The sequence below is a fragment of the Salmo trutta genome, chromosome 27 (genome assembly GCF_901001165.1).
Source record: "Salmo trutta chromosome 27, fSalTru1.1, whole genome shotgun sequence".
In the NCBI taxonomy this organism is placed as follows: Eukaryota; Metazoa; Chordata; class Actinopteri; order Salmoniformes; family Salmonidae; genus Salmo; species Salmo trutta.
Window position 1 is genome coordinate 8348971 of NC_042983.1, and position 72089 is coordinate 8421059.

The window sequence follows — 72089 nt, forward strand, 5'->3', positions numbered from 1 at the left end:
TAACATTTGCTGGGTAGTCCCTAGTTAGCTAGCTTTTGAGTCAACATGTAAATTACTCAAATCTGGCTTATCATGGGCGAACAAAACACATCGTTTTTTTGTTATCTGGTGTGAAAGATTCCCTATAACAGCTATTCAGGTCCTGTCTGAGTCAGTCAGCTGTACCCCTGCTGCTAATGCTGTCAAAGAATCTGGACATCCTTCCTAACAAAGGTTCTAGGGTGCGTGCCAAATGCACCCTATTCCCTATATTCCCTACACTGACCAGGGCCGCTTTATAGTGGACTACTTTTGACCAAGGCCCCTAAGATGCCATTTCGGACGCAGACAATGACAAAAGTTCTGGATTCTTATGCTTGAGAATCTCTACTTCGTATTGTTTGGGGTGAAAAGATTGTAAATGGATTGCACTGCAGTTGTCACAGTCTGCGTTTCTGTCATAGACGCTGTCCGTGGTGCTGAAAGAGCTGTTGTTGTGGCAAGAGGAGTAGGAGTTGTCAATGGCGCTGAAATAGCTGTTGGCGCTTGGGGTGTTGTCCACAGCACTAAACCACATCTGTCAACAGAATTTCGTCAGAAGGAGGGTATGCTTCGTCAATGATGTCACCTCTGTACATACTGTGTTGATGACGATGACAAGGTAACCAAGATGGGTGATTCAGGCCTTGCTTTGAGACAAGGGCTGACTTACTTCATCTTTAGAAATAATAATTTTGCTAGTAGCCTACCCACAGTTTACTGGTTCATTGTAAAGGGGCTATCGTGAATTTGACAGTAGCTTACAGGCAGCTCAGTGGCAAGTAAAAATCTGTATTTCACATTACAGTACACCTACTGTAATGTAAATATGGTATCAAAGCAAGTACTGTGTAGTGACACACAGTACAATACCAGAAAATGTACTGTATTATACTATAAAAAAGTAAATACTACCGTAACCGGAATGAATGAATGAAATTCATTGCAGGGTTTGTATTTCAGAGTATTATACTGTAATTACAGTGGATTGGTGCAAGCAGGTTGGCTTCTAGGTAAATGTTTACACATTACAGCATATTAATGAAAATGTGTTGTTTTATATCACTTGCATTTCTAATGGCCTAACAAAGGCATCCAAACTAGCAGCGACTACAGGGTAACACAGACCAAAAGGACATGGAAAAATGCTCAACCATTTAAGGTTCAAGACTTGCTGCCACTCCAATCTGTTCCCTTATACATGTTACATTGATGGGGCACTATAACACCATAGGAGTTCAATTGGTATGGCATTCTCCCTCACGGGTGCAACAAATATTGCTTCTTACAAGGCAGTCCTCAAAATACTGCATGTCAAGAAACTAACTGATTCAACTGAAGCGTGGTCGTCACTAGTTACCACAACCACAAAGTCATAAACCCCGCCTATTTCTACAATTTCTCTTCTTAAAATCAGATTTTAAACCTAACCTTAACCCTAACTTTAACCACACTGCTAACATTATCCCTAACACAAATCTTAAATTAAGGGGGAAAAGCGAAACATTTTGGGGGGAATTTGTACGATATAGCCAGTTTTGACTTGTTCGTTGTATTAACTAGTGGAAACCTTTTCACCACTAGTGGGGGTATGATAAAGGAGTACAGCACGAGGCGCACGCAAGCAGCCGCGCGCTACGAGCCGGGCACGTTTTCTGCTCTCTGAGTCACCAGCGCTGTTGTTGCGCTCGCAGTCACACACCACAAGCTTTCCATAGTTACCAAGAGATTTTTTTTTAGATTGAACGTAATTAAGTAGGCTATGAAATTACAAAACTGGTTCTTTTTTTTTTTACAACTCAGGGTAAAGGGGGAGTTTTCCCATTTGCCGTGGTTCCGCTTTACCTCGGTGTTTTCAACGAGCTTTTATTTCCTTCATATCTGATCGCCCATCAGTGTAATGGTCTGGCTTTTTTCTCGTGTCGTTTCCACTTCAGCATGGGAACTGCAGTGTCCAAAAGGAAGACTTTAAGGAACGATGCAATATCTTCTGTGACCGCAAAAGTTAGGTGAGTGCCTGGCCGGGGGCTCCTCCGAAGCTGGCTGGGTCGAACCAGGTGCATGTTGCGGCGCTGATAACTGTTGGGGTAGCCGTGTTGGTGAATAGCGACTCTGCTTTATTGTTCAAACAGTAATTCCAAACGAACTAAACACCTTTTATAAACCTATATTACAATGATATATCAACGATAGCCTATCCAATGTGTTTCACTGTTTGCTGTTGTGGGGTTGTGTGATCAAATATCTGCTTTGCAAAAGTATTTGCAATTATTTATTTCATTCCATGGAGAAATCTGCTATCATATCAAGCCTATCATTTATATTCCTCGAATGTATTTTATTTTTATTGGGCTTGCTACAATGATACTGGCTTTTATCAAGTCATTGGACAGCCATGGGAATTTGTAACAGATATGCTTTGAGCAAAAAGAGTTAGTAAAACAACCGATACATTTATTTGTAGGCTATACTCCTTATTCGGGCGATTTTGCAACTGGGTTAAGAAAAAAGTGTTTTCTTTTACACATATAAGTTGACACTAAAATAAGCTTAAACGTCTTGTTCATTTTTCAAATATGTCATTTTCAAAAGTCTTTTATTCCTGTGTTCCACTGTTTCGCATTGAGAAGGCAATTGTCCCACACCCTGACCTTTGATCTTCTGCTATGTATTTCAACATGAAAATGATGATCATTTGTAAATATTTCATTCACCTGGTTAGAAAAGGAGTCAAATAAATGAAAGCTATAGAGATTTGTTATGTGTCATAAGTCCTAAATATATATATGTTTTCTACAACATACAGTTGTCCCACAATTGTATGTCATTACCATTACTCTGAGCAAAATGATACATTATAGTGCTTTTATCTTAAGTCACACATGAACTGGGAACTGACCTTGGAGAACAAGGATATGCCATGGAGAGTGTATTATATTATGTCTCCATCTTCAAGAAAAGTCACTTTGAATATGTCAAGATCCGAGAATATTCTGAGTCATTACAGCAAAGGCTCTAACTCATCTAGATGATCCTCTATTTGAAAGAAAACGTTTCATTAGGTTGTGGTTGGAATTTATCAAATGATAGCTGATCATATATAACCAAGTAAACCTCATAACCTGGCAGGTAAATCCATAAATGTTGCAAATTGTCATTACCAACACTGTCATTACCACCACAAAATGTGTCGGTAATGACGATTTCCAGATTATTACCATTACAAAGTAGCGACTATTTGTATACCTTTAGTATAAAATGTGTATACCCCTGCTCAATAGTGCTTAGTAAATGATATTTTACTGTCTTTGTAGCAGTCAATGATATTTTAGATATCGATTTTCCACTCACTTATTTTAAACAACTAATGCAATGTATTACTGCCACACGGTCATTACCACCTTAATGTACACATATTTCTTAAGAAAAAATACATGTAAACATTAAATATCACACATCTGTCTACATCAAGTAGTTGTTCCCAATATAACTAATGTAAAAATGATATAATAATTTGAACAATAAATTACATTGTTGATGGTAGCCTCCGTGCAGGTATACAAGCACAGCCAGCAAAGGCCCATATTTATGGATTAAGGTATTAAAATAATTATTTATAAATGTGGTGGTACCAAATCCCATAGCTAGATAAACCAAATAATCCAAAAACCCATGATGTTTTTCAATCAGTTTTAAACTAAAATTGAATGTTTTACAATGCAGTGGTAATGACATGTGCAGAGGGAAACAGAGGAAAATGGAGTAAAGTCCATGTATTGTCAAATAAAATGGTCACAGGCATTACCAGTTTATGGTTCCTGACAAAATGAAAAAATGATTTCTGTTAATGCGTTTAAAAAAAAAAAAATATGTTACATATGCCCATAATTGCAAAATCACCCATTTATCTACTGTAGGCTATTGTGTTGTAACTCAAGCAGTACCCTTTGTACTATCAAGCTTCTTAATGCCCATTAGCTAAGATGGGGTAATGGTATTTAACATATTTTGATTATTTACACTCCTAGAAAAAAGGGTTACAAAGGGTTATTTGCACAGGGATAGGCTTCTACCAATAACCGTTTTGATCTGAAGAACCCATTTTGGAAGACAATGGTTCTTTGTAAGGCAAAGGGTTCTACCAAGAACATTTTACATCCTAAGAACCGTTTTTGGAAGAAAGGGTTATTTGATGATTATTTTGGCAGGCAAGAAGGATTGTTTGGAAGGCAAGAAGGGTTCTACATAGAAGCATTTATCATATTTCCCAGCATGCTCTATTGCACAGTGATTTTCATAATAGTTTTTAATATCTGTGTTTTTGCATGTACATTGATTGATTCATTTTATGCTACACAAAGATAAATAGCATATCTTTTTTCAAAACTAATCCAATTTGTTCATAGTATAGATGATTGAGGTAGTCTCAGTATTCAGTCTTCTCTACCCTGGCAATCATTCTCTATGCAGGTTGCAGGTGTTTAAAAATTCCACTTGTTGGATATCCTAACTCTGTCTGGATTCCAATAGGAATTTCACATCCCTTTGCAAGCCAGCATAATGTGATTTGCAGGCCTGATGTGGCCTCTAAACCAAGAGTTTCCTAACACCACTGTGTTATGGGTATAACTTGGCCCTCAAAGAAAGGCATTATGATATATGTAATGTATTGTCAGAAATAATTTTAAATTAAAGGCTAATAAGGCTGGTGGAACCATTCATAGAGGGTTATAGGAAGAACCCGCCAAAGATAAAAGGGTTCTCTGTAGAACCCTTCATAGAGGGTTCTAGGAAGAACCTTTATATGATAAAATTGTTATTGGTAGAACCCTTCATATCATATAGGGTTCTAGGCAGAACCCGTCATAAAGGGTTCTAGGTAGAACCATATACAGGGGGTTCTATGTAGAACCCTACATAAAGGGTTCTAGGGTGCTAGGTAGAAGCAAAGGCTTCTAGCTAGCACCAAAAAGGGTTCACCTATGGGAACAAGCTGAAGAACCCTATATGTGTGAGTGTGTGATCTGATATGAAAAGGCATATGAAATGCTACCAATCAACTGCACACAGAATTGAATCCTAAACGCTTGATTTCTAAATGGCATATAGCATGTAGGCAACAACACATTTCTAAAAAGTTTCCATAATTTTTAAGCTTTCCAACCAACAGGCTCTGGCATCTATGGTGTGCCAGAAAATGTATTTTATTTTACTCTCTCTCTCTCTCTCTCTCTCTCTCTCTCTCTCTCTCTCTCTCTCTCTCTCTCTCTCTCTCTCTCTCTCTCTCTCTCTCTCTCTCTCTCTCACATCACAGAGTGAAACATACTGACCTTTACATCCACTTACACAGCCTCAACCACTTACACACACACACACTTTTTTATTCTCTTTCTGTTACGCTCTGTCATACACACACTCACTCTATCTAGGCTACCCTCCCTCTTGGGGCAGCAGGGTAGCCTAGTGGTTAGAGCATTGGACTAGTAACCAAAAGGTTGCAAGTTCAAATCCCCGAGCTGACAAGGTCGTCGTTCTGCCCCTGAACAGGCAGTTAACCCACTAGGCCGTCATTGAAAATAAGAATTTGTTCTTAACTAGTTAAATAAAGGTCAAATAAAAATCTATCTCCCTCTCTCTCACATACCTGCACACACAATCTCTTTCTGTCTCACACACTCTCTCCTTCTCTGTTTCTCATCTTAGTCTTTCTGTCTCTCTAACACACACTGTCAATCAAACTGATCACATTATCAAAGACACATATTATTGGACTGAAGCCCATGAGCTGTGTTTTCCACTTTTTCTATGACAGATTTCGAGACGTGTTCCAGACTCTTCAGAAAGCAATCACCCTTAACTTTAGTGTTCACTTTAAACACTATGATGGTATAATTTCCATGAGTTATGGATTTTTTTTTACCAACCTGTAGATAGACTATAAAATCCATCAATGTGGTTTTACATCACTTCTGCCTCAGAATCACAATCACTGGCTGATTGGTCTCCAGCGCCAGCGACTAAACATTGAAGGTCACTATTTCCATGTAGCAAACATGGACCAACTTGTTCTGACAATTACCCCGTGTTACCCAGGACATATCTTACGACATATCTTATTTACTGCTAGAATAAAGGTAAAATGGGTAACAAGGTAAGGACACAGACAGGATACAGTCTACTTCTTTATTCTGGTATGTTCTATTATTCATCTTGCATGGCTGGACTGGATGGTCGCTGGACACAGGACTGAGGGTGGTTTCAGCCAAGAGGTATATTTATGCCCTCAAGGTAAATGGACTGATATGTGTACCTAAAAATACACTGGAACAAAATATTGATGTATCTGGCCTGGTAACATTAGAATAAGTGTATACTTGGCTACACTGGGTATTTTAGTAGAATTAGGAGGACAATTATTGCAGGCGGATTGAAGTTAGCTTTCTCTGGCTATGCAAGTCAATAGAACTCCAGAAGTGTTGACGAAATTGTTTCATCTGTTGTACAATGTCATTTCATGGCTCTACTCATCATACCAGGCAGAATGTATTGCGTGGCCACTTGCAGAGCAGCGCTGGCCAGTGACTGTATTGCTGAACACAGCAGAGAGAGCACAGTGGAGGTTCGCTCCTTTACAGTCACGATTAGCCCTTTCTGGTTATTACAGCTCATCTTGGCTTCTCTCCTAATTATTCGACATCCACATTACAGGCCTGAAACGCATCTGGTGCCATGGCATTGATATGAGGAATAGCTGGTTCAGCAGCCTCTTGCTGTATTCCATTAGGATATTGTACATTGGCGTTGGGGTGAGTGTGTCCAAACTGGCACCTTATTCCCTATATAGTCAACGACTTTTGACTAGAGCCCTTTAGTCAAAAGTAGCACACTACGTAGGGACTAGGTTGCCAGTTCGGACGCAATCTTTGTATTACACAGTCACACGCTGCCCTAGTGCTGAACCGACAGCCACTTCTGACAGAGAGGTAATTGTCTGCCTGACACCTAGAATTTATTGTCTGAATCTCAGGCCATCTCCGTACTAATGTATCTTAATTAATCCACCAGCCTTTTCACCCAACCTGTGTTCAATTTTCTCTCTGTGCTCTTAGGCAGTCAGAGGGACACAGAGCGATATCCAGAGAGGACAAATACTTTAGATTAGGTCTCCCAGATGATAATAGAGTGGGTGCTCTCTCTCTCTCTCTCTCTCTCTCTCACTCCCTATCACCCCCCTCTCTGTATGGCAGGGATTACAGTGCAGAGGGGATGTGTCTGTGGTATCTGGCTGCTGTAATTACTCTGAGTACAGCCTGTAGAGGGAGCCTGGACTGGAATGGCACAGGGAGACAGTGATACTGTACAGTGGAGGCTGCCTGGGCCTCAGTGATCTGAGTAATTACGCCCATGTTACTGTTGCGCCAACGGCAGACGGAACAGCCGAATGGAACGCAGGACACAGCAGGTCAGAAACTAACACTGCACACTCAGCGGCTGGCCCGGGCTACGGCGCTCGCGCTCAGCATAACTCATCATGTTATGCAAAGTAGGGCTGAGGTTACGTTCCAAATGGCACCCTGTTCCCAATAGAGGCCCTGGTCAAACCTAGTGCACTATGTAGGGAACATGGTGCCGTAGGCTGAGACTGTCTGCATGTGGTCAAAATACTGATTATGCTTACTTGGCGTTAACTACCCAGTGATTTCCTACATTTGTTGTTGTTGTTTAATCCAATTACGAAGCAATCATTTTTACGGACTCTGATAAACATCAATTTAATCGCCTAAGAACCGCAGTGTAGAGAGTGAAACGGAGAAAGCGGCCAGCAGGTACTTAGATGGCCTGCCAAATTAGAGATTTCCATTTGAGAGAGAGAGAGAGAGAGAGAGAGAGAGAGAGAGCAATTAATTGGGGACAAGAAACTAAGTGGCCAACTTGATATTTGTTGTGTCATCTTGTCATTTCACTGAATTGGATGTATTTGTATTGGAGAGAGAACAGAGTCGAGAAGAGAAGGCGAGAGAGAGAGGGACTGAGGGAGATAGAGGGAAAGGCGAGAGAGAGAGAGAGGGGGGATGGAGAGAGAGAGAGAGAGAGAGGGGGGATGGAGAGAGAGAGAGAGAGAGAGAGAGAGGGGGGGGGGAGAGAGGGGGGGATGGAGAGAGAGAGAGGGGGGGGGATGGAGAGAGAGAGGGAAGGTAAGAAAGATGGGGAGAGGGAGATACATAGGGTGTCTCATAAAGAGGTCATCCTCTCAGTTAGGAGATCTGTGATGAGACTCAGTGGCTGAGCAGGAACACTCTGTGCCCCTCTTTCCCAAATGACTCTAACACATTATAAAAGAGCCCGGTTTGGTGTCGATGAGACACCCAGTAACTGGGCTACACTCATGATTTCACTAAGACACCCAGGGCCAGAACACCAAAGGCTGGCTTTTTGACACAGATAGGGGAAAGAGGCTTCAGACAGTGACTTCAGGCACTACCTCATTGAGCTGAACTTTACTTTCTTCGTGTCTAAGGGCCAGGATTCCTTCCTGATTACCTGATGAGGAACAACTCTGGGCTTATAACTAGGGCCTGTAGTTTTTCCTGGTCAGGTTACCCTACTCATGTCCTCTAGGCCCCAATGCATTTTGTCGTCACAGCCCTCTGCATACACATCAGTATAATGTATTTACATTGCACCACACCACTGTATACTTGAGTGTGTTTACTTCCCTATACATTACAGCACCACAGACTAAAACAAAGGCATTTACTCTGCTTTCACAGAACATGCAATTTGGGTTTACATCACTTTTCTTAAATAATCTTCTCCACTTTCTTACTTCAATATGCATGATTGCAATCCAAGGTGAGCTAGGAACAGGGCGATATCAGTTGGTGTTGTATTGGACCTTTGTAGTGCCACAAAGAGATTGGCTCCATGCCACTAGCTAGTTTGTCCTCTGGAAGTGGTTGTTGTGAATGTGTTTTGTCATCCCCATTACCTTTTACACACATCCCTTTAGAATGTGTATAGGAAGGAGTGGAGCCAGAGAGATAAGGGATGATAGCATTCTCTCCTCTCCCTCTCTCTATCAGTTACTGGGACTTTTCAGGGCAGGTTGTTGTTTATTGGGATGAAGCGATTTCCACTAGATGTGCCAGCTGCAGAGTCAAAATTAGCTAGCCTATATATCGAAAACATTTATGAAAACACAAATTAGCTTTTTGGTCTTCATTTAAGGTTAGGTTAGGCATAAGGTTAGCAGTAAGGTTAAGGTTAGGGTTAGGCATAAAATTAGCAGTGTGGTAAGGGTTAGGCATAACATTAGCAGTGTGGTTAGGGTTAGGCATAAGGTTAGCAGTGTGGTGAGGGTTAGGCATAAGGTTAGCAGTGTGGTTAAGGTTAGGGTTAGGCATAAGGTTAGCAGTGAGGTTAGGGTTAGGCATAAGGTTAGCAGTGTGGTTAAGGTTAGTGTTAAGCATAAGGTTAGCAGTGTGGTTAGGGTTAGGCATAAAATTAGCAGTGTGGTAAGGGTTAGGCATAACATTAGCAGTGTGGTTAGGGTTAGTCATAAGGTTAGCAGTGCGGTTAAGGTTAGGCATAAGGTTAGCAGTGTGGTTAAGGTTAAGTGAGGTTTAAAATCTGATTTTATGACTTTGTGCCTGTGCCAGCTAGTGATTACAGAGCTGCCTCCAGTACATGAGTCATCCCAATAAATGCCAACCTGCGTTTTCAGGGAGAGAGCTGCTACACGTGCTGCCTCATATTTAATTAGTTTGAGTGTGTGTGTTGTAGCAGGGAGAGGGCCGTGGCTACAACAACAAAGCAATCCCATTTCATAGCAGCATCCCCCGGAGATGTGTACAGACTGCACAACGCCAGCCAGCACCACTGACTGGGGGGAGGATTATAGCCCTGTGTATCTATGTAGGTGTGTGTGTGTGTGTGTGTGTGTGTGTGTGTGTGTGTGTGTGTGTGTGCTCGCACGCATGCGTGTCATATGTGTGTAAATATGTGCGCACATGCTCTACTTGTGTTAGCCTATATCCTCTGTGTCTCTTATGTGCAGTCTGCATAGCTATGTGGGCGTGCTTAGAAATGTGTTTGTAGAAATGTGTTTGCGTTCGAGAGTTTATCTAATTACCAGTATTAAACCACTTCGTACTGCTGGCCATGTTTTTTTTCTGTTGCCAATTTAAGAGAGCAAGAACAATAGCTCTAGCCACTAAATAAAACATTTCCACATTCACTCCACATTTTAAGGGAAAGGGAATTGGGAAAAGGATTTAAAAAAAATTTATGTTGAAGAATTAAAATGAAATGTATGGTAATATTTCATAACCCACCCTATTAGGTTTTAAGTATTCATAAATATGTTCCGAATGAAACCCTTTGTCAGAGGGTTGGTCATGGAGCCGCAGATTGTGCAGGCTTTTGTTCCTGCCCAGCACTTAAAACCTAACTCAACAATGGTCTTGATTTTTAGTTCAATCTGGTAGTTTAGCACTGAGCTGGAATAAAAAGTCCTCACAGTTTACAGCCTTCAGAAGACCATCTCTGAAGCACTGTTCACATTCCAAGTTGGCCAGTTGGAAGGGAAACGTACGCCTCTGTTTGTGTCCCAAATGGCACCCTATTCCCTATATAGGTCCACTACCTCTGACCAAAGCCCCGTGGCCCCTGGTGAAAAGTAGTGCGCTGTTTGGAAATACTGTAGGGTGCCATATGGAAGACACATTTGTCACAGAAGTCTAAAACCGAATGAAATGACCATGCTACTGTGCGTGGTACAGTACATGGCAGATCGCATTAGGTAGTATTAAACCTGGAGAAGAGAATTGCACGCGGCTTTTGTTTCATATTGCAAATCTATCCCCAGACCCACGCTAGGAAACCGTAGGGGAGATTGAATTTGTGACATGTGTAAAGGAGTGCTTTTAAGTTTTACGAAGGTAACGATTGAATTCATGTACATGCTCAGCCTCCCACGTCCCTCTTCTAACTCTCCTTGCCCAGTGCTCCCCACGCGACTACGTGTGTTTGTGTGTGTGCATTTATGTGTGTGTCTGTGCTTGTCTGTGTGTGTGTGTATTTGTGTATATGTGTGTGCAGGTGTGAGGAATCATATCAAACCTGTCTGGGACACTGCAAATTGGATTTCACCTTCTGTAGGAGAGAATAATGGCCACTGTGTCGGACACGTGCCATGAACATTTTTGCGATGTATAGATAGACTAGCAGCGTGAAGTGACCTTCTCGAGTAGTTTCGGCTTAAGAAGACAGTTCCATAGGGAAATCAGAGTAAAGCCAAGTCAATGAGACAAATGTTCAGGTTAATCAATGATTGCGCAAGACGATCATGGAACATTGCTTGCGTCGCAAATGGAACCCTATTTCCTATTAAAGCGCACTACTTTTAACCAGAACCCTATGGGCCCTGGTCAAAAGTAGTACACGATAGGGAATCTGAAGCTATTTGGGACGTAGCTCGCTACTGAGTAGGAGACGCCTTGGAATAGTGAATCACTCTCAGTTGGAGTTAGCAGGAAGGCTCACGGTGAGAGGCAGGCAGGCAGGCTGCCAGTGATCCAGTGCTAATCAGTGTTGTGTTGTGCTTCTTTTTGCAGAGCAGCCAGAGCTTTTGGAGATTACCTGTCTCACGCACACCCTGAGAACCGGGCCGGCTCAGGTAGGCAACCTCTTCACCTGTGCCCAGCCTCATTTGGTATCCTACATCTCAACCTCATCTAGTACATTCCAGAGCTTTCCTCGTTACATGGCTTGACATTTCCTATGACTTTCCTCATCACATGGCTTCATCTTTCGTGTAACTTTCCACATCACCCGGCCTTCCGCTCATCTCACTGTATAGCAGTTAGAAGCAGAGAATGCTCTGGAAATTTGACCACATTATATCTGGCATATTTTACTGTGAGAGGGTGTATCTTCCCAAGGCCCAGGACTGGGCAAGTCTGCCAAACCCCTTCTATCCTTCAACTTATCCTCTCAGAATCCCTCCCAATTCCCCTTCTCCGTCATCCATCTCTTCACATCTCATTCCCCCTCTCATCTCCCAAAAGCTTTCTTGGCTCCCTGATGTTTGCTCAAATGTTGCCAAGGCCTTGAGAGCACAAGACGAACAGCTCATCACCCCCCCCCCCCTCTCTCTCCAGATCACCTGCTGTCTGATACCTTTATCGGCCAAGACACAGACTCCCCTGACCTCAGTCGTCTCCACAACAACCTGCACCCTCAGAATCAGCCCCAGGCCCACAGTCTCCAGTCACAGCCCAGCACCCTGGATCCCCAGCCCAGCAGTCTCCAGCCCCAGCCCAGCACCCTGCAGCCAGACAGTTTGCAGCCCACAGGACCCTCCAAGTGCAGGCTCTCAGCAGGGCTCTCAGCGGAGCGCAGCTTCTCCTTTGAGGAGCAGCAGCCGCCTCCCAGGTCCACTGAGGGAAGTCTGACGGGCCTGAAGCCAGCTGCCCAGCGGGTCTACACCATCACCAGGGAGGGAGGCATGCTAGGGGGCCGAGGCAGCGAGGAGAGCCTGGAGCTGGAGGTGCTGAAGCAGCCCCTGTCCCCTCCTCCCTCCTCCAACCAGCCCTCGTACTCCAATCCACAACCACCAGGCAGCAAATACCAACGCGGCGGCGGTGGTGGCAACCATCACCGTGGCAACCATAACCATGGCCCACAGAACCACAGGTCCCAGTCCCAGCCCCTACAGAGCTCGGGGAGCGCCCATAACATCCGGGACTGGGGGGTGCGGAGGGGGGGCTCGCGGGAGGACTGCACCCCAGAGTGTGTGACCTGCATCAGGGCCCCATGTCAGAGCCAGCGCTCCCTGGATCTGGAGACGTCCCCGCACGACGGAGGCAAACAAAGGAAGAAGCTGGAGAGGATGTACAGCGAGGACCGAGACAGAGACAGACAAGGCTCTGCTGAGGAGAGAGGTGAGGAGGAGGGGTAGGATGGAAGAACGGAGGGGAGTGGGGCCTTAGGTGTCTTTATATCTCTTTATCTCCCTCCCTTGTCCACTATGATAAGATTAATTTGCAACAGAATGTTTTTCTCAAACGCAAAGCACTTGAGGTTGGAATCCGTATCGGTGAAACTGCCATGTACGTTTGTAATATTACAACATCAATTATGTTACTTCAAATAGTGGGGCCCGCGGAGGTACTGCAGGGGGCCTGCAGCTAAATCTCAATCACACCTACTCATTCAAGGGTTTTTCTTTATTTTTACTATAGAATAATAGTGAAGGCATCAAAACTATGAAATAACACATAGGGAATCATGTAGTAACCCAGAAAATGTTAAACAAGTGCAGTCGCAAAAACCATCAAGCACATGATGAAACTGGCTCTCATGAAGACCCAGAGTTACCTGCTGTTACCTGCTGCAGAGGATAAGTTCATTAGAGTTAACTGCACCTCAGATTGCAGGCCAAATAAATGCTTCACAGAGTTCAAGTAACAGACACATCTCAACATCAACAGTTCAGAGGAGACTGTGTGAATCAGGCCTTCATGGTCAAATTGCTGCAATGAAACCACTACTAAAGGACACCAATAAAAAGAAGAGTATGGCCTCCACAATCACCCGACATCAACCCAATGGAGATGGTTTGGGATGAGTTGGACCACAGAGTGAGCTAAAAGCAGCTAACAAGTCCTCAGCATATGTGGGAATTCCTTCAAGGAAAAGCATTCCTCATGAAGCTGGTTGAGATAATTGCAAGAGTGTGCAAAGCTGTCATCAAGGCAAAGGGGGGCTACTTTGAAGAATCTCAAATAGAAAATAGATTTTTATTTGTTTAACATTTGTTTGGTTACTACATGATTCCATATATCTTATTTCATAGTTTTGATGTCTTGACTATTATTCTACAACGTAGAAACTAGTCAAAATAAAGAAAAACCCTTGAATGAGTAGGTGTGACCAAACTTTTGACTGGTACTATATAACATATATGTGTGTATATACTGTAAAAATATAAACTCATATTTTTTTAATGAATATTACTAACAACAGATTAAACACATTTTGGCCAAGGGATCTATGGAATAAGTGTAGAGTGAGTGATACAATACAATGTAATATTATTAATCTATAATTTATGTTCTTCACCCTGGGTTAACATGGGCCTGGGAGGCTCACAGGGATTTTGATATCCACAGTACACCAATTATAGATTTTTCTTCTTGTATTCCCCAACAATCTTTATTTTTCATAAATCCACTGTATTTTAAGCTTTAAAACACTGAAGTTTTCTATCTGCCTCATGGAAAAATGTGTAGAATTGCAGGATATTAACGGTAAGCTGCAACAACCCAAAATCTCTGCCCCATGACAAAATGTGTAAAATTGCAGGAAATTGGCTTGAAAACTGCATCATTTTCTCTCCGATGCCAAGAGGCGAGCCTTTATAATGTTCTTTCCCAGGGCCGAAGACTTGGTTAGAGGGGGTACCTGACTAATTTGCTATCAAAAAAGGGGTCCCAGGCCCCGAAAAAGTTTGAGAACCCCTGGTTTGATAAACAAAAACAATAACAAATCTACCGTGGTGTCCAGTGGCACTGTTTCCCCTAATACGGATCTCAGCTCTAACATTGTATGAAGCATGGTAACTTCTGAGAGAGAACAACAGTTGAAGTCTTATGTTGTGGGCTAAACTGCTGCTTTGTTTCCTTGGTATGTAGAGGACAACCCTAATAGCTGGTTCCCCAAAGAGAATATGTTCAGCTTCCAGACGGCAACCACAACAATGCAGGCGTGAGTATAGGATACGCCCAGTCCAGATATAGCACACTGCTAACGAACATGACATGTCTTCCTCAAGAGTTCTGTGTTCTCAACACAGATCTAAAGATAGATGAGAGTTCAGAGCGCCTCCCAAATATGCACCGGATTCCCAACAGTATATAGTGCTCTATGAAGGGAAAAGGGTGCCATTTGGGACGTTTCGACTCCTTCACATGGCTCTACCCTGGACACAGTTGGGGGCCAGTAGTTTGAGAGAGGCTCTGTCATGCAGTACAGAAGGGCTAATGACTGTGCAAGGCCTTCAGACCTTGGGCACTGTGTGTTGCATGAGCAGGTTCATTATTCTACACACATACACACACGAGACACACACACACACACACACACACACACACACACACACACACACACACACACACACACTGCTGACTGCTTAATTATCACCTGTCTGGTTGAACTAGTAATTACGGCCCACACACACCCTGCGCTCCCAGGACGCCACTGTCATTCTCCCTGCTCCCTCTCTCACTCCACTACTCTGCTATCTAGCGTCCCCCTGGATCCCACGCTCTCTCTCTCTCCATCGCTCCCTCTCTGTGCACATCTGTCAACGTCTTTGTTTATTCTTCTTCTCCATCTGTCGCTGTCCCCCCTCCCTCTGCGTCATTTTTCCCCCCCTCATACTCCCCATGGAGGCCCTGCACTATATCCCCTATATAGTGCAGTACTTTTGTCCAGGGCCCATAGGGCTCTGGTGAAAAGTAGTGCACTATATAGGGAATAGGGTGCCATGTGTGATGCACACAGTGTCCTTGACTGGAATATCATATGATTGACAGCTAGCTCTCCCAACTGTAAATCTCTCTGTCAAGTTCTTTATTTATTACTAAAGTGTCTTAACTTGTTTCTCCTCTCTTTCCTCCCCTTCCTCCACACGGCCTGCACCAACTCCTGCGCCTACAGTATATCGTGAGTAACTCTCTCTTTCTCTCACTCCTTCTCTGTGCCCCTCAGACAACTCACTGTTAAACTCTTGGCTATGTCTCCCTGTGTGCTATTAACCACTGTATCCTTTATCCTTATTAACCCCTCTTAACCCCCCCTGCTGGACTGAGTGTTCAATGTTACGGAAAAACATCAACAGTATCCAAAGCTCCAATGAATGAACAATACATATTCTGCACAATAGGTCTAAATTGGTAATAAGTACAGATTGAATTCTCACTATAACAGTATAGCTAGTATTAAATTGTATTAATCTACGGATCAACAAGGCAGAACATAAAAGACACAGTACTGTAGCACAATGAGTCACACTAGAGATGGTAGTGTAGTGTTCTGTTCCTCTGTAGCCAGGGTCATGACTCACACACACACACGCACACACACACACACACACACACACACGCACACACCCCTCTCCACACTGACGTTGTTTTAAGTTTGGCTTCGTCAGTTCATTCGGTGCAACAAAAGGACAACTGTCTCTTCAAAAGGATGCATTCGGAAGGAACATAGAATTGCCTAGAGCAATATAGGCTGACTGTAGTTACGCAATATTGTATAATACACAAGTGCATAAGTGTAATGAAAAGTACACATTGTAGGTGGTCCAAAGAAAAGGACATTATGCCACTCATTGTTTTAGTGGTCCCCGTCTAGATAGAAGTGGATCCCAACTGACACCCTATTCCCTATATAGGGCACTACCTTGGTCAAAAGTAGAGTACTATAAAGGAAATAGGTTCCCATTTGGGACGTATTGAGAGTGAATAGATTACATTTCATAATTAAGCAATAAGGCACAAGAGACAATGCTATTTGCAGGTAAATGCTGTTGTTCAGCCCGATGCGAAGCGACGGGCCAGTCAACCCATTTAACTCTGACTGTATTCTGCACATAGCACGGTCTCGAGTGCCTTACTGCTTCTAAAAAACAGTTACCAACATATATCATGTAAATAAATGACACATTTTCATTAACGTTATCTTGATAATTCAATTCATACTATTTAATTATTCCTTACGAGGAAAGAGTCCGGACAGAAACCGGTTGTCAATTTGTTGGGCAATGTTGTTAGGGAAAAACGCTGGTTGTTATTTCTATACTTATAACGAACAATTGTCGCTATGCTAGCTAAACTAGCTAGCTAGCTTATAGCTTATTTAGTTATGTCTGCTACCTTTTAAGATGTTTTGTTCACATTAATCTGTACATTGCCATTTATTGTGCATCCACTATAAAAGTGTCCCATGTCGCCTGGTACATTCTCTCCAGGGACAGTATCCATTCTCTTCCTCTTTTCTGCCGGAGTGGTGCACCAGGCGACACAGAACACTTTTTTAGTGGATGGACCATACATGGCAATGTACAGAGCGTTAGCAGACATAACTAGGCTAGCTGTAGGCTAGCTAGTTATCCAGTTTAGCTAGCATAGTCCCAGTTGTTATTAGATATAACGTTGCACCCGCACCCGCACCCGCCTGTGGGGAAAACAACCGGTGGTTACCTAGGTTACCCCATTGGCTCACAGCAAAAACGTCACCTTTTTCGAATGCAATTTTCTTGTTGTCTCCTTGTTTTAGTTAATTACAAAGCTAGATTTAAGAAAAGGGCAACACGTTTAAAGATTACTTCTCAACATTGCCTGCTCCCGAGCGTTCTCACTACATAGAAAAACATTATATTGTAGGCATGTGGGGCTTTCCCCTTTTACTGGCGGTGCTGTGAGTGACTGCTAGCTAGCTACCAACAGGAACATTAAGCTAGCCAAGACCAACACAAACAAACAGACTATACAGCTACGAGTAGTAAGTGGAGTTACAAACGGACTATACTAAACAAGTTAAATGTAATGTTATTTTAATGTTGGTAACTGTTTTATTAAAGCAATAAAGCACTCGAGACCGTGCGATGTGCTGAATTCTGTCACTGGTAAATGGGTTGACTTCGGGCCAAACAACGCAATTTACTTGTAACTATATTCAGCACATAGCACAGTCTTTTGTGCCTTATTTCTAAATTGTGCACTGTCCAGTATTCATAGAACAGGTTGTGAAGTAATTTGTTTTATAATCCTCATTAGTAGTTATTAGTTTATACCACAGCATACAGCAGTCTAGTTTATGCACAGTAGGCAACAAACACACACACACACACACACACACACACACAGACAGCTCTCATCATCTGTCTGACAGGCAGTGATTGACCCCAGTGAGTAGAACATGGATAGCGTCTGTCACACATGATGGTTACTCTTTTTGGCACCCTGTCACAACATATATCCATTTAGGAGGTACACACACACAAACACAATTGCTAGTTTCCTGTGTACTTCACCTCTGTGGCTCCGTGTCTGTCTGACCTCTGCTCCTCTTGGTCTCTGATTGGTGGCTTGGTGGTATCCTTATGTGTGGGTTTGCAGTGTGTGTGTGTGTGTGTGTGTGTGTGTGTGTGTGTGTGTGTGTGTGTGTAGTGTACAACAAGCACCTGTGCTGCTGGCTCTAACCCACTAGCCACTAACCAGTGCTAACCCTGTGATGGCTAATTCTCTGTGGCGTGGATCCCCGCTCACTAACGCCTTCTAACACTGCACTCACAAACCCAGCCCCTCACTTCTGAGCCCTGACCCCGTTAACACTGTGACGTCCCAGCAGGGCATTCCGGTGCATTGCTGAGAGAAAGAGGAGGAAACGAGAACAGGAGGCAACCTCTACTATAACAGAGACTGAGAGGTACCTTCCATGTCTGACCTGGCTGCCCTACAGGGGGGGGGGGGGGGGGGGGGCAGTGTGACAACAATTTTGGACCCCCTTGTGGCCCCCCTAAATGTGGAGTATGAAATCATTTTTGCTATCGTTCTTTTTTTACATCCGTTATTAGACAGTGGCAACGTTGATGATTATGAACATGGTCTTTTGCCTGCTAATGCCTGCAATACAGTGAAGAAAACGTCATGACAACAATAACATCTAATGTAACTGGCCCCAGCTTGGCCCCCCCAGTTGAAATGGTCTAGAACCGCCACTGGTGCACACACACAGAAACACACACAGACGCAGACGCACAGGCACCCTCTAACATTGTTGTTGTGCCCCCCCACACACTCACACCCTGTCCGTCAGACCAACTCTAATGATCGACCATGTCTCAGTAGCCTCTCACTGTTTCAGGTAGCGTGACCATACAACACTTTGCCTAAGAGCCAGACAGTTGACTCCAGAAGTCAATAATCATTGGTGTGCGTGATTGTCTGGGTTGCTGTCTGTACATGGATGGGCTGGCGGTAAAGGAGGAAAGCTAGTGTCTGTCTCACCAACTCAAACCCAGCTCAAAAGTTGCGCACTACAGTATATATGGAATAGGGTTCCATTTGGGAGACAGCCTAGCTGTACCACTGTAGATGGGACCAGGAGCTGGGTTTGCGTTGGTGAGACTGAGACTGCTACAACAGCTTGTCAACATTTTAGTCCGCAGGCCTGGCGGCTGTGCGACAATGGGCAGTGGTGTGTAACCGTGGCAATGAATCAATGTATGAACATTTACAGCATGGCGTTGGCATGACAGTTTTAATCATTGTTAAACACCGAGCTGCTGCAGTGCATGCCGTGTGACTGGAGACTGGACTGTAACTCACTTCTCTGCCGGACGGCGTTGTGTGGCTGGGACTGTATGAATCATGTTTCACAGTGTAGCTCTTACAGGATAAAGGGTACAATAAATTGTCGGTGTATTCAGTGCACCAGGGTTCTCATGTGTTGCAGAGGAGTATGGACAATGTTTCATTGTATCAATTTGGTTCGATTTATTATATTCCGATTAAAGGAACACATATGGATGGGTGGAGATTGGACTAAGAAGTTTGTATATGAAGAGTAACGCAGGCACGCTAATACACACACGCACGTGCACACACACCAAAACTTCCCTCATTAATTTAGGTCTGGAGGAGGTGCACTCTCTTGCTCGCTTGCTCGCTTTTTCTCTCTCTTTCATCACTGAGTCATTTCAGGGAGTGCATCATGCTGTCACAGGCACCCAGTTGATTTGTGTAAGAGACCTTGACAGTATTTTATTTGAAAACCAGCTGTCTAGAAGACACACATTAGCTTTAGCTTGGTATCGAACACCCAAACCATTAGGCTGCCGTTACACGATGCAACTTGCACACAATTTTAGTTGCTTGCAACTGAGTTTTTTCTTGATTGCTTCGTGAAGCACTTCCCTGCAACTAATCTGTAATTTGGTTGCATCCAGTTAAAACTTTTCAACAGCCAATCAAAACAAACATGATCCATTTTGTCACATGATCCATTCCACGGTTCGGAATCCTGACCCAGTTTTCACGTCAACACACAGCTGTCAGTGCTGCGCAGCACAACCCGCAACCAAGGTTGACAGAACAAAGACTAGCACAGCAGGAGATGTTTAAGTGCTAAATATAATCCTAAATATAAATAGAATATAATATAATCCAATATATCCTCCAAACATGATCAGTTTTATACAACAGGTTACCAACATATTCAAATAATGACTGACATATTTTCATCAAAAACATTATTTAGAATTTTTTTTTAATTCATACTATTTCATCCTTCCACAAGATATAGTCCCGACACAAATCTAGGGTTGCTACCCAAGCCGGCTGGTCGTTCGTTCTATTGGTTCGGTTGCCAGAGACGCGACCCAGTCTTTTTGTTCTGTATCTATGGACGCGACCCAGTCGTTCGTTCTAAATGTTCCATTGCCATACTGGCTGGCAACGTTCTTATCCCTTGCTTGCTAGCTAGCCAACTACGGCCAACTTACATTCACGTCAAAAAGTGCAGGCAGAATAACAGCAAAGTAGCTGCATTTGCATTTGTTTAACCCTCTGTGGCAGGGTGTTGCCCTCAGGCAACAAACTACCTTTTTGTACCTCACACCAACCCTTGAATTTTTTTATATATATAAAAAAATATATATATCACCTAACATGTTTGTGTCCAATGAAATGAGGGGCTGAAGTGAGTGTGGCCTTTTGTCTGGGGGTGGAGCAGTCCTTTCAGGAAGCAAAGCTGCATGGGACACAGTGCCACCAATTGGTAAGATAAAATCACTTTTTAACATGTTTAAATTGAAATAACTTTATATAAAAAAATATATGCATGTGCATGAGTATGAAAGGCGTATGTTTGATTGTTTAAAGACTTATTTTGTTTTTATTTATATACTTAAACTGTGTTTTTTGGTTTGTTGCCTCAGGGCAACATTGTGCAGTTTGACCACTTTTGTTCGGGCAATATCATGCTAAAGTGTGGAGATGTGCTCGGATGCATAATTATGACCATTGTCAATGTTTTTACTTTAGTATCTACTAAACGTTTTATGGGCGGAAGAAACATCATCGAGCAGTTAGGGTCATTCCCTCTGACAGTGAGGACAGTGAGCTTGAGGAGAGTCAGGAAGAGTACATCCCCGAATCAGGTTCGAAAGACAGTTAGGTCAGGGGTCAGTCAGTAAAGTAATGTGTGTGTGTGCACGTGTGTGGTGTGTTGTGTGTGTTTGCATGCGTGTCAGTGGATGAAGAAGGCTATATGACACATTCAAATGTGTGCTTCCTGCTTTCTTTTTTAAAGGAGAATGCCTGAGTCTGAGGATGAAGATGTTCCACGCCTACCCCGGTGGACAACACCCCACAATGCATACTTCAATGCTTACCCAGAATGGCAGGGCCTGCTTTCAAGATCTGATGATACCATGTCCCCCCCTCCAGTACTTCAAGCAGTTTTTCTCTGAAGGCATTCTGGAAGTTATTGTAGGGCAGTCAAATCTATATGCCACACAATGTAACGCAAACAAGCCCCTTAACCTCACTACAAAAGAATTGGAGCAGTTCCTGGGTATTGTGGTGTACATTGTTTGGTTTACCAGGCACCCGCATGTTTTGGAACAAAGCCTGCCGAGTGTCCCAAGTAGCTGACACCATGATACTGAATAGATGGGAGGCCATCAAAAAATCCCTGAGGTTGACAGGTGGGATCGCAAGCGAAAGATGATCACCAAAGTCCCCTGTCCTGCTGTGGTGTAAGAATACAACAAGAATATGGGTGGTGTGGATCTGCTTGTCTCACTGAGTGCACTGTACCGGAACAAAATCAGATCAAAGAAGTGTTACCACCAGCTGGTGTTCCACTTCCTGGAGATGATCATCGTGACCACCTGGCTGCTCTACCGAAGAGATTGTGAAGGCACTGGCATGAGAAAGAAGGAACAAATGAAGCTGTATAACTTCAAGTCATTCGTCGCTGAAGGCCTATGAGTGGAAAGAGTCTGGAGCACAAGAAAGGTTGTCCCAGTTCCACAATTGCTGGTGAGGTATGAGGAGAAGAGGAGAAAAGGACCCGCTGCTCCAATTCCAGTCCCTGATGTGCGCCTGGATGCCACAGTCAACTGGATGATTATGGCTGAAAAGAAGGGGAGATACAGGTACGGCAAAAGCCAAGTGCCAGAAATGTGATGTCCACCTCTGTTTCACATCCACCAGCAACTGCTTCCTGAGGTTCCACACAGAATTGGAAATCAGAGTATGCTTTGTCAAGTGTGCTGATTCAAACAATAACCCACACAAACACACATTCTGACACACACACACACTTGCACATATAACCACACTCATAGGCTAACCCCTCCACACACACACACACACACACACACTCATTTGGAGATTAGTTTATATGTTTGTATGAAATGTGAGAAACATTTATACATGAGGTGTTAGTTGTAATAGTAGTTTGTTTATTTGATTGTTAGAAGCTTTCAAGTCAAAACATCAAAGTGTGATTGCCTGAAACTATTTGTGGTTGATGTTTGTCTAAGTAAAACTTGTTTTAATGCATATATTGCTTGTTTTCCTTATTCCACTTATCATATGTACTATAGAAAACCTCGGTGTTTCTGTACCCTCGTAGCACGTTGTTGCCCTGAGGCAACAAACCAATATCTGGTTGGCGGATGATGACAAATTTTATGATGGATATATACTGCTCAAAAAAATAAAGGGAACACTTAAACAACACATCCTAGATCTGAATGAAATAAATAATCTTATTAAATACTTTTTTCTTTACATAGTTGAATGTGCTGACAACAAAATCACACAAAAATAATCAATGGAAATCCAATTTATCAACCCACGGAGGTCTGGATTTGGAGTCACACTCAAAATTAAAGTGGAAAACCACACTACAGGCTGATTCAACTTTGATGTAATGTCCTTAAAACAAGTCAAAATGAGGCTCAATAGAGTGTGTGGCCTCCACGTGCCTGTATGACCTCCCTACAACGCCTGGGCATGCTCCTGATGACGTGGCGGATGGTCTCCTGAGGGATCTCCTCCCAGACCTGGACTAAAGCATCCGCCAACTCCTGGACAGTCTGTGGTGCAACGTGGCGTTGGTGGATTTAGCGAGACATGATGTCCCAGATGTGCTCAATTGGATTCAGGTCTGGGGAACGGGCGGGCCAGTCCATAGCATCAATGCCTTCCTCTTGCAGGAACTGCTGACACACTCCAGCCACATGAGGTCTAGCATTGTCTTGCATTAGGAGGAACCCAGGGCCAACCGCACCAGCATATGGTCTCACAAGGGGTCTGAGGATCTCATCTCGGTACCTAATAGCAGTCAGGCTACCTCTGGCAAGCACATGGAGGGCTGTGCGGCCCCCCAAAGAAATGCCACCCCACACCATGACTGACCCACCGCCAAACCGGTCATGCTGGAGGATGTTGCAGGCAGCAGAACGTTCTCCACGGCGTCTCCAGACTCTGTCACGTCTGTCACGTGCTCAGTGTGAACCTGCTTTCATCTGTGAAGAGCACAGGGCGCCAGTGGCGAATTTGCCAATCTTGGTGTTCTCTGGCAAATGCCAAACGTCCTGCACGGTGTTGGGCTGTAAGCACAACCCCCACCTGTGGACGTCAGGCCCTCATACCACCCTCATGGAGTCTGTTTCTGACCGTTTGAGCAGACACATGCACATTTGTGGCCTGCTAGAGGTCATTTTGCAGGGCTCTGGCAGTGCTCCTCCTGCTCCTCCTTGCACAAAGGCGGAGGTAGCGGTCCTGCTGCTGGGTTGTTGCCCTCCTACGGCCTCCTCCACGTCTCCTGATGTACTGGCCTGTCTCCTGGTAGCGCCTCCATGCTCTGGACACTACGCTGACAGACACAGCAAACCTTCTTGCCACAGCTCACATTGATGTGCCATCCTGGATGAGCTGCACTACCTGAGCCACTTGTGTGGGTTGTAGACTCCGTCTCATGCTACCACTAGAGTGAAAGCACCGCCAGCATTCAAAAGTGACCAAAACATCAGCCAGGAAGCATAGCATCTGTGGTCCCCACCTGCAGAAACACTCCTTTATTGGGGGTGTCTTGCTAATTGCCTATAATTTCCACCTGTTGTCTATTCCATTTGCACAACAGCATGTGAAATTTATTGTCAATCAGTGTTGCTTCCTAAGTGGACAGTTTGATTTCACAGAAGTGTGATTGACTTGGAGTTACATTGTGTTGTTTAAGTGTTCCCTTTATTTTTTTGAGCAGTGTATTATCAGGGACCCCAAGCTCCCCAAAAATCAGGTGAAATATCCCCCCCCCCCCCCCAAAAAAAAAAAAAGTCATGCCATAGAGGGTTAAGCTGTTTTCCAAAGACATTTATTTGGATACATCCATAACAATGAGATAATGAGGCATGATATCGCCTGGAAAATGCGCTCACTCATCAGGTCACTGATGTTCAGAGGAGCTAGCCAACAACACAGCTAACACAATCATTTCAAACTGAAGCTGGAAAGACTGCAAACTAGCTGCACTTTGTTTCGTTTGACATTTTTTCAATTGACATTTCTTTGTATATATCCATAAAAATGATGACAGCAGATTCATGATTTCGATTGGTTGAGAAACTTTGCCTGTCTGTCTCGTCCCGACTCCCGACACGTTCATTATTATGGGACAGCTGGACATTGAATTTGAATATTGAAACAATGTTGCAAATGTCGGAGACAGACAGTAGGGTTTTTACAAATCTCCGCTGTTGAAAACGAAATGTTAGTCTAAAATAAATATATAATGTCTAGAGGCTTTTTATAGTGGAGATAAAGTTTATAAATTGCCTGGCTGAGCTGATGAGACAGTGGATTGCGCAGTCGGATGCAACAGAGTAAACAGGCATTTTAAAGGCATAGATTTAGCCTGTGGTAACTTGTGGAATAGACACTGGCTGGAATGCGGTTTTAACCAATCAGCATTCAGGATTAGACCCACCGTTGTATAAATACAAATTATTGTACATGGTTTAGCAGTTAATAAATGCAATTTTGAAGTGAACCCAAACCCTGACCAGTTTCAACTAAAATTGTTCAACATGAGCTACGCTAGCTAGCAAGTTTGTTGCTAGCTTGGTTAGCGTGTTGCTAGATAGCTACCTAGCTTGATCAAAAAGTGCTGGCAATTCATTTTTTCTAGCTATCTAAATTGTACAGCCAGCATTTTGTCTTAATCGTTCCTTATACAATAACGAAATGCTTGGATAAACCAATAATAATTTGTGAAATCACGATGTAATGCAACAATATGACAGAAGCATCTTCAATTTGATTGCCTGTTCCATGCAATTTTAATCGCATTTGAGTTGCTTCATGTAACAGCAAAGTTACTTCAGATGATGCCACTTGCAACTGCAACTAAAATTGCATGATAGTTGATTTGTGTAACCCCAGGCTTAGGCAACAGTCTCAATAAATGTATTACCATTATAAATTGGACACAGCAGAATGCACAACATTAGTTATAATTTATAAGTGTTTCTTCCAACATGTTTGTCTAACTATGGTATTCATACTACAACAGGATAGAGAGAGATTCAGTATTGCGTGCTGGACAACACGGGGGAACAAATACCTAACTTTGAGAGAGTCCCTTTAAGCAAAGACAAGCGACGACAGCGCTAAAAGCGTCTTAACAGAGGCATACATGCACAATAGCATCACGTGTCAAACAAGAATTCATGAATTATGAAAACCACTGTTTTAGGCTTGTTTCTCTTCTACCACTCTGTTCCACTTACAATTAGGGCTGTTTCTTTCCTGTTTCCCCTCATCCTTTTCCCTCTCTACTTCCTCCTTTAAAGCAGGCAGTGTTTGCGGGTAAACTGACGACAGCAACTCACACACACACACCACCCCCCCCCCACACACACACACACACACACACACACACACACACACACACACACACACACACACGCATAATGCCTGTGTTTGATCCACAACATGAATCATAACCATGGATATGTGTATACCAGACAGCTGTGTAGAGTGAGAGACAAGGGAACAAGGGATGAAGTAGGTTGAAAAGACAAGAAATAGTGAGGGATGAGAGGGAGGGCAGTATTCAACTTTAAAGTCTAATTTCAACTTCTAAGTTAGAGAGAAAGAGGAGGTTAAGCACACATAAATTGCACCTTAAGCCATACCAGTGGCAATTTTAGCATGTAAATCTTTGTGGGGCAATTATTATTTTTTTTTTTAGATGCATGCCAGCAAAGCCACTAAACAACACAACACAACACTAAACAATACATTAATTTTCTATTTTTTTATTTCCCCTTTATTTAACCAGGTAGGCTAGTTGAGAACAAGTTCTCATTTACAACTGCAACCTGGCCAAGATAAAGCAAAGCAGTTCGACACAAACAACAACACAGAGTTACAGATGGAATAAACAAACATACAGTCAATAATACAATAGAAAAAGTCTATATACAGTGTGTGGCAATACATAGGCCATAGTGGTGAAATAATTACAATATAGCAATTAAACACTGGAGTGATAGATGTGCAGAAGATGAATGCGCAAGTAGAGATACTGGGGTGCAAAGGAGCAAAATAAATGAATAACAGTATGGGGATAAGGTAGTTGGATGGGCTATATTTACAGATGGGCTGTACAGGTGCAGTGATCTGTGAGCTGCTCTGACAGCTGGTGCTTAAAGTTAGTGAGGGAGATAATGAGTCTCCAGCTTTAGTGATTTTTGCAGTTCGTTCCAGTCATTGGCAGCAGAGAACTGGAAGGAAAGGCGGCCAAAGAAAGAATTGGCTTTTGGGATGATTTATATACCTACTGGAGCGGGTGCTACGGGTGGGTGCTGCTATGGTGACCAGTGAGCTGAGATAAGGCGGGGCTTTACCTAGCAAAGATTTATGGATGACCTGGAGCCAGTGGGTTTGGCGACGAATATGAAGCGAGGGCCAGCCAACGAGAGCATACAGGTCGCAGTGGTGGGTAATATATGGGGCTTTGGTGACAAAACGGATGGCACTGTGATAGACTGCATCCAATTTGCTGAGTAGAGTGTTGGAGGCTATTTTGTAAATGACATCGCCAAAGTCAAGGATCGGTTAGATACCCTCGTAAAACTGACTATGTTTGGCAGCATGAGTGAAGGATGCTTTGTTGTGGAATAGGAAGCCGATTCTAGATTTAATTTTGGATTGGAGATGCTTAACGTGAGTCTGGAAGGAGAGTTTACAGTCTAACCAGACCCCTAGGTATTTGTAGTTGTCCGCATATTCTAAGTCAGAACCGTCCAGAGTAGTGATGCTGGATGGCCGGGCAGGTGCAGGCAGCGATCGGTTGAAGAGCTTGCATTTAGTTTTACTTGCATTTAAGAGCAGTTGGAGGCCACGGAAGGAGAGTTGTATGGCATTGAAGCTCGTTTGGAGGTTAGTTAACACAGTGTCCAAAGAAGGGCCAGAAGTATACAGAATGGTGTTGTTTGCGTAGAGGTGGATCAGAGAATCACCAGCAGCAAGAGCGACATCATTGATGTATACATAGAAGAGAGTCGGCCCGAGAATTGAACCCTAATTAATTGCACTATAACGGTGACAAAAGGTGCCCACAAACTGTTAGGGCCTACATAAAGTTGTCCCAACAGCAGAGCTTTCTTTTCAGCACCATGGAGTGAATCCTTACCACCGCTGCACCTGGTTATCAGCGGAGCCTTGTCTGGCAGTGAAAAAGTTCATTCAGCCTCATTTACTGCCTTTAAAAAAAAGAAGCTGATATGGCTGACTTGCTTAAACAAATGTGGTTTTTACTGACAATTGAGATGTACAAACTATGGCATAATGGGACAACGAGCAGATAAGAGGCAATCCGAAAATGTGATTAAGACATTAATGAGCGAGCTAGGACGGACGTAGTCAATATGGATATGTTCAGCACTTTTGAAATGTACAGCAACAGAATTCAGAACATTGGCCGTTCTTACAGTATTCTCCCTGTATACCAAGTCAGAACTGTATGATAAATATAGGGGGCATATACACAGACAATGAAAGCTCTTACAATATTCAATGATGACATTTCTGTAAAACAGGCTATAGGCTACATGTGCACCACCAAGTCAGATCAGTAGGCTAAGTTATGAGGGGGAAAGGGACCAAATTATTAGGGTGAAGCACATGGGCTACTAACAGCTTGCTACACAACATACACTTAGTATTACTTTCTTAGCTACAGTATACATATCTCCCTGGCATATTCGATAATTTATGCAGCAGCATACAAGACATTTTTGGATTCACCTTGTGCTGTGCTGACTTGAACAGGAAGGTGGTGCGGCAGTCCTTCTTGTGAGCAATTTTTGTCTTCAAACTTTGTCATCAAAGTCTGGCATTCTCTGGATTGATGGTGCTGTCAAGACAATTGGGAACTCGGAAAAAAACAAGGTTGAATCGTGATGTCTATGATCTTCAGGTCGTAGCTCTAGAAAGTGGCCCGAGTTCCCGACTTGGAATTCCGAGTTGGATGACCGTTCAAAACATATTATTTTCCCAGTGGCCTTGAACTCACTGAAGTCTGAGATTTCCCAGTTCCGAGTTTCCAGTTTTTTTTAATGCGGCAGAAGTCATACTGGATTGACAGCATGGCCAATGTATTCAACCTTTTAGGTTAATAATAGCCTAAACAAACCTTTATAGCACCGTTATTAACTTTGCATGCTTTCGCCACCATTATCTTAGGCTATATTGTTGAGCATTTGACACAATATAAAACTCACTACAATGCAAAACCCAAACTTACCCCTTTTACTGAACTAATTTGATCCAAATCAACCCCTGACGCAGTGCTGACCTCCTCAATCCTGAGTTTTGCTTCGGTGTTGAAGCGGCCAGCTGTCTAATTCCCTGTCCTCGAGCTGACGTAGTAACTGCGGCGCTCACCGGTGGTGCGTCAAGAGTTTCCCCTTTCAAACAGGGAGCCCGTCCACACTGAATAAATTACGGTAAATGAACAAAGATATAAACAACTCATTCACTTGTGGTGTATTGAAACTTTTCTGGCCCATAGTGGTGCTTATGAATGTTTATCCTTTTGAAATGCATATTTAATTGTTCACTGGAAAGGGGGATGTTTGCAAATGTATGGAAGCATGCTAAACTGTGTCTTATTCCGAACAACAGCAAAGAACCCATTACTCCTGCCAATAGTCGACCAATTAGTATACTCCCTTCACTAAGTAAGATATTGGAGGGTATTGTGAGTAGACACATATGGGAGTACATGGAAAAGAATGATCTGATTACAGCCAACCAGCATGCTTATCTCAAAAACCATTCCATTACCACTGCATTGGTTGACATGACTGACCAGTGGCTCAAAGCTATGGATAATGGCAGGTTTGTGGGTGTACTATTTTTAGATTTTAGTGCAGCATTTGATTTAGTGGATCATGAAATAATTTTGACAAAATTGTTGCGTTATGGTTTTAACTTCTCAGGGCTACGTGGGACGCTACCGTCCCACCCACGGTTCACACTATTCAACAGCCAGTGAAAAATCAGAGCGCCATATTCAAAACAACAAAATGTCATAATTCAAAGTTCTCAAACATACAACTATTTTACACCATTTTAAAGATAAACCTCTCCTTAATCCAACCACATTGTCCGATTTCAAAAAGGCTTTACGGCAAAAGCATAAAGTTAGATTATGTTAGGACAGTGCCAACACAAGAAAAACCACACAGCCATTTTGCAAGCAGGAGAGGGGTCACAAAAACCATAAATACAGCTAAAATTAAGCACTAACCTTTGACGATCTTCATCAGATGACACTCCTAGGACTCAATGTTACACAATACATGTATGTTTTGTTCGATAAAGTTCATATTTATATCCAAAAACCCCATTTTACATTTGTGCGTGATGTTCAAAAAATATTTTTCCTACAAAACTGCCGGTGGATCAGCACAAAAATTTACAAAAATACTCATCATAAACGTTGATCAAATATTAAACTGTTATTCAAAGAATTATAGATAAACAACTCCTTAATGCAACCGCTGTGACAGATTTCAAAAAAGCTTCACGGGGAAAGCACACTTTGCAATAATCTGAGTACGGCGCTCAGAAAAATACACCATACAATACAGATACCCGCAATTTTGGAGTCATCTAAAATCATAAATAGCATTATAAATATTCACTTACCTTTGATGATCTTCATCAGAAGGCACTTCCAGGAATCCCAGGTCCACAATAAATGTTGTTTTGTTCGATAAAGTCCATAATTTATGTCCAAATACCTCCTTGTTGTTTGCGCGTTCAGTAAGCTACTCCAAATATAGGAAGCGCGCCGAAAATTTCACGACGAAAAGTCAAATACAAGTTCAATTTACGTTCGTTGAAACATGTCAAACGTTGTATAGCATCAATCTTTAGGGCCTTTTTAACATAAAACTTCAATAATATTCCAACCGGACGATTCCAATGTCTTGAAAAACGTTATGGAACACAGCTACCTCATCACGTGAAAGCGCGCCAATGGACTCATGTCATTTTCTGAGTCACCAACTTCCCGGCCTTCTTGTTCACTCTCTGCAAAAGCCTGAAACAAGGTTCTAAAGACTGTTGACATCTAGTGGAAGCCTTAGGAAGTGCAAAATGAACCCTAAGTCACTGTGTGTTAGATAGGCAATGACTTGAAAAGACTACAAGCATCAGATTTCCCACTTCCTGGTTGGATTTTTCTCAGGTTTTTGCCTGCCATATGAGTTCTGTTATACTCACAGACATCATTCAAACAGTTTTAGAAACTTCAGAGGGTTTTCTATCCAAATCTACTAGTATTAGGCAGTTTACTCTGGGCACGCTTTTCATCCGAAATCGAAAATACTGCCCCCTATACCTTGACAGGTTACGGAGGTAGCATTGAATTGGGTACAGTCATATCTAACTGACAGGAAACAGTCTACCTAAATCAATGGTTCATTTTCTTCCCCTCATTCTTTAAACTATGGAATACCGCAGGGCAGCTTCCTTGGGCCACTTCTTTACTTAATATATACCAACGACCTTCCTTATGCCTTATCTGAAACTCAAGCTACTATATTTGCAGATTATACTACAATTTATGCAGCAAGACAATCGGTTCAACAGGTACAGCAAGCTCTACAAGTAGAGTTGGAAAATATCAGGAAGTGGGTTTGCTGGAACAAACTTGTTTTAAACACCAATAAAACGAAATGTATGTTGGTCTGTTCCACCAGGAAAAAGCCAACACAGCATGGGATACAATTAAGTATGGGGGGAGTACAAATTGAGGAAGTGGCAGAAACCAAACTACTAGGAGTGCAGCTAGACAACTGCTTATCATGGTCGTCTCAAATAACTCATCCATGTTAAAAAAAATATTAAAACCGCATGCATGATCAGAAGGATAGCTACATATTTACCGGGAAAGATTCTTAACCCAAGCATTAATTGAGAGTCAGGTGAACTACTGTTCTGTGGTCTGGGGAAATGCATCAGCAAGTGAAATTAGGAGGCTGCAGATTGCACAGAACAAAGCAGCAAGGATTGTTTTACAGTGGAGATATGGTTCTTCTGTTGCAGTCATGTGCAATGCTCTTGGTTGGTCAACCATCAACAAGATAATTGAAAAACATGCTTATTTTATTTCATAATATACACCATTTAAAACGGCCAAACTCTATTCACAACAGTATTCGTGATAAGAGACAGACATTCAGTAAATACTAGGAATAGATTGTCCACCATCTATGTGTTATCCAGACAGAAAATACTGTTAGATTATTTATCTGATCAATATGTTAGTGTATTATGTCTGTTTGTAACAGTGTGTTATATGTGAAAATGTGATCGTATTATAAATTGTATTTTAATGTTTAAGGACTCTTTGAAGATTAGTCCAAATGAGGACTAAAAGAGATCCTAATAAAATCTAATCAAAATCCCTTTAAGCTTGGAAAAGAGATCCTTAAACGTAGAATAACAGGCTAGTGATTGCTTTGCAACGCTTGCAGTTAGCCACTGATTCCTTCCAAACCACTCATTGTTGAATTTGCAATTTCCAACTTATTGTGTAATGTTTATGTCCAATGGTCGATGAGCATGGATACATTTTCTTTATAATTTCTCTTCATATGACAGATTGAAAAGGATTTGTCAGTAGATTGTTGAGTTGATTTATGATAATGACAGCTTGTCTAGTTTGCTAGCTAAGATTTTGAAAGTATGATGTTGACATGATCAGTCCAATCAAAGCTATGGTAGATATAACTTGATTTGACATCATTTTATCTGTGGCCAATGACCTTGAGCCTTGATGGATGGACACTTCTAATGTAACTCTATGGCAGCACCCAAGGGGCTTGAATTTTCAAGCTATCCCCATAGATTTTGCAGTAATGTAGTGTCCCAGTGAGTGACAGAACACTGAGGCAATCACGGCACAACTAGAGACATTACCAACCCCTACGCTCTGTATTTTCCGCTGACTGCCCCACCACCACAGAAAGCACTGAGCTAGGCTGAAACACCTGCATTTTGGAGCTGCCTTACTCAAGAAAGCAAAGATGAGACCATGTTTTTGTATGTGGCTTTATTAACTCCATTTTTTTTATTACATTGTTTGCAAACTGATATGTGACACGTTGTAATGCCAAAATAACATGAAAAACAACACATTTTTTTATATTATTAACAAAAATATATATATAAATAAATAAAGTAATACTGTATATATACATACAGTGCCTTTGAAAAGTATTCAGACCCCTTGACTTTTTTCACATTTTGTTACGTTACAACCTTATTCTAAAATCAAAATCCTCAGCAATCTACTCACAATACCCCATAATGGCAAATTTATTAAAAGTAAAAAACCAAAATACATTATTTACATAAGTATTCAGACCATTTGCTATGAGACTCGAAATTGAGCTCAGATGCATCCATTCAATTGACTGGACATGATCTGGAAAGGCTCAAACTTGTCTCTGTAAGGTCCCACAGTTGACAGTGCATGTCAGAGCAAAAGCCAAACCATGAGGTCGAAGAAATCGTCCGTAGAGCTCTGAGATAGGATTGTGTCGAGGCACAGATATGGGGAAGGGTACGAAAAAATGTCTGCAGCATTGAAGGTCCCCAAGAACACAGTGGCCTCCATCATTCTTAAATTGAAGAAGTTTGGAACCACCAAGACTCTCCCTAGAGCTGGCCGCCCGGCCAAACTGAGCAATCGGGGGAGTAGGGCCTTGGTCAGGGAGGTGACCAAGAACCCGATGGTCACTCTGACAGAGCTCTAGAGTTCTTCTGTGGAGATGGGAGAACCTTCCAGAAGGACAACCATCTCTGCAGCACTCCACCAATCAGGCCTTTATGTTAGAGTGGCCAGACGGAAGCCACTCCTCAGTAAAAGGCACATGACAGCCCCCTGGGAGTTTGCCAAAAGGCACCTAAGGACTCTCAGACCATGAGAAAGAAGGTTCTCTGGTCTGATGAAACCAAGATTTAACTATTTGGCCTGAATTCCAAGCGTCACTTCTGGAAGAAACCTGGCACCATCCCTATTGTTAAGCATGGTGGTGGTAGCATCATGCTGTGAAGATGTTTTTCAGCGGAAGGGGATGAAGGTTCTGTATACTTATGTAAATGTGATATTTCAGTTTTTTTATTTTTATAAATTAGCAGAAATGTCTAAAAACCTGTTTTTGCTTTGTCATTATGGCGGTATTGTGTGTAGATTGCTGAGATTTAAAAAATAAAAAAATAAAAAATTAGAATAAAGTTGTAACGTTACAAAATGTGGCAAAAGTCAAGGGGTCTGAATACTTTCCGAATGCACTGTATATATTTTTAGCTAAACAGGTGGGGCTCAAAACAGTTGGGGCGCTGCCCCATCTGCCCTGAATGATGGTTCGCAACTGAGCCATACCATTCCATGTGTTTCCTTAAGAAAGTTATTTAGTAATTGCCTCTGTTTCACTCATATGTTTATGAGGATGCAATGTACAGTACCAGGCTCCAGTAACAAGGTTATCTCTACGCATTACTGAGTCTAGTCACTATTTACATTCTGCGTAACTAACATCACGTTTTTTTTCCCAAGAGTTTGCACACTGTCAGTAGATGACAGCTGAATCACAGGAACTTGTTTCACAAGCTTGCATTTAAAAAAAGTTCACAGATCCACAATGTTTTAGATCTTTTTTCAGAGGTTTTGGATGAGTCAGACTGACCAAACTTGGAAAAGAGTTCATCTCTTTTGATCCAGTTGAATCATGGTGTGGGAGAGTTAGAAAGAAATCAGATTGATCAGACTGAAGAACTTGAAACACCAATGCACCAATACATGAACAGGCATTGATTGACAAGCTGTTTCACTTCCCTGTCCAGGTAAGTTACTAAACTGTTACTCTTCTTCTTCCCTCTGCTCTCTCTCTCCCTCTGTTCTCCTTCTCTCTCCTCCCTCTTTCTTCTCCCTTCTACTGCTCTGTTCTTTTCTGTGACAGGAACTTCCGGAAGCACCTGAGAATGGTGGGCAGCCGCAGAATGAAGGCTCAGAGTGAGTTCCCCAGTGAGTGTGGCCCTGGTGCCTGTGCCGTCGTAGCTTGTTATTAGGGGCTCTACTTTCGTCAGTGTGGTTGTGCTATATGCATGCAGCCTGTACAGTACATGTGTCAGTGTGTGTTGGATAAAATGTACTGCACGGTACATTCTCATGCATTCATAAATAAGTGTGGCATGGCTCAATATTAACTAGTTGAAGCTACAGTAAATGGAACCAAGTGGTGAAACTGTAGTAGTATAGTCTCCCAAGCACACCGAATCTCACTTCACCCGCCCCTTTCCACCTGTTCTCCCTTCTAAATTCTGTGTCCCTCTCTTACATTTCAACCTGTGAAAAATAGACATCGAACTCCCAGGAGAAAGTGGTCAAAGAGTCAAGATGATCAACGTTACGGCATAAAAGCTTTCAAGTTGCCGTTTTATAGTAGGATGTCTGGTTAGAAGAAGCTGGTAGAGGTGTTGACTTTATTAGCAGCTGTTAAGTGACTGGGTGGTTTGGATATGACAGGCCCAGCTGTGAGCTGGAGTACCAGATGCTCACCCACTCAGTATCACTGTTTCGTGATGATGACTCAGTCAGAGCAATACAAGGAACATGTTTTCAGCCAGGCTGTTTTGAATGAACCGGGATGTGTTGTACATATGGGAAGTGTTTGTGTGTGTTGGCGTCTGTATAGCGGACTAAATCCCACTCCAGGGTGAAAGACGTTTCTGATGAGTTTCTAGCGTCTGTGTTGAGTGGCTACATCCCAATTATCTCTCCTTTTCTCCCAAAGTGTTCCTTTGTTCACTTCCCTTCACTGATTTGAAAGGAAATTACAGGTATTAAAATACAAGGTGGAAACTCCCTCTAGCCTCCACCAATCCAATACTTTTAGATTTGTGGGAAGTAGTGAACAAGTGTACACTTCAGAAGAAAATAGATATTACTGGAACACGCCCAGTGTGTTTTGGGCTTGATTAGGGAAAGTGTGTGTGGCACACTCCCCCCCCCCCCGGCCTCCTCCTCATCCTCCACTCATTCTCCTCCACTCCTTCATCAGCATATGCCGACCGCCGAGCCAAGAGTTTCAACCGCTCCTGGAGTGACCCCACCCCTATGAAGCCAGACTCTCTCCATGGCTCCAGAGACAGTGAGTCCAGACACGTACTATGCACACACTCGCTCACGCAAGCTGACGTGCCCAGGAGACATACGCAAACACACTTTCTCACTCAAGCATACTCGGCACAAGCATGTACAGTTAAGAATAACTTTACTGAGGCACAAACAGGCACTATACGTACACTATGGACACGCACACAAACACACACACACTCATTTGAGAGAAGCTCCCCTGTACAGACTGTTTGACCCTGATTTGTATTTTCCCTCTACCTATTCACGTCTGTCTTTTGGCGGCGGCGGTCTACTGTACCTTGCGTCTGTACATCTGTCCTTTACGCCTGTACTGTGCGTCTCTGCTGTCCTCCATATCTGTCCACGGTCTGTCCGAGTCTGTGCTTGTATGTTCCAAGCTCTGTCTTTCATTTAAATATTTTGTGTCTGTGTCTCTCTGCAACCCATTGTCTATGTATCTGATGGCTTTGTGTGCCTGCTTTATGGGCCTATGATTTCTTGTTCTACAGTGCATTTGGTAAGTATTCAGACCTCTTGACTTTTTCCATGTTTTGTTACGTTACAGCCTTATTCTAAAATGGATGAAAAAAAAAATCCACAGCAATCTACACACAATACCCCATAATGACAAAGCAAAGACAGGTTGTTAGAAATTTTTGCAAATGTATAAAAATGAAAAAAACAGAAATACCTTATTTACATAAGTATTCAGACCCTTTGCTATGAAACTCGAAGTTGAACTCAGGTGCATCCTGTTTCCATTGATCATCCTTGAGATGTTTCTACAACTTGATTGGAGTCCACCTGTCGTAAATTCTATTTATTAGACATGATTTAGAAAGGCACGCACCTGACTATATAAGGTCCCACAGTTGACAGTGCATGTCAGAGAAAAAAACAAGCCATGAGTTCGAAGGAATTGTCCGTAGAGCTCTGAGACAGGATTGTGTTGAGGCACAGATCTGAGGAAGGGTAAGAACACAGTGGCCTCCATCATTCTTAAATGGAAGAAGTTTGGAACCACCAAGACTCTTCCTAGCGCTGGCCTCCCGGCCAAACTGAGGCATGGTGGTGGGGATGTTTTTCAGCGGCAGGGACTGGGAGACTAGTCAGGATCGAGGGAAAGAATAACGGAGCAAAGTACAGAGAGATCCTTGATGAAAACCTGCTCCAGAGTGCTCAGGACCTCAGACTGGGGGCGAAGGTTCACCTTCCAACAGGACAACGACGCTAAGCACACACCCAAGACAGCGCAGAGACCTGAATCCCAAATGCAGACACAGGAGGCAGATGGTTGGAGTTTAAGATGTTTAATAAATTCAAAGGGAATAGGCAAGAGAATGGTCGTGGACAGGCCAAAGGTCATAACCAGATCAGAGTCCAGGAGGTACAGAGTGAGGCTCAAGGTCAGGGCAGGCAGAATGGTAAGGCAGGCGGGTACAGTCCAGAACAGGCAAGGGTCAAAACCGTGAGGACTAGAAAAAGGAGAAAAGGCAAAGCAGGAAACCGGGAAAAAATGCTGGTAGGCTTTGACATACAAGACGAACTGGCACAGAGAGACAGGAAACACAGGGATAAATACACTGGGGAAAACAAGCGACACCTGGAGTGGGTGGAGACAATAACGAGGACAAGTGAAACAGATCAGGGTGTGACAAAAATAGCTGTGCCTCGATGCTCCCCATCCAATCTGACAGACCTTGAGAGGATCTGCAGAGAAGAATGTGAGAAACTCCCCAAATACAGGTGTGCCTAGCTTGTAGCGTCATACCCAAGAAGTGTCGATCCTGTAATCGCTGCCAAAGGTGCTTCAACAAAGTACTGAGTGTAGGGTCTGAATACTTATGTAAATGTGATATTTCCTCGATGTGTGTCTCTCTATGATTCCTGTCTTCTTCTCTCTGCAAACAGCCAGCAGCCAGGTGCGCTGCTTTTGATTGCATACTCTCCTCTAATCAGCTCTGTCTGTGATCCTTTCATCTCTCCCCGACTCTGTGTGTGTGTGTGTGTGTGTGTGTGTGTGTGTGTGTGTCAGATGGGGACCTGCAGTCCTCTTCAGGGGCTCTAGATGAAGGGTCACAGGAGGATGCAGACTGGGAGGAGGAGAGAGAGCTGGAGAGAGCAGCCTGCGAGGGAGAGGACTTCATCCCACCCAAAATCATAGTGAGATTCTCAGCTCACCTACGAGACCAGTTAGCCATCTCATAGCAGTGCAAAGTGAATAGGGTACATTGTGTTGTTAATAGCTAAGTGTAAACTGTAGTAGAATATCTCTGTAGGTCTATTCTATATGACCTTAAACAGATATCATACTTCTAAGTAGGGTTGTTTCTGACAAATGTATTTATCTTTTTCCATTGTTATTATGATGTTACTTACAGTATATAATGTACCCATTGTAGACAGTTTTTCGTGGATATTTGTATAGATGTTGAGACTGTCTGTCTTCTTCCAGCTGATATCATCTAAGGTCCCGAAGGCTGAATATGTCCCTAACATCATCCGTCGGGACGACCCCTCGGTCATCCCCATCCTTTATGTGAGTCCCTCTCATCCACTGCCATAACGTGCATACCATAAACACAGCCATAACGTGCATACCATAAACCACCCCGTTCACACAGCAGTTGGAATTGTCTTACCGTCTCATCTTATTGTGTCCTATTTTTCATCTTTCTGCAGGATCATGAACATGCCACATTCGATGACATCATTGGTGAGTAGATGACGTGTTTGTTTTTCCAGTCATAGTATGCCCTGAATAATGATCATGGCACAGTATGTGGTCTCTCTCCCCAGCCTGCAGGAAAGTGACATTTATACTTTCCTCCCTCGTCTTTCCCTCCAATCACAGAGGAGATCGAGAAGAAGCTGACGGCCTACAGGAAAGGCTGTAAGATCTGGAACATGCTCATCTTCTGTCAGGTGAGAGAGAGAGAGGAAGGGGAGATGGTTTAAACAATGGCGTGTGCTTGCGTGTGTGAGCTGCAGAATGGGTTCTAATAGTCTCAAACTCAGTGTTTAAGTCAGCTTATTGCTGCTGCAGTTATTGTTGCACGCACATAACTGGAATTAACCTGTTCTCCAGGGAGGCCCGGGGCATCTGTACCTGCTCAAGAACAAAGTGGCCACGTTTGCCAAGGTGGAGAAGGAGGAGGACATGATCCAGTAAGATCACTCACTTCTGACAACAACTGTCACCATGATAACTGTCACTGGAACCTAGACTAAAGTCATACACTACTATAAAAATGCAGATTCATTTAATCTCTTCCACTTTTATTTGTATGGACAGGTTTTGGAAGAAGTTGAGTCGGTTTATGAGCAAACTAAACCCCGAGCCCAACCTCATTCACATAATGGGCTGCTATGTTCTGGGGAGCGCCAATGGAGAAAAAGTATGGATTTAAAGTTTCCTATTATAGTTGCAATATTCTAGTTACCAAGTTACCAGGTTTTCTAGAAATCCCAGTTGGAGGATTCCTGGATTTCCTGCGTTCTCCCCTCCTGATTCCAGGAATTTCTGCCAAAACCTTTGGGATTTTGTGAAAGTTACTGAAATTTTGGCACCATAGTCTGGGTAGCAGTCTATTTAGCTGTCATTCCACTCCTTGACAATCCTCGTCATGCTAATCTTTGTCATATGACAGCTAAACAGACTGGTACCCAGGCTAACCCTACCCAGTACTATATTAACTTATGTAAAGAGTTGTTTTCTATTCTGTTACTGTAAACATTTATTACCACAACCGTACTGCTTCATTATAGATTAATGCACAGTATATAGGCCTATCCCTCTCTTTTTATTCATGTAGCCAGTATAGAGCCACACACACACACACACATCCCCCTGCCCTGGCCCTCCTCACCCACAGAGACTAAGCCGTACTGGCAGACACTGCAGGGAACAAGCAACTATGCACACAAACAGTTTCACGTACACACACAGACACACACGCACGCACTCAGGCACGCGCACACAGGCACTTAGTTCAGATGGTCTTGAAAATGCATGCACTCGTACACATGCTACAGCATTTGTGTTTACTCATTTAAATAATTGAACATACAGTTTTCACACACTGTATTAGGCAGTCAAATATACAGCAACACATGCATGCATTTTGTACATTAGCACGCTGTACAGTGTGCCCACACTCTGACACAGACATCAGTGTTGTTCCAGTCTATCTGACATTTTCTCCATGTTGTTCCTTCTCTGGTGTGTGTGTGTGTGTGTGTGTGTGTGTGTGTGTGTGTGTGTGTGTGTGTGTGTGTGTGTGTGTGTGTGTGTGTGTGTGTGTGTGTGTGTGTGTGTGTGGCAGTCTGGAGGCTGTACAAGTCGCAGAAATGAAACAGGGAAGCATTTTTCAGTGCATTTATCAGTGTTCTCTTCTGCTATCTGTAATCCCCTGCTACCTCAGCTGGAATGCAGATAGAAAGCTTTAGTCATCCGTCTAATAATAGTCTGCTAGTTTCAGAGAGACCTACATACCGGTACACACCCAGCCTACCTGTATCTGCAACTCAACTCTAACACCTCCTTGATTGATTTTGGGTGTCCCCCAAATGGAACCCTTTTCCATACATAGTGCACCGCTTTGACCAGGACCTATAGGGAATGGGGTGCCATTTGGGATGCAAACCTTAACTTTGTTATACAGCTCGTTTCCACTCCTTTAGTTGTATTCACTCCCTGTACAGTCTTCTTCCGGGGAGCAGTCACCTCTAGCCTACAAAGGACAAGACAAAAACATAATTCGTTTCTCCTCTGAATTCTGTTAATCCGTGAGTCTGCTGATTTCTGCCGATAGAATCTACCACCGAAATCCTTCTGTTGTACAGTATTCCCCTCTTTTAAAACAGTGACCCGACTTTAAGGGTTCAAACTATTGTTGTTCATCTCTGTCGACACGGTCAGGGGAGTTGAGGTTAAGCACTGTAACACGTTATATTAGCAGAGTTCCGCTAGGGGCCGCGAACCCTGACCTCTCCCACACACAAACTCCACAGAGGTTCCGTGCATTGATTTAGATCCTGAGCATGCTGCTACTTCTACTGCTCTGTGAATGGCGTCAGCAGAGAGGAAACGGGCTTCTGGAAAACCATGTTCATTGGTTGCGAGGCTCCATGGGGCCAGTGGCACTGGCTGGTCCAGACTGCAGGGAGTGGAGTAGGAGAGCAGGAGCGGAGAAGAGAAGAGGTGCAGGGAAAGAGGAGGTGCAGAGAGAGGGAGAGGAGCGGGGAGAGGGGAGGTGTAGGGAGTGAGCGGAGAAGTGGGCCGGAGGAGGGTTATGTAAGGTACAGTAATGTGCTCTGACAGGCTCTCTCCAGCAATGAGCACTCTCCTCGTACACAACAGCCACTCAACAACAGATATACTCAGTGAGACAAACACAGGTTAACACTTCATTGTCACTTCCCATTCTGCTGTATACACAAGACACACTCTGCCCCTGTCGTTCCCACTATGAAGGGCTCTTTTCAGATGATGTTATGACCTATTTAACTTTGGAGTTATTTGTATTGCTTTTGGAGGTACAATTGAGTGTTAGTTTCCTTTGGGAAAAGAATGAGTGACAATGTGTCTGCAACTGTTTTTGCTGTGAACAGAAAACTATTTTCTCTCCTCTCAAGAGGTTTGTCTGTTTTGCCAGATGGATGTTTTGAAATGTGAAATGTCCTCCTTCACAGCTAATCCAGAATCTGAAGCAGCTAATGAGACCTCATGCCATCGAATTCAAGTCCCCACTAGAGCTGTCTGCGCAGGGTGAGTGTAACACGCATGACCACACACACAATTTGACATATGTACATGATCGATTTTCCAGTATCTGCTACATGCTGCGCTGTACACGTTCCCTGAATGTAAATAGTGAACATTAATCAAACCTAGCAAGGCAAACCAAGTTAATCAGAACATTAGGGAACACGCTGGCAGACACGTCTGAACTTCCTGTGCTCTGAACGCACTCCTCATCAATCATTTTCCCCTGACACTTATTGATGTCATGCTAATTATTTCTCAATTAATATCTCATTATCTCCACTGAGTGTTTCCCTCTCTTCTATTGACCCACAAGACCCCTCTATTTCTCCACCTCTCTCTCTCTCTCTCTTTTATCTTGTCTCCTCCATTTCCACCAGTTTATAGCTTGATCGAGCTTTACAGTACATAAACACTCCAATCAACTGTATATTTCAAATCAACCTTTGAGAGTATTTGTTGGGATGGGGAAAAAAAACACGTGAATTATTTTCCTTTCTGAGAACAGATTAGCTAGTGGAGAGGTGAAGAGAAATCAACTGTACTTAACCGGTGCCCCTCGACCCCACCCACCCTCTCTCTCTCTCTAGGCAAGGAGATGATCGAGATGTACTTTGACTTCCGTCTCTTCCGCCTGTGGAAAACCCGCCAGCACTCCAAGCTGCTTGACTATGACAACCTTTTGTGACATTGCTCAACCTTTCACCTTTCACCTTTGTCAGCCCACTGGCTGTGTATCTCATCACCGATAGCCTATAGTGACGGCTTTCCTTGAGAGGTCCTGGACGGGAGCGCTCTGTAGAGGAGGTGCAACAGGAAGACGGGGCTCAGGTGGTTTTACTCACTGAGGAGGCTTCAACCCTCAGCTCTCAGATGAATTGAAGGCACTAAGTGAAATCCAGTAGCAGCTACTGTCAAGAGGTGAACTGTATATCTCCCCCCCATCCATTTTCACTGTCTCAACTAATGCCTCTACTGAGAGAGAACCAGAGAGAGAAGGTAAAAGAGAGAAGTGGATAGATCATCCTTTAGTCTCAAGAGACACATAGAGTTAGATTTTAAGCTCAGGAGCCCAGAAAGTCTTCTTGGAAAGAGAGAGAGAGAGAGAGCGAGATGCAGCACCTGCAGGGAAAATAAAGACTCTTTGTGAAAGGGGAGAAGAGATGGCGACAGATTTCCCCCTTTGTCTACCTGTCAGCTGTGTGAACTCAGATTAAAGCAAATTTTTTTTCAGGAAGTACGTAGATCTCCCTAAGGAGCTAAATGTATTTATAAAGTGCTTTGGTGGTTTTCGGAGCTTTAGAGAATAGATTTCCATTATCTACACATGTACCACAAATAGAAAAGATAGTACTAAATTAGTCTTACCAATAATTCAAAGTATCTATATATCGTATAAAACAGCTTTTATTTTTAACTTATTGTATTAGTATTTCTTATGGACTGTTTGACTTGAATAACTCAGGGTTACTGCTATCCCTCGTATGATAATTGCTGTCACCCCATGTATCGTCATAACGTAACGGAATAGAACGGAGATGTCTGTCAACTAGTTCCGATCCTCTCCGCCAAGTGGTTGTCAGGGAAACCATTTCTGTGTCTCTGAGCACCTGTGCGTGTTTGTGCGTGTTTGTGTGTGAACGAGGCAGGTTTGTTGTTGTTTTTTTTAAATTTAGATTCTTCATACACTAGGTCAATTGTAGCTTATTGCTGCTCATTACGCATGCGACAGTGACACCATACCAGAGCCCTTCCACGTTTAACGTTTCACCCTGCTGAACTACGGACACAGATGTTTCTTTCTTGTAGTGTTCAGTTCACTCCCAGGGAATGATACCCTTATGCTGTGAGCACTCTGTCTTACTGAGTGTGTCCGCATTGCATTGCTAACTGTGCATCACTTAATACTGCCGTGAGGTTTATAGAAAGTGGACTAGGCCTAGCCTAGATGACTTGTGTCACACTGCTTATGGTGATCTCCCTCTCTTTATAGCTACAGTATATCTACTTGTGTTTAACTAGTATTGCTGCTAGTTACTCTAGTTACTCTCTGCACTGCCTGTGTTTTTCTTCATTCTTGTATGAACCAAAATCTCAGTATTCTTGTCATGTCATTCTTATGGCATTTACTTTCTGTGTATTGTGCTATTGACTTTTAACAAATAGGCTTTCTGTCTTGCCTATGTGATATTGTGCGACACTCAGTAGTGGTACAGTGCATCTCAAACACACACGCGGCGCAGTTCTGTGAAGGAGCGTGTCATGATATTGAGATTTGGTTTCAAACTTTTGCCTGTGCTCACAAGGGGCAAAATAACATCATTTAAGGATGCTTTTCTCATTTCCTCCTTAAACTGTTCCACCAGAGCTCAAACGTTAATGTGTGTGTAGCTCCTCAGTGTGTGTGTGTGTGTGTGTGGGTGGTCTGTGTGTTTCTCAGAATCCTAGCCTGATGGGGCACTGCAGGGGTACTGAACTGCGAGGAGTCTTCATTATTAGTGTTTTCTCTTAGCGGGGGAGGGGAGAGATAGTGGGATGATAATACACATCGTTATGCGTCCATGTGGACATACTCAATACAGAGAGACAAAAGAGAGGGGGAATTTTCTTTATATTCTGTAAGATTTGCTATTATTCAGCAATGGCGGTACAGAGGGCACACGTCTAACAATTCTTCGTTGACCTTCCTGGAATGAGGCTGGCACTCCATGTATTTTACTCACTTGTAGTTTTTCTACATTTAACTCTTTCTCACTAACATACGAGTATTACTGTACATGCATTATATTGATGTGCAATCAACATTCAGTTTGTGCCACTGTATCTCTCCCCACTCCTCTGTTTCATGTGTACCTTTACAAAACTGTTAACCAAGGATACAAACCCTATATCCTGTAGCAATAGACTTCATAACATTTCCTACACTGTTATTAGAAAATATGCGTTTGCCTTGTTTTGGTCCCAACTGGCCCAGCAATCTCCAACATTACTGACATTGATATGGAAGTAGAGACAGAGGGAGAGAGCACGAGAGAAAAGAGAGAGAGTGAGCGAGAAAGAGCACTACTGTACACATTGATATGTGAGGTTCGGTGTTTATAGCAGATGAGGATGTGTGTATCTTGCTACTCAGAAAGTAGCCTACTGTATGTGTACTCTTGGATATCCCACAGTTACTGGCCTTCCACTTCCTCTGCTCAGAGCCTCGCTGTTCCCTGTCTCAAAAGCTAACCCCGGGAGGGATTAGGGCCTAAATTTAATGCCGGAAGATCTGCGCAATAGCACAATTTAAATTTAAAAGACAATGTTCCTGTGTTTGCGGAGACTACATTCACGGTACACACTGCATATGTCGGCTCTATCGGAAATTGCCTAACGCGGCTCTTCCACGATATGGATTGAATCTAGCCCTAGGTGTTAGAGCACCAAGACATTCATTGTTACTGTATTAAAATACATCAAATTGGCCATATCTATCTGTCTTTGCTTGGTCTGTTTTAATGCAAATGAGCTCAAAAAACGGAAATGGAAATACAGTGAATTGAGTGAAGTGAATTAATTGAGCACAGTGGAATACAGTGAATTCAAAAATGTTGTATGAATCATTGATTTATGGTTCTGCTTTAAAATATGTTTATGACCCAGAAGATAGGCCAGTGGACAGAGAACCATCCTTTAAATACCATGGATATAGGAATATTTATTATCTGGTATTTGAAGATGATTTCAAACCATTGTGCCAGCAGAGGAGGAAGTGGCGGAGCAAAAGTAGTGCACTATATTGGGAATAGGATGCCATTTGGGATGCATACGTAAGAAGAGTAGTGTACGAGGGCTATGGCAATCTTTCTTGGATAGTTGATAGTTGACAAGCATGGATAGACATTAAAACTTTGAGATTGCAAAAGAGAGACGTGTAAATGAGAAGTTGGTCTGGCCCATATTTAGATGAGAGCTAGGGGCTTTGTCCCAAATAGCTCCCTATTTCCTATTTAGCGCACTACTTTTGACCAGGACTCTGCTCAAAAGTAGTGCACTTTCTATAGTGAATGCAGTGACTGTAATGTATTATACTGGAGCCAGAATCAGCGAAGCGAGCGCTGACTGCTCGTCGTGGTTTGACTTATCATCCTGGCCAACGAAGCAGCCATTTCCATTTCTGTGAGGAGAAATATTATTAAACAAACCAATACATCCATCTCACACGCTCTAGTAATTCAAAATGTAACCTTCTGTCATCACCAATGAGTAAATAAGACATTTCCATGAACTTTCATCCTATTTTTAATGTATGAGTTTCTCCCCCGTTGACTGCGTCCACTTTTTATCAAGATATATTGTATGCCTCCCAAATGACACCATGTTCCCTATATAGTGCACTACTTTTGACCAGAACCCTTCTGTTTGGAGTGTGGAGTTTGGGACTCATCCATTGCCTAGTTCTCTGCTCTGTATGCCCTGCTCTGTGTTGGGGATGCTGATTGAGTTATGATGATTGATTGATGCAGCTCTGTATGCTCTGCTCTGTGTTGGGGATGCTGATTGAGTTATGATGATTGATTGATGCAGCTCTGATTGCTCTGACGCCTCACATTGGGAAGTGATTGTATTTTGGGACGAGGGGGAACGCACAGAGATCTCATATTGTGTAACCTCGGTCTTAACTTTTCACAAAGTCATGTCTGGACCAAGGCATTGCATTTTCAGTAGATTTCTTTAGGTAGATTTACATAGAAAGGGAGATTTTAGACGTGATAACTATCACTAATGTACTTCTTTAGTCAGGTTGAATATCCAAATGTCTTGATAAAAGTATTGTTTAAAATGCTAATTATGATAGTGATAAGGATTGATGTCTCTGGTGATTTTAATACTAGGAGATACTAAAGAAAATAGGCTGGGGTAGTGTACCTTTACTTAGAATAGCCATATATCTTGAGAATTGACATTTAATTGACATTTTAAACTTGCTGTAACTGAACTAATATCACAATCAGTACAGTATGTTTCACACTGTACAATATTGGTACTAACCAGTGGAAAATGTTTTTAAAGTGTTATTTTTTTCTCTCAGTAAAAACAATGTATCCAGTTCTAATCAATTTGTGTCTTTGTTATTTCTTTGTTGGCTGACTCACCCGAATCTGTAAATAACTTGCTCTGTTTTACAATGAACTGTTGGGAAATAAGCAGCACAATGATAGATAGGTGATTTATCCATCCAGTCCAGCATCTCAATTTATCCTCAATCTATCCTCAATCATCTCTCGCCTCTCTGCCTATAATACACAACGGCTGATAAACTATTTGTCTTTGACACGCACGCACGCGTCCGCACACACACACACACACACACACACACACACAATATCTCTTGCACACTTTCCACAGTCTCTGGCTGGTCATCAGCTGGTGCTTAAGTGTGACTCTTCACAGAGCAATGCTTGTAAACAGCAGACAGAGAATAACTGAAGGGCAGTGGTGGGAAAAAGTACTCAATTGTCCTACTTGAGTAAAAAGTAAAGATACCTTAATAAAAAAATGAATTAAATAGAAGTCACCCAGTAAAATACTACTTAAGTAAAAGTATCTGGTTTTAAATGTACTTAAGTACAGGGGTGGAAAAGTACAAAAAATGTTCACGTAAACGTAAATGCCCTACATCAAATTCCTTATATTAAGCAAACCAGAGATCCCAGTTTTATTTTTTTCACAGGCAGACTGGGTGGGGCACACCAACACCTTGACATACTTTACAAATGCAGTATATGTGTTCTGTGAGTGCGCCAGATCAGAGGCAGTAAGGATGACAACACGTTATATTGATAGGTGTGTGAATTGGACCATAACTCTCTCCTGCCTCAGATTTCAACATTTAACATTTAAGTCATTTTTGGTGTCAGGTAAAATGTAAGGGAGTAAAACATACCATATTTTCTTTAGGAATGTAGTGGATTAAAAGTAAAATATGTCAAAAATATAAAGAGTAAAGTACAGATACCCCAAAAACGACTAAGTAGCACTTTAAAGTATTTTTACTTTACTACTTTACACAACTGTTGAAGGGAGATGGAGCTGCTGAGACCAACATTGCAAAACAAGAACTAAGTGATGGTGAGCACTCATGGGATTGGCTGGCTGGCTGGAGCCTTTCATTAGCAGGTAGAGAGAAAAAGAGGGAGGGGGGAGAGAAACAAGCCATTACACGTGATCTAGTCTGAATCTGGGCCACTCTCCTCACTCTGTCTTAAGCCCCAAAGTTAACATTCCTCAAAGGGCACACGATTGGATTACGTGACATTCTCAGTGTTGGTGTTTAATTGGTGTTGTGGCTTTTGGCAGCACATTTGAAAAAGGTACCCAGGGATATTAATAATTAAAAATAATGAGTCAGGGTTTTCCATTAGCTCAGAGTGTTTTCTGTGCCTCATCAAAGACGTTCAACCACACACAGCGAGAGTGATTTCCTATGGGTAACTGTACAGTATCTATCTGTACACAAACACATCTCTTTACCTGTACACAGACACGTGCATCTCTTCGTTTGTGTGTGCGTGTGCACTTCCATTTGTGTTCTTTTATGTGTGAATGTCTGCATGTGTGCCTGCGTGTGTGTGCCTGCGTGTGTGTGCCTGCGTGTGTGTGCCTGCGTGTGTGTGCCTGCGTGTGTGTGCCTGCGTGTGTGTGCCTGCGTGTGTGTGCCTGCGTGCGTGTGTGTACGGGCCTGTGTGCATGCATGCGTGGCTCAGATTGGAGTGAAGAAGGGCATTTATAAGCACTTTTATAGCAGGTATGTCTCCTAGGTTGTAGGTTTCATCAGGCATTTACAGTCTGTATGAATCAGGGCCTGTAAGATGGGTGATCATATGACAGGCTGACACGCTTGGAGGAGACAGACTGCCTCAACCTTTCTACTGTCTTCACTGATGAAGGGTGTTATATTGCACACTACACTACCTCCTGCCTCTCCCCCCCGGGCCCCAGTCCTACCAAGGGCACTGCTTCATTGCACTTTCCTCATAGAATGCGCCCCCAAATGACACCCTATTCCCTATATAGTACACTACTTTTGACCCGAGCCCTATTGACCCTGGTCAAAACTAGTACACTATAAAGGGTAAAGGGTGCCATTTGGGACAAAATACTGGGGTCCTGACCCCCCTGGTCCTCTTCACTACACTTCACACCTCACAGCTGATGAATGGAGGCCATAGCAGAGGCTTTATAGTCCTGTAAGACCCTTAAATCTTAACCCTTTATACTGAAGGGAAATGGCCTATATGGATAGGGCTAAATTGAAATGTTTCTTATAGAAGAAATATGCAGAACTATGGTAGCAATTGAAAGGGAACAGTTTGGAGATGATTAGACCAAAGGAGATGAGAACAGTTCACCTGACACAAGACTGAATCCAAACATTACACTGCTGATTTTATGTGCGCTTTACATTTACTATACTTTTCGCTGCATTTGTTGATAACGAAATCTATAAGTAATCTGGATACATTCAGTAACATGATAAGAATATTCCTGGAAAGTGTGGGGTAGGTGCAACATAAGACAAAACAAGTACAAGGGTTTGAGTGAGAGGACTAACTTGTGACTCCAAGTGGCCACACTCCTCAGCAAAGTGTGCACAGTTCCAAAGCAATTTCAATGCACCGCTTTGACTCAAAGAAGAGTCTTCAACTATAAGATGCTTTTTTGAGCTCTCCTAGCTGTGCCATTAAGGAACTAGAGCAAACACACTTGTAGTTGTTTTATTTGGAACACAACTCTGCCATCACAAAATTATTGTTGTTCATTGCGCAATCCAAAAACGGCCCATTATAAATCGCAATCTGGGTCAGGTGGGCATCATTTAAAAGACAGTTCTATTTCCAACATGACTAGCTAAATTATAAAATGTAATATTACAATGTTAGGCTTTCACAATGTAATTCAGGAAAAATATTGTAATTTTAGTGGACACAGAAAAGAGTCATGAATGCATTCAGGTACGTGTGCTGAGTGAATTTTCTTCACAATAGACAAACAGACTCATTGGGGCGGTTTCACGGATACAGATTAAGCCTAATCCTAGACTAAATTGCACTTTAAACTGGACTAACTAACGGCATTTCTCAGATATGGTTTAAAAAAGTCTCAGACTTGCAATAGTAGATTTAAAAAGGTTGATTTGTAGAAGGATGATTAGAGTTAATCTAGATCTAAATGAAGTCTTAAATTAAACCTGGCCAGAGGCAGGTTAAACTTCAGATTAATGGACGTTGGCCCCCAGGTGATTTCAAATTATTATTTTCTTAAGTTTTACCCCTTTTTCTCCCCAATTTCGTGGTATCAGATTGGTAGTTACAGTCTTGTCTCATCGCTGCAACTCCCGTATGGAGACAGGAGAGGCGAAGGTCGAGGGCCGTGCGTCCTCCAAAACACAACCCAACTAAGCCGCACTGCTTCTTGACTCAATGCCCACTAAACCCAGAAGTCAGCCACACCAATGTGTCAGAGGAAACACCGTACACCTGGCGACCGTGTCATTGTGCATGTACACGGCCCACCACAGGAGTCGCTGGAGCGTGATGGGACAAGGACAACCCTGCCAGACAAACCCTCCCCTAACCCGGACGACGCTGGGACAGTTGTGCGCTGCCCCATGGGTCTCCCGGTTGCAGCCGGCTGTGACAGAGCCTAGACTCGAACCAGGATCTCTAGTGGCACAGCTAGCAACTGCGATGCAGTGCCTTAGACCACTGCACAACTCGGGAGGCCAATGACTGGAACGAACTACAAAAATCTCTAAAACTGGAAACACTTATCTCCCTCACTAGCTTTAAGCACCAGCTTTCAGAGCAGCTCACAGATCACTGCACCTGTACATAGCACATCTATAATTTAGCCCAAACAACTACCTCTTCCCCTACTGTATTTATTTATTTATTTTGCTCCTTTGCAACCCATTATTTCTATTTCTTCCCCTACTGTATTTATTTATTTATTTTGCTCCTTTGCACCCCATTATTTATATTTCTACTTTGCACTTTCTTCCACTGCAAATCTACCATTCCAGTGTTTTACTTGCTATATTGTATTTACTTTGCCACTATGGCCTTTTTTGCCTTTACCTCCCTTATCTCACCTCATTTGCTCACTTTGTATATAGACTTATTTTTCTACTATATTATTGACTGTATGTTTGTTTTACTCCATGTGTAACTCTGTGTTGTTGTATGTGTCAAACTGCTTGCTTTATCTTGGCCAGGTCGCAGTTGTAAATGAGAACTTGTTCTCAACTTGCCTACCTGGTTAAATAAAGGTGAAATAAATAAGTAAAATAAAATACACTCGGCGGTCCCATTCTGTGAGTTTGTGTGGCTTACCACTTCGCGGCTGAGCCGTTGTTGCTCCTAGATGTTTCCACTTTGCATTAACAACACTTACAATTTACCGGGGCTGCTCTAGCAGGTCCCGAAATTTTACAAACTGACTTGTTCTACTGCCAATGTTTGTCTATATAGATTGTATGGCTGTGTGCTCGATTGTATACACCTGTCAGCAACGGGTTTGGCTGAATTAGCTAAATCCACTAATTTGAAGGGGTGTCCACATACTTTTTTATGTATAGTGTACAGTGAATGTACAAAACATTAGGAACACCTTCCTAATATTGAGTTGCACCCCCTTTTGCCCTCAGAAGTCTCTTAATTTGTTGGGGCATGGACTCTACAAGGTAGAGCTTGGAAAACCCAGCAGCACTGCAGTTCTTGACACACTCAAACCGGTGTGCCTGGCACCATACCATGCCATACCCCGTTAAAAGGAACTTCAATCTTTTGTCTTGCCCATTCCCCTACTGCATGATTACATGTGTTATTTCATAGTTTTGATGCTTCACTATCATTCTACAATGTAGAAAATAGTAAAAAGAAAACAGAAATCTTGACCGGAAGTGTATTACACTGTTTGGACCTGAAAAAATACCCAAGGAATCCAATGACAGAAAAATCCTTACATTGGATTTGTTTCCTTGGTTAAGATTTTAGATCATTACATTATATAACAGAAGATGGTTTTGAAAAACAATCAATATTTGAACTTATGCAGCAGTACAACATTGATTTGAGTGATGTAAATGAGGGCTGATATCTAGGTATCGGAGGTGAAATTCTGAGAATATGGATGTACTCCACCTACCACCACTGCTGACCTCAATAACCATCCTTCACCCTCCCTGAAGAGTGTATGATGAATGCCTGATGCACCCCAGCAAGCATATGGATGAGTCCCAAATGGCACCCTATTACACATATAGTGCATTACTTTTGACCCATAGAGCTCTGGTCAAACGTAGTGCCCTATGTAGGAAATAAATTAGGATGCCATTTCAGACTCAGCCATTTGTGAACCTGTCAGGGCCCTGTCGCACCCCCACCGCACCCTAACCGTTCTCCCACCACTCCTGTACTTGGGGTTTGAAGGTTAATTGGGTTGAACCCAGATACACATCATAATGGTCAGATCAATCATCAATCAGGTCTTTACTGTGTGGGGGTCAGAGGGGGGAGAAGAGTACAGAGAGCAGAGCTCAGTGGGCGTCTCAAATGGCACCCTATCCCCTACATAATGCACTACTACCTTATGGGCCCTGGTCAAAAGTAGTGCACTATATAGGGAATAGATTGCCATTTGGGACGAGACCTCAGAATAGATTCAGGCTGAGACTGAGAGGGAATTGAATGCTTCTACAGTGTTATCATGCCTTTAAAGCCATCCACCCTCACTAGTCCTCACCATCCCTCACTGATATAAAAATCTGTTATAGATATATTATAGAGCAGGGGTAGGCAACAGATTTGAGTATTTTTTCCCCAAAATGGTATTCAGCTAAAAATGTGTTTCATTTAGGAATTCTGTTCACCAAGTACTCCCATAAAAAAAGAGATGTGATAATTTCTCAAGATATGAAATGATTGTTATTTTCAAATCTCTTTTTGTGCTTAGTTGTGGTCACTTTGCAAATGATTTTCCGACCCCCTGACCATCCGCGGCTGAATCTAGTTGCCTACCGCTGTATGAGGCACAGCATCCTGCGCTGGCTGGGTTATGAGCATCAACAGATTGTCCAGTATACAATACAAGACTGCCATATTTCCACATCACTTCACACTTCACAAACATAGGCTGAGTGTCTTATGTGATATACCCTGCCAGCACTGAGCACACAGACCAATTCTTGCTAATAAAGTGGACAAAATGAAATTGTATTGGTCACATACACTTGTTTAGCAGATGTTATTGCGGGTGTAGCGAAATGCTTGTGTGCAGTGTGTAAGCAGGCAGCACCATGTATTACTTTGTCCCAAATGGCACCCTATTCCCTATAGGCCGTATGGGCCCTGATCAAAAAAAGATATACTATATAGGGAATAGGGCATCTGTCATGTTCTGACCAGTAAAGGGGTTATTTGTTATTGTAGTTTGGTCAGGACGTGGCAGGGGGTGTTTGTTTTATGTGGTTCGGGGTTTGTTGGGTTATGTTATTATGTAAGAGGGGTGTTTGTTTAGAGTGTTCCGGGGTTTTTGGGCTATGTTCTATGTTAGTATATTTCTATGTTTATCTAGTATGTCTAGTTCTATGTTTAGTTAATGGGGTTGACCTTCAATTGGAAGCAGCTGCTCCTAGTTGCTTCTAATTGAAGGTCCTATTTAAGAGGGGTGTTTTTCTGTGGGATGTTGTGGGTAGTTGTCTCCTGTTTTGTGTCGGTACACCTGACAGGACTGTTTAGTGTCGTTTATTGTTTTTGTATACGTGATTTGTTTGTTTTCCTTCTTCAACATTAAAAAGAAGATGAGTATACACGTTCCCGCTGCGTTTTGGTCTGATCCTTACGACACCCGTTACAGCATCACTTGGGACAAAGATTGTACAGCCATTTTATGCATGTCATAGCAGTGCTATAGCCTACTGTAAGTTTATTTTCCTTTTTATTTCCAGAACCACAATTCATGTCAGTTCTCACTGGATAGGATTCTCAGTTACCAAGATAGGTCAGGTGTGTGTGAATGTGGACATCTTCCTTCTTAAGCCTCATTCCTTGTTCTGACCGGACATTCTGTAGCGGTTGCTACCGGCCTCTTATTACATTTATGGTTCCTCCAATCTCTATAAAACAAAACCCTAATTTACAGGGCCATTTGGGGCATCCTCCACCTCTCTTGCCATTAGGATGGTAATAACTATGATGGCACTGGAGAGAGAGCGATGGCCCACACCACAGACCCCTAGGAAGGGAAGACACGGATGCAGTATAATAAGCCATGGACACTAATGCTAGCATTCTGTAAATATATCTACTACAGTACAACCTCTGGACCTCAGGATACTGCTGATGTAGTTACTATAAGGTAAATGGGATTTCAGTCCCTTTCATTAGGCAAATCCTCATCGATCCAGAAGACTTTATCCGTCTGTCCGATTATGGTAAAGACTGGCCTTATCTTCTAATATATTCATATTTTATTTATTTATTTTTACTCTCTTAATGTTTTATTGATTCTGCTAAATTATCATATGAGGTGATGAATTTCCTGTGTTGTAAAGTAATTAGTTAAATCTACCATGAATTGTGTTCAACCTACTTTTAAATCCTTAATAACCGTGTAACTTTCACTTTTACTGTTAATCCTCACCCCAGGACAGCTATGTAGGAGAAAGCTTCTCTCTGGTCTCCTTTTGATCTCCCCTGTAGCTCTGAACGTCAGAAGTTAGTAATAAAACCTAAGTTCCTCTTTTCGCAAAGGTAGCTATAGCTCATTGTATAGAAATATACATTCTTTATAGACCCCAAGGAGAGATCTACTGTTAGCTTTCCTGTTTGTTCAGTGTCTCTCTACATTTTTTATTCTATTCCTCTCCAATATGCTCAGTCAGCTCTCACGTTGTAGAAACCTGCCTCTATGGCACATTACCAGCCCCAGGGGAGGAGAGGAAAACAGAGAGATGGAGAGAAGAGACAAGAGAACTGACAGCTGAACAGATGTACCTTCTCTCTGCTGCCGAGTCGTTTTTTTTTTCTTTGAGTTGGTCTCAGTTTGTTTATTTTCTAATGGCCAGAGAGTGAGTCAACAGTTTGCAGGGCATCAGGTGTGACGATGTCACCAGGCTGCATTTCGATCCATGTTTCCCCTCCTCTCAGCATCTTGACCCACATATACTCCTGGCTGATGCAAGACATGACATCTGGGTCTAGTTGGAAGATGGTTTTAAACATTTTGGGGGGGAAATCTGAGATCGGAAAAGGTCAATGACTCTGGTGTCCTGTCCTATCTAAACCCAATGACTAATTCCGTCAGCCTGTCATGCAGTATGAATACTGGTTGAACCCCGCCTCAGACTGTCAGCAGGGTTCAAATATTGAACGTGTGAACTCAACATGAATTAATTCTTCATACCACTTCACATATAACACATATAATTTGTTCCTCACATCATATATACACTTTATGTAAGAAGGTATTCTTCTATGTTGTCTCTGTCATTCCAGCTGAGCTCATTCACAGGTTTACACCTCTGATTACACTACTCATCTGCCTAATCAGGGTGTTTAATTGCTTCGGGGTGAGAGAGAGAGAGAGAGAGAGAGAGAGAACAGTGTGTGGATAGGAAAGCTGCTGAGGTGGCTTTATCAACTCTGTCCTGTAATGGGAAAGTGACAGAGCTGGAGCATTTTCACACATCAAGCGTCCAACAGAGCTGTGGCTGCTCACACTGAACCCAGAGGCAGGAGGCATCAGTACTCTCAAATAGCATTCATCGCCTGCCTTCTACAATTAAAAACATATCATTCAAATTGTGCTTTTAGAACTACAGGAAGCCCTATAACTCTTTTCAAATTGTGTTAGCATAACTCCAATTATATCTCATGTGATCTCTTTATTGGCCCTGGCCACCTGGTTGAGCCAAAGTACCAGTCAAAGGTGTTTACTCCCCATTATGGAGACAGTCGGAGCCTGAAGCAAGCTACCATGAGTCACAGATCCAAATGAGCCACTGAAATTGGCAGAGAAATTACTCACCTCTCCTCGAGCAGAAAGGTTAGGCTAGAGTGGTGTGTTACGTAAGGCTTATTTTGGATGAAATACCACTTGGCGACTGATGCTGAGTGTTGTTTGTGGCTCTCCCACTGTGAAAGGTGTTAGCAGTTGTTATTCTTCAATAACACAAACTCTAATGCAAATCAGGGGGAGAAAAATAGGTTTATTTGAGAAGGACAAACCATAGATGTTATGCTGGGAGATAGACGTTCAGTCTCCCCTGTCCTCAGCTTTTCTCCACCGAACAAAGGAACAGGATGCCATTTATAACCCCCCCACCCTAGCCTGGGGTTGACCAATCAGAAGTCCTTGCAGTACCACTGGGCTAATGGCCAAATAACAAGTATCCTGCTTCCGACTCAATGTATAGATCGTAGCACATGTAGCTCTGAGTTCAGGAGTGACATTCCACAGATTCTAAACAGCTGTTGAACTGAAACCCAACTCCTAATTACAATTCCCTATTGACCATTAGTACCCTAGTTTTTAGTCCACTCATCCTCTGCGTTGTGTATTTATCTTCTTATACTGGCCTAGTTGAACCTGGAATCCTGAGGAGAGGTGAGTGGCTCACCATGTGGCCTGGTCTAGATAATCTGTCCCGAATCAATCTCTACCCCGCCACACACACACATCTCTCAAGAATGGTCTAACACCAATATCTGTCCCACAGGATGTGACAGAGCTGGTCTAAATTCTAGAAATGGGGTCGCCTTGACCCTGGAACGCCATGTCTTATCCATCAGCTCTCAGATGTATTTTTCCTTGCCCTGCGACTACGTCCGCCTCTGCAAATGTTCTGTCTCTTCTGATCATGACTCAGCGAGTATTGAGCTGTCGGTGAACACATTTTAAGCCAACTCAGATTTGCAACACTTATCATGCTGTTTCTCTCTCACAAACACTCTCAGCCCTTGGACTTTTTTAATGACAGGCAGGATATCTTTCAAATTGAATTTCAGAGTACCCACATGAAAATACAACAGTATACTATGGTTTGAATACTGTAGTATTATTTGTAAGAAATTGTCTAGTTTTGAAAAGACTGTATGGCTGGTTTTAGTGAATGGTGAAAAAAAAAGGCTCCTGTCAGAGTGACTCAAATTCCTGACTTCTCTTTAAGACGTTTTATTTTAGGCAGGTGAATCGTCAGAGGACATTGAAGTTAAAGAATATATACTGAACAATAATATCAAACAATACATGTAAAGTGTTGGTCCCATGTTTGAGCTGAAGTAAAAGATCCCAGAAATGTTCCATATGCAGAAAAGCGTATTTCTCTCAAATTTTGTGCACAAATTTGTTTACATCCCCATTAGTGAGCATTTCTCCTTTGCCAAGATAATGCATACACCTGACGGGTTTGGCATATCAAGAATCTGATTAAAACAGCATGATCATGACACAGGTGCACCTTGTGCTGGGGACAATACCACTCAAATGTGCAGTTATGTCACAGATGTCTCAAGTTGAGGGAGCGTGCAATTGGCATGCTGACTGCAGGAATGTCCACCAGAGCTGTTGCCAGAGAATGTAATGGTCATTTCACTAGCATAAGCCGCCTCCAATGTAATTTTAGAGAATTTTGGTGGTACGTCCAACCGGCCTCACAACCGCAGACCACATTTAAGCACGCCAGCCCAGGACCTCCACATCTGGCTTCTTCACCTGCGGGATCATCTGAGACCAGCCACCCGGACAGCTAATGAAACTGTGGGATTGCACAACCTAAGAATTTCTGCACAAACTGTCAGAAACCATCTTAGGGAAGCTCATCTGCATGCTCGTCGTCCTCACCAGGGTCTTGACCTGACTGCAGTTCGGCGTCGTAACCAATTTCAGTGTGCAAATGCTCACCTTAGATGGCCACTGGCACGCTGGAGGAGTGTGCTCTTCATGGATTAATCCTGGTTTCAGTTGTACCGGGCAGATAGCAGACGGCATATACTGTGTTGTGTGGGCGAGCGGTTTGCTGATGTCAACGTTGTGAACAGAGTGCCCCATTGTGGCAGTGGGGTTATGGTCTTGGCAGGCTTAAGGTACGGACAACAAACACAATTGGATTTTATCGATGGCAATTTGAACGCACAGAGATACCGTGATGAGATCCTGAGGCCTATCCACCACCATCGCCTCATGTTTCAGCATGATAATGAATGGCCCCATGTCGCAAAGATCTGTACACAATTCTTGGAACCTGAAATTGTCCCAGTTCATCCATGGCCTGCTTACGTCATGGCCTGTCCCCAACTGAGCATGTTTGGAATGCTCTGTATCAACATGTGTGACAGCGTGTTCCACTTCCCGCCAATATCCAGCAACTTTACACAGCCATTGAAGAAGAGTGGGACAATATTCCACAATCAACAGCCTGATCAACTCTATGCGAAGGAGATGTGTCGCGCTACATTAGGCAAATGGTGGTCACACCAGATACTGACTGGTTTCCTGATCTATGCCCCTACCCTTGTTTTAAGGTATCTATGACCAACAGATGCATATCTGTACTCCCAGTCATGTGAAATCCATAGATTAGGGCCTAATGAATATATTTAAATTGACTGATTTCCTTATATGAACTGTAACTCAAGTAAAATCTTTGAAATTGTTGCATGTTAAGTTTATAATTTTGTTCAGTGTAGTATGCATGGTTCTATGAACAAAGGAAACAGGTGACAGTTAAACATAAATCCACAACAAGCTACAATAACCCTGGCACAATTCATCAATACACCTTTGCCATATAATGCTACTCAAAAGGGTGCTATAACTAGCAATACTGAACTGGCTTAAACTTAAATGAACAATATGCTTAAAGCTAAGTAGCCATAGGAAACAATAGGGCAATACAGCGTCAAAAGTAAAGTTCAAGAACATCATCTCATAAGTCAGAAACTATAGAACAAATCAAAGTGCATAATAAGACAAAACATCAGGCAACAACTCACTTTTGGGCAATGACATATACTGCTAGTCCTCAGATGATGGCTGCTGTTCAATGAATTGTGTGGTATGTATTGTGGCCATCTTAATATGGTCAGCTGTTGAACACCTGACCTGTAAGGTTAGCTGTCAGGTGACTTGTCTGCCATTTTGGAAGCACTTTGCCACTGTGATGGTGAGTTTGATCGTGAACTGGGCATTAAACATAGTATACTCTGCAACAGCCGCTACCACATTAACGCAGCTAATGTGTTCCCTAACCACTCTTCAGGCATTGTCCTTTGCGATGGCTGGCAAAGACGGGGTCGCTGCTTACACAGGTCTCTGCGTCTCTTGGCCACCGAGCCAGTGGTAGGGTTTCTCCATTTTTGGCAGGATTGCAGTGTGGGTTGACACTGACGGATGAAGTCCAAACACTTGACTGCGGCACCATCTCTGCCACCCCATGGAGCCAAGGGCAAAGCCAACTTGAGGCAGGGATGCAACAACACAGTTAAGAAAAATAAGTGTTAAGAAAGTATTTACCAAAATAAACTGAAGTAAAAAATAAATAAAAAACAAATTAATAAAAAAAGAATTACAAATAATTAAGGAGCAACAAACAGTAGCGAGGCTATCGGTACATGGTCAACATGCGAGGGCACCGGTTAGTTGAGGTAATATGTACATGTAGGTAGAGGTAAAGTGACTATGCATGGATAATAAAACAGAGTAGCAGCAGCGTAAAAATGGGGGGTGTGGACAATGCAAATACTCCGGGTAGCCATTTGATTAGCTGTTCAGGAGTCTTATGGCTTTGGGGTAGAAGCTGTTAAGAAGCCTTTTGGACCTAGACTTGCCGCTCTGGTACCTCTTGCCGCGCGGTAGCAGAGAGAGTCTATGACTAGGGTGTCTGGAGTCTTTGGCAATTTTTGTGCCTTCCTCTGACACCGCCTGGTATAGAGGTCCTGGATGGCAGGAAGCTTGGCCCCAGTGATGTACTGGGCCGTATGTACTACCCTCTGTAGTGCCTTGCGGTTGGAGGCCGAGCAGTTGCCATACCAGGCAGTCCAGCTAGTGGCCTGGCAGTGTCTGAGAAGGGTCATTTCAGCATCTCTGCGAGAAGGCTGGGATCAAGGACCAGTGAACTTGGCATCTCCACTTGACAGTACAGGGTGTCAGAGGGCATAACCGGGGAAGACAGAAGGCACTGTTGCGTAGCTGGTAAGGAGGCCCTCATAGCCTTGCAGGGTCCAGCCAATGTGTCTTGAAGCCACATTGGCAGGTTTTGCAGATTGTAGGGATTGAGGCTAGTCGAGTTTAGTTTACCCTTGAGCTGTAGGAACTCTATGAAGCCGTCTGGGACACTTCGGCAGTTTGCTGAGAAGTCTGTCAACATTGAAACACTAGTTCAACTTATAACCAGAATGATTTTCCAATGATGCCCATCTGCTGGTGAGCATGCTGCTTTGTAGAACGAAGCTCTGGAACCCCTGAGAGTCACCAACCTTCACATCTGGGGCCATGAGGAGAGTGGCAATCTCACTTTGAGTGAGCTGATGATGTTGGCCATGCTGGACCTGGAGTGCCTGAACGCTAGCTGTATAGGGTGATAAATGTAGGACTGGCCAATAATCTGTGCTTCAGGGAGCTTGAGATGTTCCAGTAGGACATGGTACTTGTATTTCTCAGTCAAGGAGATTGTCCAGTGCCAGTTTTAGATTCGAGTCCTTTTAACTGTCAGTGGTGAAATCTGGTTTAGGAGCCCCATACCGTGGCTGAGGGTGACTTGCATTGAAGGTTGGACCCATCTGCTGAGCTGGACCCCCAGGAGGCTGCAGATACACCTTTGGAGCTGGATGTGGAACTTGCTGCGGGATAGCTGGGTACTCCGACTTTGATACAGGGTATAGAACGTCCTGCGAGTGACCTGGATAGACTAGTACTGGGAACCGATGGAAGTACACTGGCTGATGTTTAGCAGAGATGTGTTGAGAGTGACCTAGTTGGCCTCAAGCATTGACAGGCTGTGAGTGAAGCAGTTTCCCTTGAGCTTGAACGCCCTCTAGCTACAGAAGTAGGGCCTGAGGGAGAGTACGAAATGATTTGTCAATGCTCCTCAGTGTTCTGCACAGGGCAGGTTGCCAATCTGAAGGCCTGGCTGAAGGTGTAGGTAGTTTGAACAACTTGTATGTAGTGAAAGTGCCCTCTACTGATGATAACAGGTTAGGACTGCTAGAACCTTGTGGTTTACCCAGTTGTAGGACTTCAGGGTCCAAGCAGGACACCACTCTCTGAGGGGGATTGGATTTGCAGTGCCTCTTGGAGACCATCTTGAGGTCCAGGCTCCACTTCCTCTGGTTGCAAACCTTAAAATGAGACATAGGACTCATCGGAGTCAGAGGTTTTGTTCTGTTGCTGGTTTTGGAGCAGTTGTGCTGGGACCAGCCAGAGGCCCACTCTCCTGACTGCGGCCATCTCACTCTCCTCCAAGAAGAATAAAGAAATGTGGTCAAGCATCTCCTGACACCTTCTATGGCGCCTTTCATACTGGAGCAGTTGGCTTCTAAGCTGCTTAACCTCTCCGTCTCTTCCATTTCAGCTTTAGACACTGACTCCACAAGTGCCCTTAAGGGACTTCATGTTCAGAGATGCCTGTTGCACAGGGGATTGCCCATCAGCTCGTCCTGCCCATATGTCTGGCAGAGAGCTGGCTAAATGAGAATGTCCTGTATCCATCCTCTTTGGTAGCCCCCAAATCCACACGAAGGGCCATGTAAGAAATGGTCTAGTTTTGAAAGGACTGTATGGTTTTAGTAAATAGTGATGGCCACCAAAGGGCTCCTGTCAGAGAGACTCAGATTCAGGACTTCTCTTTGATCACTTTGATCTATTTTATTTAGGCAGGTCAGTCATCAGAGGACATTGAAGTTATAGAATGTAGTATCTATGGTTATAGGAACAAAGGAAACAATTGACAGTTAACATATTCACTATAGCTACAATTTCCCTGGCACAATTCATCAATACACATTTCCCATATAATGCTACTAAAATGGGTGTTATAAGTAGCAATACTAAAGAACAAATCAAAGTACATAGTAAGACAAAACATCGAATAATAACTCACTTTTGGTCAATGACGCATACTGCTGGTCCTCAGATGATGACTGCTGTTCAATTAATTGTTTGGTGTGGTGTGTTATGGCGGCCATCTTAATATGGTCAGCTGTTGACCACCTGACCCATCAGGTGACTTGTCAGACATTTTGGAGAGACACTTTGCCACTGTGCTAGTGAGTTTGATAATGAACTGGGCATTAAACATTAAATAATCCACAACAATATTTACTGTATATACTATAGTAATCAATGTAGTGTTTTTGCAGACATGACTGTAGTATACTGTAGTATTTACTCTAGTTTTTTTGCAGACATGACTATAATAAACTATTATTTACATGTTCCTATAGTATTAATACTGTAGTATTACTATACTATAGTTAAGAAACCATAGTATATGCTATGGTAATCAAGGGATCAAGGGGTAGTGGTATAGTATTCTACGATGTACTACAAAATTCTATAGTAAGCACTACACAATCGAGGTGTGGAGTATAGTATTCTACAGTATACTTCAGTTTTCTACATAATTCTATGGTAAGTACTACAGTATTTTATAGTAAACAGTAGTATTTGTTAATGTGGGGCACCTCAACACACGCACCCATGCATGCACACACACAGATACTACCACACCCGTGTGTGTGTGCGTGTGGCGTGCGCACACATAACTTATAGAATATGTAGAGGCATGCACAAACATACTTAGTGTGGGTGTCTGTGTGTGTGTGTGTGGTTGCGGGCATGCATTTGTCTATATATTCTGTGTCTGAAATTCTGTTTGTCCTACATAAAATAATTCATTCCTGTCCAAAAACGAGCGTGTGTGTTTTTCATTCCTCCTGGCTACCATTTTGCAGTTGTCAGGTTCAGGGTTCCCTTGGGAGCTCCTCCACTGAGGAAGGGCACCGCCAGGGATGGGATTAAAGAGCCCAATGGGCCTGTCAATAGCAATCACTCTAACAGCACATCCTCACATCCACTCTCCCCAAAACAACACAGGTTACAACCCAAATGGCTCCCTATACCCTTTATAGTGCACTGTTTTTGACGAGAGTTGTTTAGTATTGTTTCTTAGAGCGATATTAGCCTGCGTGCCAACGTTTCTGCTCTCTTGCCAACTCCTTATGGAATTGCCATGTTTGGCTTGACAATGACAATGGAGTAGGCAAAACCACAAACAGATCTGGGACCAGGCTAGAACGAAATATAATCAGCCAGGAATACAAAACATTAACAACAACTGTTCTTTCCATGACACTGACCAGGTGAATCCAGGTGAAAGCTATACTACCTTATTGAGGACACTTGTTAAACCCACTTCAATCAGTGTAGATGAAGGGGAGGAGACAGGTTAAATAATTGTTTTTAAGCCTTGAGACAATCGTGATTGGGCAAGCAAAACATTTAAGGGACTTTGAACGGGGTATGGTTGTAGGTGCCAAGCTCACCGGTTTGAGTGTGTCAAGAACTGCAATGCTGCTGGGTTTTCCACACTCAACAATTTCCCATGTGTATCAAGAATAGTCCATCACCCAAAGGACATCCAGCCAATTTGACACAACTGTGGGAAGCTGTCACGCCCTGATCTGTTTCACCTGTTCCTGTGATTGTCTCCACCCCCTCCAGGTGTCACTTATTTTCCCCAGTGTATTTATCCCTGTGTTTCCTGTCTCTTTGTGCCAGTTCGTCTTGTATGTATAGTCAAGTAAACCAGCGTGGTTTTCCCGTACTCCTTTTCTATTCTCTTTTTATAGTCCTCCTGGTTCTGACCCCTGCCTGACTCTGGACTACTTTCCTGCCTGCCCTGACATTGATTCTGCCTGCCCTTCGGTACCTATTGGACTCTGATCTTGTTTTGACCTTTTTGCCTGTCCACAACCATTCTCTTGCCTACCCCTTTGGATTAATAAACATTGTAAGACTCCAACCATCTGCATCTGGGTCTTGCCTTGTGCCTTGATAGGAAGCATTGAAGTCAACATGGCCCAGCATTCCTTTGGAACACATTCAACATCTTGTAGAGTTCATGCCCAGATGAATTGAGCCTGTTCTGAGGGCAAGCTTAAATCATGTTCTTGTGGGCACAAAGTGATGAGCTGAACAGAATGAAAGAGAAAAAGAGGCACTTATCCTTGTGGTGAACTGCATTCTAGGAGAAAGCTTTGACGAGGGCTGTGACGCCGATACGTAAAGCTAAATAAAGGGGCACTGGCAAGCACAGTGCGCAAGTTTATTACAGCACTACTTTGTAATATCAGCCTCATTACTCCTCAATCCTATGTATTTTTTTTTATTTACCTTTATTTTGACAGGAAGTCATGCTGAGTCCAAGGTCTCTTTCACAGATTAGCCCTGTAATTACAAAAAAATATACACATCACTATGAAAAGCAAAACCGACACAATCATAAAAAACAAACACATTTTTCAGTAAAAAAAAGGTCCCCAATCAACCGTCTGAAATGCCCTAGATGCACCAAATCACATTTTAGAGAGTTTGGGAGATTATTCCACAAGTAAGGTGCAAAAAAACTAAAAGATTTAACAAACTCAGTGGCGATTGAAGGGATCTGTAGGGTTAATTATGAAGCAAGGTAAGGCAGAACTCTGTGCAAGAGGGCTTTATAAACAAAAACAGTGCAATGCATTGATCTACGAGACTTCAAAGAGTGCCAGCATTCTTTCTGATACAGAACGCAGTGATGTGTACCGGACCTGTCGCCCGTAATAAAGCGTAATTACCATAGTCTTCCAGTCATTACGTTAACGAAGGGTTTCCCAAACTCGGTCCTCAGGACCCCAAGGCGTGCACGTTTTGGATTTTGCCCTAGCACTACACAGCTGATTCCAATAATCAATTAATCGTCCAGCTTTGATCATTTGAATCAGCTGTGCAGTGTTATGGCAAAAACCAAAACGTGTACCCCTTGGGGTCCTGATGACCGAGTTTCGAAATGCTGCACTAACCCTAGTTAGCAACTTCCTTTAAACTTCACGCAGAGACATAAAAATGGTATCCATGAGTTCATCTGACTCGGGGGAAGTGAATAAAGGGCTTCAATGCCAAAATCCTCAAGTATCCCTTTAACTAACTCATCAATATGTTATTTTAGTTGGGACACGATCAATGTGGGCACCATTCAATGTACATAGGCAAAAATCATCAGATACATTTTTAAGTGAAAATAACATACTTGGTTTAGCCTGCATTATGAACCAATTTCAGTTCAACAAAAGCTTCTACAAAGCAAAAGAAGCAGATTGTAGCTTCGAAAGAGCCTGGTCAACTGTGTGGGCAACAGCATACACAACAGTGTCTTCTGCATACTGGTGTAATTTTTTTTGCAGATAGACCAATATTGTTTATATAGACACTAAGGGGCGGACACAGATTAAGCCTAATCCTAGACTAAATTGCATTTTTAAACTGGACTAACTGAAATGGCATTTCTCAGACATAGTTTAAAATAGTCTCAGACTTGCCATAGTCTAGATTTAAAATTCTGAATTCCAGAAGGATGATTAGATTTAATCTAGATTGAAATTATGGTTTCAATTAAACCTGGCCAGTGGCAGATGTTGGCCCCCAAATTGACCTTGGCAATGGAGGAATTTTTTTTTATTTTTTTTATTGAACCTTTATTTAACTAGGCAAGTCAGTTAAGAACAAATTCTTATTTACAATGACGGCCTACCAAAAGGCCTCCTGCGGGGATGGGGGCTGGGATTAAAAATAAATTAAATAAAAATATAGGACAAAACACACATCACGACAAGAGAGACAACACAACACTACATAAAGAGAGACCTAAGACGACAACATAGCATGGCAGCAACACATGACAACACAGCACGGTAGCAATACAACATGACAACAACATGGTAGCAACACAACATAGCAGCAGCACAACATGGTAGCAGCACAAAACAGGGTACAAACATTGTTGGGCACATACAACAGTACAAATGACTGAATCTTTGAATAAAGAGATTGAGATAAAACTGTCCAGTTTGAGTGTTTGTTGCAGCTCGTTCCAGTCGCTAGCTGCAGTGAACTGAAAAGACAAGCGACCTGGGGATGTGTTTGCTTTGGGGACCTTTAACAGAATGTGACTGGCAGAACGGGTGTTGTATGTTGAGGATGAGGGCTGCAGTAGATATCTCAGATAGGGGGGAGTGAGGCCTAGGAGGGTTTTAGAAATAAGCAACAACCAGTGGGTCTTGAGACAGGTATACAGAGATGACCAGTTTACAGAGGAGTATAGAGTGCAGTGATGTGTCCTATAAGGAGCATTGGTGGCAAATTTGATGGCCGAATGGTAAAGAACATTTAGCCGCTCGAGAGCACCCTTACCTGCTGATCTATAAATTACGTCTCCATAATCTAGCATGGGTAGGATGGTCATCTGAATCAGGGTTAGTTTGGCAGCTGGGGTGAAAGAGGAGCAATTACGATAGAGGAAAACCAAATCTTGATTTAACTTTAGCCTGCAGCTTTGATATGTGCTGAGAGAAGGACAGTCTGATGTCTATCCGTACTCCCAAGTACTTGTATGAGGTGACTGCCTCAAGCTCCAAAGCCTCAGAAGTAGTAATCACACCTGTGGGGAGAGGGGCATTCTTCTTACCAAACCATATGACCTTTGTTTTGGAGGTGTTCAGAACAAGGTTAAGGGCAGAGAAAGCTTGTTGGACACTAAGAAAGCTTTGTTGTAGAGATCTTAACACAAAATCCGGGGAGGGTCCAGTTGAGTATAGGACTGTATCATCTGCATATAAATGGATGAGAGAGCTTCCTACTGCCTGAGCTATGTTGTTGATGTAAATTGAGAAGAGCTTGGGGCCTAGGATCGAGCCTTGAGGTACACCCTTGGTGACAGGCAGTGGTTGAGACAGCAGATGTTCTCTTCGAGAGAGGTAGTTAGCAAACCAGGCAAAAGACTCCTCAGATACACCAATACTCCTTAGCCAGCCCACAAGAATGGAATGGTCTACCGTATCAAAAGCTTTGGCCAAGTCAATATAAATAGCAGCACAACATTACTTAAAATCAAGGGCAATGGTTACATCATTGAGGACCTTTAAGGTTGCAGTGACACATCCATAACCTGAGCGGAAACCAGATTGCATACCCAAGAGAATACTATAGACAATAAGATAGCCAGTCAGTCGATTATTGATACGTTTTTCCAACACTTTGATAAACAGAGCAAAATAGAAATAGGCCTATAACAGTTAGGATCAGCTTGATCTCCCTCTTTAAATAAAGGACTAACTGTGGCTGCCTTCCAAGCAATGGGAACCTTCCCAGAGAGGAGAGACAGGTTAAAATGGTCAGAGATAGGCTTGGCAATTTAAAGGGCAGCAACCTTAAACCTGTTGAGGAAAGACGTTCCGCTAGCAGAACCCCGTTCTGCCAGCGGAACCCCTCGCCAACAGCCAATGAAATAGCAGGGCGCCAAATTCAAAACAACAAAAATCTCATAATTCAAATTTCTCAAACATACAAATATTATACACCATTCTAAAGATAAACTTCTCGTTAATCCAACCACAGTGTCCGATTTCAAAAAGGCTTTACGGCGAAAGCATACCATTAGATTATGTTAGGACAGCACCTAGACAAGAAAAACCACACAGCCATTTTCCAAGCAAGGAGAGGCGTCACAAAAACCAGAAATACAGCTAAAATGAATCACTAACCTTTGACGATCTTCTTCAGATGACACTCCCAGGACTCAATGTTACACAATACATGTATGTTTTGCTCGATAAAGTTCATATTTATATCCAAAAACCCCATTTTACATTGGCGCATAATGTTCAGAAATGTTTTGCCTCCAAAACATCCGGTGAATGAGCACATCAATTTACAGAAATACTCATCATAAATGTTAATGAAAGGTACAAGTGTTATGCATAGGATTATAGATACACTTCTCCTTAATGCAACCGCTGTGTCAGATTTCAAAAAAGCTTTACGGAAAAAGCACACCATGCAATAATCTGAGTACAGCGCTCAGACACCAAAACAAGCCATACAGATACCCGCCATGTTGTGGAGTCAACAGAAGTCAGAAATAGCATTATAAATATTTACTTACCTTTGATGATCTTCATCGGAATGCACTCCCAGGAATCCCAGTTCCACAATAAATGTTCGTTTTGTTTCGATAAAGTCCATATTTATGTCCAAATACCTCCTTTTTGTTCACGCATTCAGTTCACTATTCCAAATGCACAATGCGCGAGCAGACGAAAAGTAAAAAAAGTTATATTATAGATCTTAGAAACATGTCAAACGATGTATAGAATCAATCTTTAGGATGTTTTTATCATAAATCTTCAATAATATTTCAACCGGACAATTCCTTTGTCTTTAGAAATGAAAAGGAAATCAGCTCACTCTCACGGCCGCATGCATGACTGAGCTCATTGCATTTTTCCAGACACCTGGTTCAAATAGCTCTTACTCTCTCCCCATTCACAATAGAAGCCTGAAACAACATTCTAAAGACTGTTGATATCTAGTGGAAGCCTTAGAAAGTGCAATATGACCCCACAGACACTGTATATTGGATAGGCAATCACTTGAAAAACTACAAACCTCAGATTTCCCACTTCCTGGTTGGATTTTTTCTCAGGTTTTTGCCTGCCATATGAGTTCTTATATACTCACAGACATCATTCAAACAGTTTTAGAAACTTCAGAGTGTTTTCTATCAAAATCTACTAATAATATGCAAATATTTGACTCTGGGCCCGAGTATTAGGCAGTTTAATCTGGGCACGCTTTTCATCCGAAATCGAAAATACTGCCCCCTATACCTGACCCAGATGGTTTTTTGAAGTCAAGTTTAAGGAGCTCCTTTAGCACCTCGGACTCAGTGACCGCCTGCAGGTAGAAACTTTGTAGCAAGGCAGGGGGAAAAAAGGGAGGAGCATCGGGGATAGTCGCGTTAGAAGATGAGGAAATGTTGGACTATTTCAATGATGATCAAAGAGTACCACCAAGGCCAGACAGAAAGGCAGTTATAGACAGGAGCAACCCAGTGAATGATTTTGATTAAATAAAAGTTACGTGACCGATTCCGTATGTACAAAGAAAATGCAGCTGACATCATTTGTTTGCTTAAGCCAAGGCTTTCAACTGACTCTCTTAGGGGAAGACCCATCTCTCCCTCCCTACAAGTACTGAACTCCTTGAGGTTTTTGTCATCTGGAACCTTCAATCGTGAACAAGGGACTTGTGTAGTGTAAGTTAAACGACTGTATGCAAAATAGTCCACAAAGTCTGCAATGCTATATGTGAAGTGAAACAAAATTACATCAAGATCCCTGATGCTGCTACCCACAAGGTATAGTTAATTGAATATGGGAACTTCCCTGGAGTCATTGGCTGTACAGATGGATGTCATATTCCCATCAAGTGTCCCTCTACAGCAGGTGCTGAGGACTACAGGAATCGTAAAAACTGGTTCTCAATAAATGTACAATGTGTGTCCACTCCAAATTTGCAGTTCTCCAACATTGTTGCTCATTTGAAAGGTGCAACTCATGACTCAACGATTTTCCAAACTCCTCTTTGTATGCTCAGCATGAAGGAGGACAACATAGTGGAATCCTACTTGGTGACAGTGGGTATTCACAGACCAACTTCTTGTTCACCTCCAATGCAATAGGACCTGAGCAACAACAGTACAACCAAGCTCATATATGCACCAGAGGAGTAGAGGAGCGCATGTTTGGTGCATGGAAGAGTTACCTCAAACAGCATCCTCACATTGAAGATGAGGATGACCCAGATGTTCCCATGGTTGAAGCAGACAATGACAGAAATGGACTTGCCTGCAGAGGTGCTTTTGCTATGGAGCACTTCTCACAACAAAGATAGCTCAAGTGACTGAAGCAAACAATAGCCATGGATTGGTGACAAAAATGGTTTTAATTCATAAATGGAAATATCGGGACCCCGAACTGGTGCTGATTTGAGAAGAACATTGGTACTGCTGCTGCTTCATGTTTATCTCCTTCTCCTTCGTAGACAACTCAACATGAAGGATGTGCATCTTCATATCATGATCTTCTTTTAAATACAGTTGTTTCCACTCATGAAATTCCATGGCCAGTTTCTCATGCATGCTCAGCCTCTTTTTTTGTCCTCCGGCCAGGTTAGTGGCACAATCTTCTCTTCTGGCTGCTGCAGATGTAGCAGGCTGACCTTCATCCAGTTTTATCCCTTCCATGCTATTGTGATCATATGCCTACCCAAAAAATGATTACATTGCTGCATTAGAGAACATTGTTTATTCCAGAGTTGAGTTCATTACATGTGTTTTATTTTGGGAGTGCAAGAGATGACTGACAACATTACATATTCCCTGCAGTCTGGGATGGCACATGCTGAATGAATGTGTCCAACCAAATGAGGATAGGAACGGTCCCGCATCTGAACTGTCCAAATGGTCATCATCTGGGATACCTTCCCGGGGTTGCTGACTTTCAATGATCCTGGTCAACTGGTTCCCCAGCTCATCTGTCTTACTGGGGGGCTGCAACCAGTCTTGAAACGGTCCCTACGAGCAACATTTGTCTTCTTCAAGTAGATTTTTATGTTTCTCCACAGGACCTTAGAAATGTGCTTGTGTTACATTTCTGCCCTGAAGAAGGCACAGTGATGCTGAAACATTGGGAGATTATATATAGAGAGTGCATTCTGCCTCCTATTTTTTATTCAACATTTCTGTCACACAAATACATTTATGCCCCACTGTGTTGTTTTACACACAAAAAAATGTAACATTTAAAAGGGACTCAGAGAGGTCCAACAATAACTATATTTTCTTGCCTGAAGTTGTTGTAGCGTCCTTTTGTTTACTTTTTCTTTTGAGTTGAATTCATTACAAATTTTTGTCCAGGCATTCTTTTTCTTGTTTTCTGTTGATGAATCATCCTGTTTTCGATACTTGGGTAGTTTGACACAATTTGCTTTTTTCAAAACCCTCAAAGAAATTCTTTGAATGTTTTGCTTCACCTCCATCCATGGTTTGGTTTAGGTTACTTGCTCCAATTTCACACAATGCTTAAGTCCCATCCCTGTTTTTTGAGATAATTAGCAAAGACAGCACTGGACAAGTACTTGTGGGGCCTATTTGTCAGAATTAGGCCAATCAGCGAGGAGTTTGCTGTTTTTGTTACGTTAATCCGTGTGGATTTTGCTATCAGTTGAGTATAAGTGTTGAAGTCAAGACAAATATTCTAAAAATGGTCTGAAGCTGAGGTAAGCTAATCTAGGTTAAATCCCCTAAAACGACTAATTCAGATGATAGAAAAGGCTTTAAATCAGGGATGGCCAACTTTGATATGGGTGGGGGCCACAAAAAAATTGAACTCATGAGGGGCTGCATTGGCTCTTGGGTCTGCGTACCCACATTCATAGTTGTACAGAAAATGTCCTGCAATTCTACACATTTTGCCATAGGGTAGAGGCAATTGCTTGCAATTTGTAATACACTGCTCAAAAAATAAAGGGAACACTTAAACAACACAATGTAACTCCAAGTCAATCACACTTCTGTGAAATCAAACTGTACACGTAGGAAGCAACACTGATTGACAATACATTTCACATGCTGTTGTGCAAATGGAATAGACAACAGGTGGAAATTATAGGCAATTAGCAAGACACCCCCAATAAAGGAGTGGTTCTGCAGGTGGTGACCACAGACCACTTCTCAGTTCCTATGCTTCCTGGCTGATGTTTTGGTCACTTTTGAATGCTGCCGGTGCTTGCACTCTAGTTGTAGCATGAGACGAAGTCTACAACCCACACAAGTGGCTCAGGTAGTGCAGCTCATCCAGGATGGCACATCTATGTGAGCTGTGGCAAGAAGGTTTGCTGTGTCTGTCAGCGTAGTGTCCAGAGCATGGAGGCGCTACCAGGAGACAGGCCAGTACATCAGGAGACGTGGAGGAGGCCGTAGGAAGGCAACAACCCAGCAGCAGGACCGCTACCTCCGCCTTTGTGCAAGGAGGAGCAGGAGGAGCACTGCCAGAGCCCTGCAAAATGACCTCCAGCAGGCCACAAATGTGCATGTGTCTGCTAAAAACGGTCAGAAACAGACTCCATGAGGGTGGTATGAGGGCCCGACGTCCACAGGTGGGGGTTGTGCTTACAGCCCAACACCGTGCAAGATGTTTGGCATTTGCCAGAGAACACCAAGATTGGCAAATTCGCCACTGGCGCCCTGTGCTCTTCACAGATGAAAGCAGGCTCACACTGAGCACATGTGACAGACGTGACAGAGTCTGGAGACGCCGTGGAGAACATTCTGCTGCCTGCAACATCCTCCAGC

General features: G+C 42.8%; 1 protein-coding gene and 1 long non-coding RNA gene across 5 annotated transcripts; both read left to right on the top strand.

Moving 5' to 3' along the window:
* The first annotated feature begins 1531 nt into the window (after positions 1–1531).
* nsmfb (NMDA receptor synaptonuclear signaling and neuronal migration factor b) lies at positions 1532–46698 on the top strand. 4 transcript variants are annotated; one of them, XM_029716523.1, is made up of 16 exons: positions 1532–2027; positions 11634–11695; positions 12180–12962; positions 14715–14787; positions 15742–15747; positions 18439–18516; positions 34652–34716; positions 35753–35842; positions 37865–37992; positions 38285–38368; positions 38512–38545; positions 38684–38754; positions 38918–38997; positions 39125–39227; positions 41524–41599; positions 42187–46698. In XM_029716523.1, the coding sequence occupies exons 1-16, from the start codon at positions 1957–1959 to the stop codon at positions 42282–42284; spliced, it is 1902 nt and encodes a 633-aa protein (XP_029572383.1). In that variant the 5' UTR covers positions 1532–1956; the 3' UTR covers positions 42285–46698. The 4 variants fall into 4 exon arrangements, with proteins under 4 accessions (XP_029572383.1, XP_029572384.1, XP_029572385.1 ...); XM_029716524.1 differs by having other exon boundaries at positions 34652–34704; XM_029716525.1 differs by lacking the exon at positions 18439–18516.
* LOC115164245 (uncharacterized) lies at positions 20769–22661 on the top strand. The gene is made up of 2 exons (XR_003869892.1): positions 20769–20868; positions 21403–22661. It is a non-coding gene; the product is annotated as an uncharacterized LOC115164245 (long non-coding RNA).
* Positions 46699–72089: the final 25391 nt, after the last annotated feature.

Excerpts from the sequence above, each read along its gene's own strand:
- nsmfb (XM_029716523.1), top strand. The coding sequence starts at position 1,957 with ATGGGAACTGCAGTGTCCAAAAGGAAGACTTTAAGGAACGATGCAATA. Across the intron at positions 37,993-38,284 it reads TCATCCCACCCAAAATCATA|CTGATATCATCTAAGGTCCC; the intron begins GTGAGATTCTCA and ends GTCTTCTTCCAG. Across the intron at positions 38,546-38,683 it reads CACATTCGATGACATCATTG|AGGAGATCGAGAAGAAGCTG; the intron begins GTGAGTAGATGA and ends CTCCAATCACAG.